Raw genomic sequence first — 72,089 nt, 5'->3', positions numbered from 1 at the left:
ATTGGACATATTTTGGTATTCACATGTGGTTAAGGTAAAGATAAAGCACAGAACAGGTTGTAGAAATATATATCCCTTGTCAGAGACAGGTCTGTTAGAGAGCATAAAACCAGAAGTCTAAAGCAAGCCAAAGGTAAACAAACAAGTTTAGAGAAACCCGATATGCAGGTAATTTGCTAAGATAAGAACTATGAATTATACAAAATAAATGAAGCACCAAAGTTCAACTGCCATTGACACACAGGATAAAGAGATGATGGAAAAGCCTGGATGAAATCCCTTACTAGATATAATTTAAAATATGGCAAAACAACACAAGTTAGGAGGTGAGACAAGGCAAAGCAAATTACACCTGTAATCACAGCTACTTAGGATGCAGACTTCAGGAGGATTGTATTTCATGATTAGCCAGAGCAAAAAGTTACTGAGACCCACATTACAAAAAATAAATAAATAAGCCAGGCATGGTGGTCACAGCTGTAGGCCTAGCTCTGAAGAAGGCATCAGTAGGCGAAGTGACGTTTGAGGCTAACCCCTGGCAAAAACAAGAGACCTCATGAGAATAAGTAACCTAACCAGAAGAGGCTCCACAGTGAACCAGCTTAGCAAACTTGAGACATGGGTTCAAATACCAGTACCCTATGGGACCTCCATCCTCCAAAACAGAGATGAAAAATGGCAGGTATCCCCTTCTGAACACCCATTCCCACATCTTCACCCTACCTGCAGCTTCAGCCCAGCTCTGCCCTACGGTCCCAAACTGCAGCCACTCTCTCCCAATACGTCCTCCTTTTCCAGAAAGTTCTCACTATCATTTGAGTAATAGGAAAAAAAAAAAAAAAAAAGGCCCTTGTCAGTTCTTTTCAGATGGAAGGAGGACTCACCAGCGAATGACTCATGAGGAAACCCAGGTTTCCAAGGAAGAGTAAAGAGAGGCTGGGAAATGCTGAGCATGAGGAAGGAGCCCTAGCTTTGCAAGATGTGCTGAATGAAATCACTGGGCACTGGCAGAAGAGTAAAGCGCTTAATCACTGGAAAAGATTTGCTTTCCCAGCAGCAAACACTAACCAACAAAGACCTACTAGATAAAAAGAAAAGGACAACTCCAGAAATGATGCTGAAAAACGTGTAGACTTCACTGGGGGAGGAGGAGTCAATTAAAATCCCAAGACTGTATTATATAGCAAGAATAATAAAAGAAGAACTGGATTGAAGGTGCGGGGATGAATACACTAAAAATCACTACTGGATTTTACTTGCCTGCAATAGAGAGAAAGATTTCCTGAGGAGACCATCAGTGGGAGAAGAGTACAAACCACGATACAGAGAGTTGTGTGATCAGAAATCATGAACACATTTGTCAGGCAAAAAGCTCACCCTTCTGTGTTTCCAAAGTGTCCAAACACCGGCTTCTGACCCGACACCAGAGAGCCGCTACCAGTCTCTGACATGGTTAAGTAAGGAGGGGTGGAAAGTTGTATTGCTATAAAATAGCTTAGAGGCAGATAAGAAAGCGGAGGAACTATATGCCACAAGACTTCTAGCCAAATTGTTTCCAGTTGAAAAACAGCCAACTTATTACTCATGGGGGGTCAGGAAGGAGAGGAGAATGAAAGGCCAATTAAAAAGTCCTCACTTCATTAGTGAAGAAAATACGTTCAAACATTTCAAGTAATATGGTGTCAGAGTTTTGCCTAACAAATTTCAATCCTTTTCTTTGTTTTTCTTTACTTCTTTTCTCTTCTCTTCCTCTCCCTTCCCCTCTCCCTTCCTTTCAAGAAGTCTCCCATTCCTACTAGAGTTTCTGGTAGGTGGACGATGCCATTCACTCCTTGGTAGAGAAAATGATTTTGAATGAAAAGCGATAAATGTAGAATTCTCCGTGTTAACCCAGTTACTTCTACTTCTCGTTATTTTATGAGCCATATAGTAATTGTACCAAGGGATTTTTATCATGCTAGGTCCATCGATGCTAGGGATAGATTCTAATCAATATGGCATACCTTGAGTGATTTCTGTGCAATGAGGTTTGCTCTGGTTGTGCAGAGCTGTTAACACAGAAACACTCAGCACAGAGGATGACCATTGAGATAAAAAAAAACACCTAGGTCACTAATAGTCACAACTGTTAAGGTGATTTGGGCCGCATGGGCATGCTAGATGCAGAGGCTATCTTGCTAAATACATAGCACACCTGTGGCTTACACATCAGGGATCCCTTGCTCACGTTCCTACAGCAAAGAGCACATCCCATCCCCCCAAAGGCCCAGAAATATTACTGCTAAGCACAGCCAACACTGGAGACTTTTTTCCTCCATTTTATTTTGTCTAGATTTTCCAATATTTTTCGAATGATCATTTATCATCTGGAACAAAATGTCAGCACACAGTAGTTTAGAATGTTTTTTATGATGAAGTGACTCTGGTCTCGCTAAGCCTCTCCTGAGTCTTTTGTGTGTGGACGTGTGTGGGTCTCTCTGAAGGGATGAATCTCTGTAGCAGTGTCTTTGATACGCTCGCTGCGGGAAAGCACAGAGGCAGAGTTGGGAGGTCTAGGGTCGTTGCAGACCTAAGAAGCCAGCCTAAAGTCCTGACCTTCCCCACCAGTGAAGACACCGCAATGAAGGGACTCTGTGTGGTGTGCCTGCGAGACACAAAGAGCCCTGTGTGTGGTGTGTGCTTGTATAACACTGAAAGCCTGTGGCGGGCTCTGGAGAGGATTTCCTGTGTTCTTCAACTTAATTGTACTTCCTGAAGATTTAGTAATAAACACCCACACATATATTGTCATCAAATCCCAATCCTCTCCTTCCTTCCTTCCTTCCTTCCTTCCTTCCTTCCTTCCTTCCTTCCTTCCTTCCTTCCTTCTTTCCTTTTTCTCTACCAACACTTTGTGAATTTGACTTAAGGGGAGGAATCGAATGGCATAACTCCTCTAAACAACTCAGGAACCATTTAACAAAATGAATACCAGGAAGCTGAACCGTATTTTGTAGGGGGAGATGAAGGAAAGGAGAGAAAAGGGGGCACAATGGATGGGCGGGGTGGGGGGGTGATCAAATGCAGCATTATAGTCAGTGTACGTTATGTAGAATTTGCACTGTGTATCTTGAGGGTAGGGATGGGAAGACGGGGAGAGTGTGATGGAAGGCGTGACATTGGTCAAGATGAAGCATAACCATATTTCATGACTAATAGAATTAGAACTCTTCTGCGCAACCTCTTAATAAACATAATTTTTAAAAAAGTCTGTTCATTTTGCTCGCTTGTGTAAGCCATGTCACTACATAGTTCAGGCTGACCTTGAAGTCCAGCCTCGCTTCCAAGATGCTGGGCCAGAATAGAACCATGCAGCTTTCCTTACTCCATGAAGACCCGGGACTCCACCCTCATTGAGCTACCCGCAACCTTCCTGTGTATCTACAGCACTGTGACTCTTTCAGCTCCGATATGAACCCCGCTGAGCTTTGTTCATGGAGGTTCAAGGCCACACTCCCTCTGGAACTGCCTTGCACAGTGGACCCGAGGAAATAGATTGCATTGCGTGCCTGCCTATTTGGAGATTTCTATGTGCCCACGTGAGTATGCTGAGAAGTCTGAGTGGGTTAAGTCCTTGGTCAGTGAGACATCGGCATCTGTGTTTAATGGAAAGGGAGATTCTGGGAAGCCTGTGGTATCCATGGGCTGCCGCCCTCCCCCCGCCCCCCCAAGTCCCTGCTTTGATCAGCAAGTGTGACTCATGGATTCCAGCTCTGACACCAACGCCTCCAATGAATGCATACTAATAAGAAGCAGAGTGCGGTTCTCTTTAAGCGTATTCCAGAAAATTCTGGCAAGTTCGGGGGAATTGTGAAGCCGTGAAGTCATAAGAGGAGAGCACAGCTTGGACTGAGACAGAGACATGGGGAGCACAGTGACTCCGCCACCCCGGATGCTGAGAAGTGCTCAGGTGCTTTCCATTGGGATCTTGGCTGGGCCTTTAAGAGAACACAGCCCCGAGGAGACTTCAGCAGGGGAATTCAGACCTCACAAGCACCTGGACCCGCGGCTCCATCCACATTGTGAGCGGTGCCGCCATCACAGGGGCAGGGAGACAGTCCATGTCACATGGTGACTCCATCCCGCCCTTGTGCTGTCATTGACAGCTGAGGCCTTTAGCACCTTATTAATCAAATACGGCAGGGTGGGTCAAAAGGAAGCATTTCTTTATCATTGTTGCCCAAATACATATCATTTCTTTATTTCTCTTTTCATTTGACAATTCAAAATTACAAAATTCAAATTACAAAATTTGTTCTGAGTTGGGCTCCAGTTCCATGAAAATCATGCATGCAAAGCATCTCATATATATATATATATATATATATATATATATATATATATATATATATATTAGTCAATATGAAAATATCCTCTTTCTGGTAATATTGGATAAAAATAATAGGAGAGCAATTGTCTTTGTGTCCATTGACAGGTTCCAGGCCCGGAGAGTGGAGGGTCTCAGGGGTGAAACTGGGATTGCATGTGCAAACCCTCCTAGACAAAGGCCTACAACAGCAATGAGACAGACAAGGACCCCACCCATCATCAGTAGACTTCAACCTTGAGACCCAATTCCCCACGCAGGAATTGTGCTCATTTCAGGAAATATATACAGCCATCACAAAGAGACTGAACAAGGAAACAACAAAAAAAAAAAAACAGGAAAACAGACACTCCCCTTTATGGAACTATTGCTGCGACCCTTTGGGGGTTCTCGGAGGCCTGGGTTCTGCCTCAGGCTTCTAAATGCTGCCTGCTCACAACGTATTTCTCAGCTCTCATGGGTGCACCATGAATGACGTGTCTTTAAGTTGTTCAAAGGATTTTCTGAAGCAGTCTAGGAAAGGGCTGAGCTGTGTCTACCATGGAGTAGGGCCTTGAAGTGTGAGAAGAATGCAACGCTGCCTTTGGGAACCTTGGCGAAGGACATGAGCAGAAGAGTGGAATGTAGGTTGGAGATGGGTGATTGATCAAAGTGTGTGTTTGGAAACCAAACCTGTGTCTGCTACATTCTAGGCATACCGCAGTATGAGGTATCCACAGGGGAAAGGAACATGATACTACTTCCATGACAGCAGCCCCAAATCCAAGGTTGAAGATCAGATGCTGTAAATGATGTGATTATAAATACAGAGTGGGGCTGTGGTAATCTAGGAAGTCTTCTCCACAGAAGTCACACTTTAATGAGATCTCTGGAATAGAGATAAAAGTTTCACAAAGGAAAGTAATTTAAATAAGTGTAAGATCTTAAGTAATGGATAGCACTGGAAATTAAACTGGATGTTAACTCCCAGATGGCGAATGAAGTCAAATAATCCAGTATTGGAACTGTACTTTCAACACAGTGTTGACTGAATTGACATGAAATCATATTTTTTCAAAGCGTCTTAAAATTACTTTAAATTCTACGTTGTCCCTCAATATATTTCTGACAGCAATGTGGTGCTTCCATGTTTGGCTGACAAGAGGAATATTTCTGAACCAAGAAAATCCTGCCTTGAACTTTGAAACTGTTCATTTAAAATGATCCTGTTGAAGCTGGACTTGGTGGCTCACACCTGTAATCCCGCTACTCCTCAGGATACAGGGAGGATCAAAGTTTGGGACCTGTGTAGGGAAAACATTAGCAAGATGAAAAACCCTGGTTCAAGTCCTACCTCTTATTCTCAGGATATTTAATTGAATTCGCTTTTTTCATGTGTAAAACTAGGAACAAAGCTAGGTTTTTCCCTTTCGGGTAGGGACTAAAAGCCAACACATGATATAGTGTGTCAAGAAGGCTACACATGCAAATGACTGTTGTGCTAGAGGAAAAACAAAGTGATATTTATTGATTCTTATTTTCATTTGGCAGAAACTTAATGAGTGATTATTTAGCCAGGGTTGCATTGAAGGCCTGGAATTAATAAAATAACTAGACTTGGCTTAAGGAAGCCACATATGTTTGACTGAAATAACACATCAAACACTTCATTCCCAGGTTATCGATGAAGAAGAAATGCCCATTTTTAATTCTCAGGGAAGTTTAAGTGTGTGTCACTGTGGAGAAACGAACATTTGAACATGTTCCATAGACCAAGTTCAATTTCAGAGTCATTCAGATAAAAATGGGAAAATCAGAGTTCACAGGGGCCAGGTGGGCAGGGGCAGAGTTATGAAGAAGAGATAAGACATGGCGGACCATGGTGGCGCCAAAGGCTGAGCTCCAACTTACCAAGTGCAGAAGAGTGGGGTTTGGCTGATACAGACTTGGTTTATAACCCAGCAAATATTCTACAGCAGCACATAGACAGCTGTGCTTCAGGGTCTCGGGGAGATGAGCTTCCTGGACCCTCCCCTCCATCGCCATTCAGCAATGGAAAGTCACACTCCCAGAGCCAATCCTAGGAAGACCAGAACCTTCGACTCTGAGGTCGAGGTGAGCTGGAGTGGTTCTTCTCTCATCTTCTCTCAGGAAGTGTGCAGGGGCCACGGGAATACTCAGAGCAGGCCACGGAGAAGGCGCTTAAACAACGAGATGGAGCTATGAGAAAACCAGTCCACGTAAGCTCCCAGAAGTACAGAGATTAGGCCAAATATGAGTCAACACAAGGGTTGAGTGGAAAGTTTGGCATTTATGTGTGAACGGTGCTGGTACGTGGAGGAGTCGAGGGGATTTTAAGGAAATCAAATATTCTAGCAAAAATCACGGCCTTCTCAAGTGCTTAGTGCTCACCTGAGCACCTTGGCTTTCAAAGAAACAGTTTAGAGCAACCTCTGTTGGCTATTTAATAATTTAACAATATTTACTAATTCACCAATGAGCCAGCTTTTGGCAATCTAAGCTGTCAGGACACCATGACCCAAACAAATATTTTCCCACTGTTTTTTTTTTTTTTTTAAATTTCTCAGCAGGCAGATACAGGAAATGGTACTATGTTTATAACCAATGGGTTAGTGGTGTTTGGCTGCTCCGTCCAGCCTTCCAATGCCTAAAGGGACGAATGTATTCACTTACCCATGGCCAGTTGAGGAGACCAGCTTGCCTGGCATCTTAAGGAGCTCTGGTCTCTATAGAATAACCACTAGCAAGAAAACTGGCATTTTCTTCCTTAAGTCTTTTAATGATGCTTTCCTTGGGTATTGAGACTGATCTTGGAAGAAGGACTATTATGAAATTGCCCCCCCCCAACTAAAAGTCACTGCGAAATAGGATATTTGCAAAATATATCCAGAAAAAATTATGGTACAGAATTAATTACAAAGGGCCTTTTACCTCTAGTTTTCCCACTGCTTGAGACTTCAGTGACATTGTAAAGGAAACATCTATTCACTGTATAGAAAAGTGTTTTGGTTTTTTTTTTTCCCCCTTAGCAGTGTTTTTTCTCCCATCCTTTTATCATTAGTGAAGGAATATATCTCAGGCACTATCCATTGTCTGTTTGGCATATGATAATGCAAACCACTGAAGTAGCACTAAGGATTAGTGACTTTATAGAAACCAAGGAGTATGCTTCAAGATATTCCTGTGCAGAGTTTGGTTGACTTTAAAAGAAATAAGCTGGGACCAAACAAGCAGGTATCAAGATCCGTGAAGATCCAATTCATTTCACAGCTGACATCTCTCTTCAGATACATGGGGATGAGTTAGGCAGGAAGGATAAAAGCACCTTGTCTTCACTATTGTGCCCTGCTTCATGTCACCATTAATCATGATTCTCCCAACTTTGGGCTGATGGGCTATTTGCACTTACAACTCAGTGACCTAAGTCTTATGAATTTGGAGTCCTTGTCCCTCTGAGAGTCCAACCTTTCTGAAACCTTCAAGATTCCTATCACGCCCTTCCACAAAAGTTAGGTTTGGCTTCTAAAATTGTAGAAACAACACAGTCTTGGTGGAGGACAGTCCATTATTTTTTTCACTTTTTGTATTTTATTTTATTTTTATTGTCAAGGTGATGCACAGAGGGGTTGTAGTTACATGTGTAAGGCAGTGAGTACATTTCTTGTCAAACTTGTTACCTCTTCCCTCATTTTTTCCCCAACTATCCTCCTTCCCAGTTCCTCCTCACCTCAGTTGTACACTTGGTTCACAGCATATAATTTTGTAAGTATTTCTGTGGCATTGGTTCACCTGTTACCCTTTGTCTCTCCATTCTGATGTTCCCCTTCCCTTCCCTGGTTCAAATAAACGTATATACAATACCCTGGGTACCAAAATCAAATACAGAAACAAGAGGGGTAAATCCATAGGGGAAAGAAATAGGCATAGTACATTGAAAATAACAACAACAATGGTAAACTACTTTTTTTCCATAACTTGGAGTTCATTTCGCTTAGCATCATCTTATGTGATCGTATGCACGTAGTTATTGAGCTACTGCGATCATCTGTTTAGGACTATCCTAGACATTTGCTAATTATTGCTAATGAGGGAAACTACAAAGTCTATGTTTCTTTGGGTCTGGCTCACTTCACTTAGGTTTATTCTTTGGTTAGTATGTTAATGCTTGTTTCCTAGGAAGCTTGCATGTGACTTTTCTTAGGGTACAAACCTGGGGGTTTTTCTTTATTGGGGCATTTTCTTGGACTACATGATGCAAATATAACTGAGTGAAAAGTCAAAGCTAAATCCAAGTTTCTTGGAGTTTTTGTGGCTCTTAATTATGTGTTATTTGAGTAATTTCACCCACTAAATGTGTGGCTTTTCAGCAGGAGCAGGATAATAATATATAATGAGATAGAAGACAGAATAAATACCAGGCCTGCCCTCGGTGAGTTCATAGGTTAATGAGGAACACAGCCTGACGATTTGATGTTTTTACCAGTAATTTGTCTGAGAAGAGCACTACCACAAGGCCATGGTCAGAAACTTTAGTACCGTGGCGGGGGGGGGGGGGGGGGAGCGGCATTTTCCCTGCTATTTGAGTATATGTCCACGTGTGAAATTTTGGTTGACAAATCATGAGGCAGAGAAAGTGGAGGTTGGGATTCGTCAAGGGTGTTGAGAAGGTGGTTTGGGCTCACCCAGTCATGTCTGAGGAGACCCAGGGCCTGGGCTGCAATGGGCCACCTCTAGAAACAGAGAAACGGACAGTTCACCTTTCCTTTGGATGAATCTGCAGTTAAAGAAACCTCACATTTTTTTTTAATGTGCATTTTGTCACTTTAGCGATCTCATAGGACTAAAGACAGATTAAGTCATCAAAGAATTCTGTTGCAGTTTGGAGCTCAGTAATTCCTGCATAGCTCTTCACTTCTTCATCAGCCTTTGAAAGGAAAGTCAAAGTATAAGACCGCTGCTCCCTAGGTCACAGAAATCCAGCCAGCCTGCTTGAGACCTCTTGAGGCACAGCTGTTGGTATTCATCCATCCTTGCCAAGAAGGCACGTATTGCTGGAAGCTGTTTCTCCTCCTTCCTCCTTGAACACAGAGCTCCCATCCACGGCCCCTCTGCTGTACCCACTCCATTCAGACCCTCCCCGCGCTGTCTCAAGGACTTCTCACGTTCTTATCTGAGCATTACTGACCCAACAACCATACATGGGCCATCGCTTTTTATGTGTTTTCCCTTAGCTTCCGGGCAGTCATGCCTCCTCTTTTCTGTCTGCATCTCAATTCTGTGAAGAGTCTACTTAGAGCCAGGGAAGGTTTTCCTCTGGAATCCTGACTTGGTGAATGAAAAGGGGAATCTTGCGAGAGAGAGGAGAGGGAGAAGACAGTGGAGAAGACCAGTGCTCTCTCCAGGTAGTAACCTTAATCCTTCTTTGTAAATTCCTCTGGATGAAAACCAGCTGCAACAAGACAGGAATGCAAGGAACTCACAGGCTGGCAGCACACCCCAGTCTTGGTAAAGGTAAGCATGAGGGTAGAGAACCAAGGGAGGAGCTTGTGAGAGGAAGCTGCTACCTCCCTGTGAGTAGCAGGTGCTTGGACCAGCTTCAGAGCCAGGTGCAAAGGAGAGCGGTTACTGCATAGCGCATCAGTGAAAACAAGACAGAAGAGAGTGCCACACTCTCAGACAGAAGGAGGGAAATCAGTCAGAAAGCCCCCTTTTGCCTCCTTCAGTGGTTATTCTGGGAAGCAGTCGAGCCCTACAAGACAGGAAAAGTATGTTTACAGAAGAGGGAAAGACATAGCCAATTATTTGGCATAGAAATTTCCAAAGATCAGGCCCCAATGTCATATTCTTGTTGGTCTAAGGAAGTGATCACCATCACTGGGAATTGATTCACTCTGCTCTGCATTTGCAGTGATTTTCCTGTCGTACGCAGATCCCAGATCTCACGAGTAAGTAGGTCACCATTCTGTGCTGTGCTGAACTAGATCCAGGGGTCTTTTTCTATACAATTTAAATTTGGAATTTAAACCTCAAGATGCAAACAAAACTGCATCTCTTTCACCCTGTGAGGAGATGCTACTGGAGGTATAAATTGTATTATAACTATCCTTTCAAAGACACTTATCAATTATTCTAGAGGTAAATCCAAGATTTACTTAAATCTCCACAAGGTCAGTTGAGTAGTTTCAAAAAAAAAATAGTGAATATTAAAAGAGTGGATGGTTCATACAGTGACTGGGAAGATTAGAGTAGCTTACCAATGTGCATCCCAGATTTATATGCTGTAAGCTTCTACCAAAGGGGAAGCTATTTTTTCCCCCAGCAGTACATGCTCTGCATGCATAAACCATCAAAGCTGTGGATGAGAACAGAACTGATAGAGGATGGGAGGGGGTTTGCTGGTTCATCGTTTTGCACTCTTGAGCTGTAACAGACCTGGGAATATTTGAGAAATGGATTGTGCAAACGAAGAAATGAATAGCTTTATGAAGATGGATAAAATGTGCACATATACACATGCACCCATACACATGTGAGCACACACACATGCACACACACACACACACACACACACACACACATTCCTGTCCCCGAAGAGAACATTCTTCACATAATTAAGCAAAGATGACAAGGGCAGAGGCCCGGCAGGCAGCGAGCTGGGAGACAGAGATGGAGCTTCAGGTAGTGCTTTAATGGCAGTGAGGGAAAATAGCTTTCTCTCCAGGAGATAGAGAGAGAAAGAGAGGGGGGACAGGTAGACAGACAGAGTCAGGAGACAGGCAGGCAGAGAGAGACAGAGACAGAGAGAGGCGGGATCTAGTGGTGCACACCTGTAATCCCAATGCAAGGAAGTCTGAGGCAAGAAAAACAACCATCTTATTTTACATAGCAAGACCCAAATCCTGTCTCATAAAAAAAGAAGAAAAAAAAACCAATACCGAAAGTCACTGTTAGGGTTGGGTGTTCTTCTTCGGAATGTCCTTAAGTCACTCATTTCATGTCCAAAAATTGCTTCTTGGTGTCCAATCGCAACTATGCACACTCTTGACTGAAGGCTGAGCTGACCACTGCCTAATAAGGTTCAAAGGTGAGACTCAGAATCACCACAAGAGCACAGGACAGCTGGAAGACCAAGTGTAACGGCTGGACTCCACAAGCATTCTTCTCTAGACAGAAGCAACAGGCAAACAAAGGTTATCAGGGAGAATTTTGGAGCTGAAGGAAACCTATTAATAACCAAACTGCCGAATACTATACAAGACACCCATTCACAAAAAGTGGTTCTTAAAATATCACCCGAGTGAAGAGCAATGAAACCTTCAACAAATGCAACTTTCTTAAGTGCCAGCTTTACTGAGAGGGGAGTGGCCGAGTGGCCCCCTGGGTAGTGGGCGCAACAACGCCATTATTGACCACTGAGCTAACTCAACTGTCTTTGACAAACGCCATCCATGTTTGCCAGAATTCCCATCTGTTCGATTTAAACACAAGATAGAAAGCAATGACTTTTGCTGCGCTCTCTGTTTTCAGTATTTATGATCCTTTGAATGCATTTCTCATGCCCCTGCTGAGATTCCCCCCCGCCCCCCGTCCCCCCTCTGCCCCCCAAGTTAGAGAGCAGCTGTAACAGACGCACCCTGCTGGTGGCAGCTTAAAGTACAAAGGCCAGGCCAGTTCAAGAAACGAAGGCGGCCAAGCTGCCGGATCCTTTATAGCCGGAAAGCAGGGAAACAAGGAACAAGGTGAACTTCCATCAGCAACTTGGAGCTAGACGAGGGTAGAGCTAGTTTGTCATGATAATGGTTTTAATCACTTTAAGTACAACAGTTGGTCATTTTTTTTAAATAGAGCTTCCTGCTGTTTTCTTGAATTCCACAGGGAGAACCAAGTTAGAAAGCCTCAAAACGATGGTCAAATATTTCCAAAGGAAATATGGGGAAAGGCCCAGTGAATCACACGATTTAGGGATTCCAACAGTGAATCACAAGATGTAGGGATTCCAACAGAACCAAATCACTGCCTTCCTATTCATTCCAACCAAGAGGAAAAGTTCTGGCTAGGCTGTTCTTATTCTTTTCTTTCTTTCTTTTTTTTTTTTTTTTGCCAGTCCTAGGGTTTGAACTCAAGGCTTGGGCACTGTCCCTGAGTTTCTCATGGTTAGCACCCTAACACTTGAGCCACAGCTTTTGGGAGGAGTAGTTTATTGGAGATAATAGTCTCACAGACTTTCCTGCTTGGGCTGGCTTTGAATTTGCTCCTCAGATCTCAGCCTCCTGGGAGTAGCTCGGATTCCAGGCGTTGTTTTCTAATGAGGACCAAGTAGCCCATTGAGTAGCACGGGTACCACAATGTGCAAGACCATGAGTCAAAGAGATAAAGGGAGTCATCCCTTGTTCAACAGAAACGCTTAATGGTTTATGCTTATTACCACTCCCCACCCCCCATGCTTTCTGCACTGTCATAGGCTCCCTGGCCATGGACTGTTCTCTCTGAGGAGGTCTGTTGACACTACCATCATGATCAGAAGGCCCTAAGCTGCTCTCCATGTCTGTAGGAAGGAGAAAAGGAAAAGTTCTGATGTGAACAGCATGGCTAGTGAGATCTGTTCATCCCCCTGGCTGAATGCTGCCATGTCCGTAACTTACTGAACTCACCTGGCAGGGTCCCCAAAAGTTGCATGAATTATGATACAATTCTTTCACTGATGTTAAAGCTACTATCTTAACATAGGGCACCGTTTAGAAATGGTAATCTAGTGATTGATTTCTGTGTGTATTATAATAATGGCTGGGAGATCCCTGTTGGTCTCTACCTTTGCCTCTCACTTGGAATTATTCATAGTCTATCATCCACCATTGTTCAACACAGCCTTTCCCTTTTTCTATGTACAAAGCGATGGAATACCTTAACTCCTCTTATCCATCAGGTCACAAGAAAGAGTGAAAAAAAATCATTTAAATCCAGAACAAAAAGAAAAATTCAAAGAAATTCAGCAAATTCAATGAATTCAAATAATTCAAGAAAATATCTTTTGTTGCCTGCCCTAATGATATACGTATACAACTGAGGAAGAGAGAGAGAGAGAGACAGAGAGAGAGACAAAGAGAGAGAGAACAAAACAATCCCTAAGGAAGACAAAACTTTCAAATGGAGTAAAACCAAGAAAAGTAGGCTACCAAAGTGCCGTTGCATTTAGATTCAAAGAGCCACAAAATGTTGGAAATACGGTGCAATTTCATTTTAAAACAAGGAACTTAAATCCCAAGTAAGTCTAATATGAAGGGATAGATGCTTATCTAAACAGTTGTAAGGACAAAAGCATATGGTCTCCAGAAGGAGTGAACCTGTCCCAAGGCTGTCATACTTAAATATGCTCTCCTGCAGCTTGTATTGGATCTGTGTTTTTTAAAATTGTCTTAGTTAACTTCTACTGTAGTGAATGGAAAAAAGTCTTCTTGCAGTCAAGAATTCAATGTATGAAGTTACAACCCCCAAAGACTGACCAAGTCTTACAAATTAAATGTCTGTTTATTTCCTATTATTTGTATTCGACTACATGAGCAGGAGAAATCAAATGATTTAACGTTGTTGTGTTTCCATTTATAATGTGCGCCCCAAAGTGCTCCTAAAATGTATTGGAGGACTCGTTTAGTTCTGGTTTAGTAGACCAGCTGGAAACTGAATTACGTAATAATCCTTTGAAAATTAAAAGATTTTCATACTGATGTCTGTTCTTTACTAGGACTTGCTCACGAGTAAGTGTTTTTCATGACATTTCACCATTTTGATCTAAGTAGCAGCAATAACAGTCCTCAGATTCTCAGAACTGTGTAAGTCAAAAATTATTTTCTGCTGCCTGGTTGCTGGATACAGAGGTCACATGTTTGACATTTTACTGGCATTCTGCCAAATAGGTTAGCTGGGTACCTGGACCAGAGTCCTGGTCATCTGGATGAACCATTAAGACAATGGCACATTTAAGTATTCTTTTACTATCTGAGAACTTATTTACGATCTGAGACTTATTTTGAGCAAGATTCCAATTGGCAGAATAGGAAGAGTTGTTTTAATAATTGAGATGATGGTAGCACTTTTCACATAGTAAAGGTATGGAATCCACCCAGATGTCCTTCAATGGATGAATGGGTTCAAGAAAAGATGCTATCTGTACACAATGGAAGTTTACTCATCCATTGGAAAAAGTGATAATGTACCATTGGTAAAGAAATGGGAAGACCTGGAAAAAATTACATTAAGTAAGTCAGGTCCAGGGAGACAAAGGATGCATGTTTTCCTTTACAGGCAAATAGTTTTATTTAGCTTATAAGCTTGTAAGTAAAGATGTTTGGTGGTATGTAAATATGTAAATGTATGAACTGGAACATGGTAGGTTCAAGGGAGAACGCAAATAGAAGGGCAGATTCCTTAGAAGGGCAAAGTCAAAGTTCTATAAAGCAAAATGTCAGGAAGTGAGTACTGAAAAAGGCTGGGGTGCGACCAAGGGAGAAGAGGTGAACAAATGAAGAGAAGAAGAGGGGGAGAATGCCATCAAGAAACCAGTGTAGATCCTGTGAAATTAAGAGAAGTGAGAGGAGGGATGGGCAGTGGAGGGTTAGGTGACAACATCGAAAGTGGTGACATTGATCAAAATGCGCTGTCTTCAGAAACCACTTTGTTCAACCCCTTTGTACAACTACTTAAAGAAAAGTAAAATCAAATAAATGAATGAACAAAAAGCATTTACAAGACTTTTTTTTTTGTTTTTTTTTGGCCAGTCCTGGGCCTTGGACTCAGGGCCTGAGCACTGTCCCTGGCTTCTTCCTGCTCAAGGCTAGCACTCTGCCACTTGAGCCACAGCGCCGCTTCTGGCCGTTTTCTGTATATGTGGTGCTGGGGAATCGAACCTAGGGCCTCGTGTATCCGAGGCAGGCACTCTTGCCACTAGGCTATATCCCCAGCCCAAGACTTTTTAAAGGATAAATCTGAGGCTTATGATTGGCACTGATGATGCTACATCTACCCCGAGTAGAGATGGAAAATGAGAAAGCTGTGACTGGAAAGGACAAAGATTGATCTCCAAGGCAAAAAGTCAGGAAAAGGATTCAGAAGTCTCTCTGGAAGAAAAAAAATCTTTTCCTTTGCCTTTGAAGTATTCATTTTACTCCCGGGAAATTAGAAATTTCTTAGAAATGAGCTCTACTGGAGAGTTAACATGGAAAAATATCTTCATCACAAGTACGACATTTGAGAAACAACTCATTTCTCCAGCACGGAGAGCCATTGATGTGAAATGCATTTGACTCATCGTTGGGAAGGAAGCTATATTTAGTGGTGAAGCTGGCGTGGTATTTTTAGGAAGAGTGAAGTTGATCGAATTTTTCGAGAGTCGGATGTGTTTGGGGGGCTGAAATTTGTTCAGAAATGAGCAGTCACTCCCCTGTAGTGAAAGCCTTCGTTTTGGTCCGCCAGTCCTTGGAGGCTGCCGTAGTTGCATCTAAAGGTTGATGCTTATACATTCCCCCAGACAGGGGGGCACAGAGGGTCTGGGGAGTCACCTCGAGGAAAATCTGGAGCTTCACGTATACATTCTCAGGCCACTCAAGAGTCCTTCCAACATTCCCCACAGTTCCCTCGCCAAAAACACCCAAAACAAACAAACAAAAACACCTAAAATTCCACAACCAGATAGAACCTGCACAATCCACTTTCAGGTCGACCAATTTCAACTTGAACTCGTGGAGACTAAGGCTCTCAGATTTCTTCACCTCACCGCAGTCAGCCCATTTACATCTCCTTTTACACAATACACCCCCCTCCCCACCAATACCACCGCCTTCTGTGACTAGAGGAGGTCTCCATCTGTGCAGATGGTGGCGGAAACCCTTACCATTTTATAAGATGGGTATATTTGGGGCTGAAATCGGGTTGTGGTTTCCTGGGGACTGTAATGCCAAGTCATTATCCTCTCCCGAAGTCATAGAACATTTTTTCGCCCCCCACGGGACAGATTTTAAAGAAATATCACCCATCTAAGGACAAAGTATAAGTGGCCAAAATACCCGACCTGGCCCTACCCTTCCAGGAATTCTGCCCATCCCAGCTGCCCGCGCCTACAGTATTTCTTTGGCTTACTGCTCTGCATGAGTCACGATCTCTTTTGCAGACATGCCCCAGACAACAGCATGTTGTTTTATAGGCCAAGTAGCCATGAAGTTTCTAACTCCAGCCCTGAGAGTCACTGAGAGGCCTTGCAGGGCAGAATTCAAAGCCCATGTGCCAAACCTTAGCTCCCGCTCCTTCAAAACAGCAAACCTTACTTCAGTCTCTCTCATCTGAATTGTACTAAGCAGAAGGATGATGATAGATTTAAATATTTGATCATTCTTATTAATGTTTTACTTTTGACCTGTATGAAGAAGTACATTAAGGAAGAAAAAAAGAAAGCAGGTCATACACAAACCACTGTGAAAAGACCAATCAATGAGACAAACCCCAAATGGCTTGGGCATGACATTTTATTGTACTTTATTTGTTACTGTTTTTCCCTATTTCACGTAACTAAGAGATGACTCTATTACTGTATCTTGGATCTACTTAGCTATTAGAAACTTGGGTAAATGTTTTGATCATTCGTGTGTGGTAAAGAATGTCTGAATGTCCATAGAAAGTGCTTTTTGTTGTTGTTGTTTTGGTCCTGAGAACAGTAAAATAAGGAATGTGACATTCCAAAGGGTGAGGTTCTTGTTTTGGGCATTACTCATCCAGACCAGATCTCTGTCTCCAAGTGGCATTCGGCGCCGGTAGGCACTCTGAGGCCAATCGAGCGCAGCAACGGGAGCAAGCCATCGGTCTGCTCACTCCCAGATGGTGTGTTGGGTGTTGTTTTAGAAATTCCTGCAGAACCCAGGCTTCTGAAAATTCTGACCGTTAGACAAAGACTTACAAAATTCTATTTCTGAAAATGTAACTCGGGAAAAGAAATCACACCCAACACCAAGAACAGAATGAGGCTGCTGTGGGGTTTTTTCCCCCCCTCCTCTACCTCAGTGGTAGAGCCCGGGCATGGCTACCCACAATCACCCCGTGGGATGGAAATGCATTGTAACACAAAAAAGAAAGAAAAAACCTAGCGAAGTAAACAAGCACTTCAAAACATGTACCTAATCAATGAGATCGGACCCTAGATTGCACCAGAAGCTCACCAAGAAAATGTCATTTTTTATGCCACCGTCCAAGATATCCCTGGAAAATTTGGGGACTCACTACTGCTATCGAGAATCGTGATGAGATTTCATCCAAATTAACATCTGCAAAAGAATTGGCCCTGGGATCCTCGTTGCATTAAACTTCAACCTATGATAAAGCAAAAGATCATGATGATGTCTTGGCTACAGAGACTCTTCCGAGAATGCGGGGCCAGCTTTTCTTGGTAGGCCCCCTCCTTTGCTGATAGGTCTTTGGGTCTAAGAGCTCCACAAGACCCTTTCTCAGTCCATAGCTGGGTACAGTGGAACACACCTGTTGTTTAGGATCAGAGTTCAAGGCCAGCCTAGGCAGAAAAGTCTATGGGACTACATGTCCATGACAGTGGCAGGAACCCATTAGGAGTAACTGGATCATAGCACAGGCATATGACCAGTCAGGAAGTAGGACTCTGTCTCAAAATAACCAGCAAGAAACAGGGCTGATAATATCATACAAGCGGTAGAGTGCTAACTTAGCAAGCACAGGGCCCTGAGTTCAAACTCCAGTACTACCTCCTCCCCCCAAAATATTTACATGAATAGTTTTTAGATTTTAATTTTTCTCTCACACCTTCTTTAACATTCCAAAGAGTATATATATAATCATCTATTCAATATTCTCATCTGGCTGTACTACTTAGCGTCCACATGTCCAAAACTAAAGCTAATGAATTTTTTTCCTTCCAAATTGGCTGTCTTTATCCCTTTCCTGATGCAGTTTATGTCAATTCCATCCTTCAAGTGCTAAGGAAGAAGCTTGCAGTCTACTCTGTCTCTCCCCCCGATACATCTCTCTAAAGCATCGGCAAATCCCTTGCCTGTCAGATCTGATCATATCCACCCATCATTGCTTTGAGAACACAGGCAGGGGCATTGAAGTCTCTCATCTGAATTGGGGCAAGAGCCCACGGGTTGTCCTTTTGGCCTCTACTCCATGCCAATTAGATAATTCTTGATAGAACAATCAAAGTCATCCTTTGCGTATAACTGTAACAGCTCAGTGGTCAATGTGCTTCAAGTGCCCAGTCCTGTAAGCCTGACTCCATCCTACCTGGTGCTCCGTCTTCTCTCTGATGACTCTGCTGCTCTGTAGCTGGATGGCCCTGCTCCAGTCACATCTGCCTTTTGGCTACAGCTAAAGCGCACGATAATTCACGTGGTCTTTGGGTGTCTGCTTGGGTTAGCCCTTTGCTTAGCATCTGAATGGTAACGTCTTCCTGCCTCTAAGTCTTTGCACAAATGTCATCTTCCTAATGAGACACTTGTCAGACCCATCCTGCCTGCTTTACCCTTTCTGTTCTTAGGATTTTCATCACGGGATTGTTTAATGAAGATTGTCTGCCACCAGAATACTGATGTCATGTAGCCAGATAGCTTTGTCACTTTCATTTGATGTAGTAGGTGAGCCAGGCAAAATATCTGTCAAGTAGTTTCTTGATAGTTTCTAGTGAATCCGTATATTTCTATATGACCACAATGTCTCTGAAAGAGCTGGTCTCCTGGTTTTTCTTACACAGGACTCCTTTGGCTTTCACACCAGAAAGCTGCCTTAAACAGCTTCGCCTCTGTGCCCCACTTCCTGCTTTCTTCAGATATAGATCAGGAAACCCTCATAGGAGTAGAAGAAATGGGGAAAAGGCATTGGCAGGAAGTGACCTTTGAGTTGCGGAAGGGGTTAAAGTTGTGGACTCAGGTTTCGGAGTCACACTGCTCGAAGATAAGTCCTACCCAAGAATATGAAACGGCTTACTCTCTTTCAAAGTTAGAAGATCCTGTGTTTATTGCAGAAACAAGCTTTCAAGCTGAGTGTCAGAGCCGATGAGAGGTGATGTCGCTCTCTGGAATGAAGGCATGTGAGTAGCAGTCCCTAGGTACAAACGTAGCCAGGCTCACACCAACCTTGCACGGTTGTTCTTCTCATCCATGTCACACGACACATCACAGGTCAAAGTTCTCATGATTGTCTTCTCTGCTCATCTGTCAAGATAACTGTTCTTTCTCCTATACTCAGTGTCTAGACCTATTGAGTTTCACTCACTTACCTCCATCCTCAAATATAATAAGTGATTTTGAGTAAGAATTTCTCTTGGTTTTTAAGCATTTGTCCCGAAGCCCTCAAACCAAGGTCAGAAGTACTAAGTACACCCCCAACTCTGGGGTGGGTCCTGGCATGTTTCACAGCAGCGATGAATCGGCCAGACTCACGTCTTTCCCCAAACTATGATGGCATGTCCTGAGCTTCAACACACCTCAACCCCCAAACCAGTAGACCTGAAGAACACAAAAAATACCAAAGCTGGAATGCATTTGGCTTGATGTGAGGATTTTCCTTGGGTTTTTGGCTCCTTGGATATAATAGATGGACCCTCTATGACTTCAAGCCAAGGGACTGGCTTCTAAGGAAGTCTAGAGTTCAAGGTGCCAGCGTTGAGCAGTTGCTTAATAGCAAAAAGATTGAAAACAAGCAAAAAGATTGAAAAGGATGACAGGAGACTTTCCAGAATGGCACTGAGTGATAGCCTATCTCCCCTGAGGATTTTTTGAGCACATGGTAGAATTATTTTTTAAAGAGTAGGAGGAGTGATGGGAGGTGAACCGCATGTTTCCATCACTCACGCAGAAACACTCCTACTCTTTGATAGGGTTCTTCCCCGTCTTCGTAGATTGAAGAAAAAAAATGTATCATTCAAAAGAGGCAACTTCTCCTGAAGACTACAGTCTCAAATTTAATAGAAGCATGATAAATTGCTGTTTAAGGGTAATAGGGCAGTGTCCTCTCTCTTCTTATTCATTTCTCAGTTGCACTAGGGTGTGATTCTATGCAGCGCCATACCAACTCTATGACACGATATTTCATCTAAAGGATGCTATAACACTGATCAATCTATACACTTGCCACTGTGTAAGTACAGTGTCCAGAAACTTTATGCTTGAAGAAATGGACCTTTTGCAATAAAACACTATTTATAGGGCACCTCATCATGTGGGTATTGAAAATGTCTAATATAAACACTAGAGAAAAAATAAACATAGTGCAGCCACAAAGAAAATCACACACAATGGTTTGCAATTTATTTACAAGATTAACTCCATGAAAGGGAGCACATTTTCCTTATTTATATGGGCTTATAGATAAATGCTCTGCCTAGAGTAACTCCACACATGTCTCACACAATAAGAGAATGTCTATTCTCTTCCAGAGACACTTTTAATGAGAAAATGAAGAAGTCATTCATCGTAAACAATAATAATATTGTTGAAGGTACCTGATTAAATTATAAATGTAAGCTCACTTTGAGCTACTCTAATGTTCTTTTGCAATAAGTTCACCATCTGTATAAGACTGAACTTCTAACTTTTTTCTCCTGCTTAGAGAAGAATTTTCAAGCAGGAGAGAAATGGTTTGTTAACTCCATCCATTCATTACCATCAGCCTAGAATCTACATCATTTTCTCTAGTTTACAGAGATGGTTAATGTTGGGTCCGTTTTTTGTTGTCCTATCTCAATACTATGGGTTTTTAATTATCCTTTGTAGTTTCAAGTTTCTGTCATTTACTTGTGTGTTTTCTCACCAGTTGTATGGTATAGTTAGATAATCTTTCAATTTTGAAATCTAGTGTCTCAAAAAATCACAAAGTTACGTTCAATGAACAACTTTCCTCTGGAACAATGAAAATGTCTTATTCGACAGAGGAATTAGCTGTGGAAGGTATTCTTTTGCTCTACATATTGATAAATTGCTGACTTATTATTTATTCTGTATTTCTTTCTGTGAATCATGTGTTGCTGTTCCCAAAACATAGTTGGAGATAGTTAAATAAACTTCCGTTACTTAGTGCCAAGTTTGAAACTACAATCTTAGCTTTTAACTAGAGGCTAGCAAGGAAATAGGAAAACCACTGTAGAAAAAGCCAACACTGACATTTGTAGAGATAAATGGGGCAAATCACATCAAAGAAATTTGATTTATTTTCCTGATTGAATTATAAGATTGGTAGAAATCAAGAGAATGGTAAATGACATATAATATATATTAATTTTAGCTAAATAATTGCAATAGTATTTTCAGGACATTTCCTTTACTAAAAAAATTCAAAATGATTGGGAAATGGTCATTACCATTTAAGTTTGGAAGTAGCTTCATTGTGGTAAAAAAAAATAGAGAAGTAATAAAAAAAAAAAGCCCAATGGAAGACAGTAAGACTGATAAACTTAAGCTAGACTATGTAACAATTTCTAAAGGATGGGGAAGTGAAAAGACGCAGACAATTTAAAGCAATGATTTCAAATGTAATGGTAGAAAAAGATGCTTTAGAAAGAAGCTTCATAGATGAGATCAAAGAAAATTCACTAGATGAGTTACCATACACTGGTTCAAGACAACCACCAAGTAAAACTTCAGAAATACAGAAAATGACTTGTTTCTATTTGATATTTTCCTAACAGTATACCTGCTGGCTCTTCTATGAATATCCTAGGAAATTGTCAACGAAACCATTCCCATGAACCACGAACATTCATCTACAAGATGTGCACTTATTTACCAGAGTTTAGAACTTGTCTCTATGGATACATCTTGCCATCATGCTGTTAACATTTACTTTTATTTTTTATGTTTACCACTGGTTTTACTCCTTTACTGTCCACCCAATATCATTTTTTTTGCCTCCTAGAACACTCCTGTTTTCTATTATTTTTTAAAAATGTCCTTAAGTTTCAGTCATTTTTTTGGAATGAAGAACAAACTGAAAAAAAGTCAATAAAGCCAGTATCTTTTTTTAATAGAAGAAGACATTTTTAAGGCAAAAGTATTCAAATGTCTCATCTAGAAAATGATATGTTTTAAATATGCAACTGTTCTTAACACCTTTGCCTTAATCCTTTGAAGCTAATCAAAGAATAATACTAAGATTTCCCCATTAGAAGATGATCAAACAACTGTAAATGCAGGAAAAGCTCTCAGGGATTACAAGAGAGGTGATAGAGCTTTCTTCAATGTGTCATGTGTTCCAGATATTTCCAGTAAGTTCCAGAATCTGGCCTCAGTAGGAAGCCTCCTGTATGGTATAGTTGGATAATGGGCAGCCATGTTAGTTACGGTGTGTGTAAGTCGACAACACGGCTCCCAGGAAATGGAAAGAAAAGTTTACATCTCTGTCACAGGACTATGTCCAAATGTGGACCAAAGGAGTGGGGACTCTGTTCCATGAAAGCACTCAGGGATTCCGTCCCCATCCCTGCCCTTTCCTTGCCCTATCATCTGTAGGATGTTTTCCCTGTCCTGTAGGAGAAAGGGGGACGTGAAAGCAAAGCAGGTTTTCCACAGCTCTGAAAGAATGGTCAATTCTGGAAGGCAGCCGCGTGCTCTGATCTAGCTCTCCCTGCTGAAATCTAGTGGGATGGAGGTGGAGGAGCGAGACTCTTACTGGAAGAACAACCGCAGTGAGCTCTACCTTACCCATGGCGTTCTTAGGACCTGTCTGAAGTACATCAAAGGGCTACGTGCCATAGGTGTGTGTTCTGTTTGTTGGTAGACCAAGTGAAGCGTGTTTGCCCTGTGACCTTTCCCTCACGGGTACCTCATCTTACAGGGTGTTGGCTCCTCTTTTCCTACCCTCTCACCCTCACAAACCCAGATTCCCTTCTCGTGCCCTAGTCTTCCTCACCCCCGTGCCCACCCCGGCTGGTATCAGCCCTTCCCTCCTTCTGGCTCCAGCTGGACAGCTCAGTAACACTCTTTTGAATGCTCTGGCTTCTGTATCATTTTTTTTTTTTATCTTTTGTTAAAAAAAATAGTTTTCATTTGAATTCCTCCAGACTTTTTGTTTGTGTTTGAAGTCCTGTTCCTGTTAATGACCTCACAGCGGATGCTTTTCCTAATTGAAGAGGGAACAACAAAGCTTTCGCCACAACCACCCTTGGTTCTGCATTCCCGTTAGTTCCTTATTAAAGTATCATTCGATGTGCAAACAGCTGTTTGGGGGAAGCTTTAAACTTACCTCAACAAAGAGAGTATAATGTGTTTTTTTTAAAAAAAAAAATCTAGTCAGCACCCAGCAGGCAGAACTAGCAGCTTTCAGAAATAATCACCTCTGTCAGGATGCCAAACAATAGGTATGTACATGTAGAAAAAAAAAATATCAGTCCAGAATAATCCCTTCTGACCATTTGGCAAGATGGACTCGGTATAATGGCTGGAACTTTGCGTGTTGATCCAGGCGCTTTTGATCTCCATTAGCTATACCGCACTAGCCCAGGCAAAGAAAACAGACTTTCCATTCAGAGGCTAGGGCGGAGGGCAGAAGGCAAATTGGTAATTGGATGTTGCCCACTGTGGAGGGGAGGCAGCTGGGGGCTGGCGGAGGCAGATGTAAAGCGGTGTTTGCTTCGCAGAAGTCCTTCCATTTGAACTCTGCATCCGTAACAGAAACGGTCAGTGGGAAGAAGCATCTTGGAGGGTCTGGAGCGTGGGGAACTCTGCATCCAGTCCCCAGAGGAACAGGAAAGAAGGGAAGGAGGAAGGAAAGGAGAGGGGAAGGGAAAGGAGGAAGAGAGGGAGGGAAAGAGGAAAGGAGAGAGAAGGGAAAGAAGGAATGGAGAGGGGGAGGGAGAGAAAGAGGAGAGGAAGGAGGGAAAAAGAAGGGAGGGAAAGAAGAAAAGAAGGAAGGGAGGGGAGGAAGGGAGAGAGGAAGGGGGGGAGAAAGGAAAGTAGAAAAGATCTTTGATCTCTCTGTGCCTCTCATTTTGGCATATTTGTTCCTTTCCTCCTAAGTTTATTAAGGAAAGACCATGGGTGTGATTATGCTTTGCTTTGGAAGATGGGAAATCAAATTAGTATATGTTTTGAAATTCAGTCTCCATCCCGGCCCAACCCGTTTTTGAGGAAAACAGGCTCGAACTGTTAAGTACATGAAATTGTATGCCTCCTTCCGTTAGTATCTCTTCCAAGAGGTAATGATTGTTGTCATGGAAAATTGGGTCTATAGTAGCATTGCAGTGGTCAGGAAAGGCCTAGCTGGGCACTGGGGATATGAAGTCACATAAAAATACATCATGAGCCTGTGTTATAATGGACCATCATCGGGTCGATGTAGAGATCTCCTTTCCTCTCTTCAGTTTCTTCATGAAAGAAGTAGGACTTCGGTTCTGTTCTGCAAGTGTTATGGGGGATGAAAGTAGGGCCGACACTTTGAGGCTCTAATTTCCACAGGAACGTTCACAGGGAAACTAAGATGGCAGGCAACTCTTTCAGGGCACAATCATTGCTTTCTAGAAGTTGTGTGTGTCTGTGTGTGTGTGTGTATGTGTGTTTCCTAAAGGGCAGTATAAAACACCATCTTCAAGTGGTATCAAAATTCACATTTGTGACTATTTGCTCACTTTATGAACAAACAGACCCGAATTCCTGGAGGCTAAGATAGGAAATCTTTTATTTAAGCTTTCAAATTTTACCATTTCCTGAGTTTCTGGGGATTTGGAACAATTGGAGATAAGTGTATTTTTTCCTTTTTTTTTTTCTTAATTTCAAGTGGAGAAAAGTATTTTAATCAATTGAATCATGGGCTCTGAGAAGCCAAAGGCATCTATCAAAAGTTAATTTCCCTTTGATAATTGCTCTAGCAGCAACCTTTGCCATCATGAAGTGCCTCAATCCCACTAGCTCTCACCTACTTCTTCCTGGGCTAAGCTTTCTTATCCTGTATGGACTCTCTCCTTCTCAGATTTCTCTCTGTGGTTCTCCTTCCTTCCTTTAAATTCTTGCACTTGACGGACATGGTCATACAATACCCATATACCATCTGACATGTACAGCTCTTTCATGGCTGTCTTTTTTGCCTTATAGTCTTCACATGTAGGGTAGTAGTGCTAGAGACACACAAGATGCATCCAGGTAAACATGTGGTAGGCGAGCGACAGGGAACAGTCTGTGAAATGTACCGTTTATTTTGGTGAAGCTGTTATGGACCATGGACAGTGAATCTGCTGCTGTAAGAATCTTTGAACCTGAAACTCAGCCACTCCATTTAGGAATCACTAAATAGAACAGGCTGAAGACAGAAAAAAATGGGAGGCATTCTGTTCACCTTGGTGCTACCTAGCACCGAAGCCAAGCTAGATTGTGGGAATCTCTGTGTTATCGTAAACAAATATGGAGACTGAGAAACAGCTTCTTTGGGGCTTTAAGCAAGGATGTTCTCACGACTGCCTATAAATATCAGCACAGAATTCTGAGGTCTGTATGTCCTTGTGGTTAGAAAACCAGCTTCCCTAAGAGTATTCGGGGATCAGAACAGCTCCAAAGCTGACTCTTCTAAGGATTTACAAGAAAGTGTCCCTTATACAGTTCCCCACATATCAAATATGATTTCCCATGAAGGTCAAGTTCAAGGACAGAAAAGCAGATGGCCCTTCTGAGCAAATCACTAACCTGTGCCAGCAGGAAATCCTGGAGATGCCTTCTGGTTTTGGCCAACTTCCAGGGACCTGCCCCAAGCATTCCCTGAGCATGTGCTTGTGTATCTCTCTTCCTGACAACCTGCACTAAGCAACTCGCCTGCATTTGTGATTTTGTTTTCCAACATTAAGCCAAAACATATGGCCATTTTATCAGGTTCCCTGACTCATAAGTGCATTGACTGCTGATGGGCGTATTAAAAGCATCAGTCCCTGAACCACATACTGGTGTTTTTTTATTCTTTAAAGGTCATAGCTGCATTATTATTGTCTGCATCATTTTTCTTACTTATATTTCCAAATTTATTCGTACATATTTTTTCTGCCCTTTCAAAAACAAGAGTAAAGTTATGTACACTCAGTTTCCCATTGATTGCTGCTGCCAGACAGGAAACAAACAAAAAAGAATACCAAAGGAAAAAAAAAATTGCATCAATAGGGTATGCTAGCTAGCTTTCCATTACTGTGACAAAACACCTGAGAAAGTCAACTTCAAGGAGGAAAGATTTATTCTGACTGAGGACAAGGTACAGTTCCCAAGGGCACATCTTGGAGTTCTCATGCCCTTCAACTATACTTTCCTCCTAAAGGTTATCACTTCATGAACCCATCCATGCTTTGATTTGCTAATGAGGTCAGAGCCCTCGTGAGCCCACCAAGCACTTCCTACAAGTCTGTGGGATGACAAACCCACCTTTAGCCTCTGATTTTGGGGGAGTGAGTAGATATATATTTTAGATTCAAATTGCAACGACCAACATGTTATTTGTCCTAATTCGCTAAATGATTTAGCTAACTTTCTTTATTGGGAAGGTTAGGGGATCATTCTGCAGCAGTTTGTGCTATCATGGCTTCTTATATTGGTTGATTTGTTTGAGACTCTCCTGTTGGTCCCCTACTAGATTCAACTTCTCCTCTCTTGGTGCCAGAAGTCTGGCAGCTCTCTGACATGAGTTGAAAGATGTACAGATGCCTGGGGAAGCTCAGTGCTGATCGGAAAGGAGCTTTCTTTCATTGGCCCTGATGCTGCCTCTGGCTGCCACCAATCTATCCAAATCCCTCCTAATCTTTTCTGTTGATCAAAAAAATCACTTATTAAAAATAATTTCAGCCAGGCACCAGTGGCTCATGTCTGTAATCCTAGCTATTCAGGAGGCTGAGATCTGAGGATCAGGGTTCAAAAACCAGCCTGGGCAAGAAAGTCCATTAGAGTCTTACCTCCATTTAACCACCAGAAAACCTGAAGGGTTGCTGTGGCTCAAAGTGGTAGTGTTAGGCCTGAGTGCAAAAGCTCTTGGATAGTGCCCAGGCCCTGAGTTCAAGGCCCATAGTTGACAAAAAAGAGAAAGAAAGAGAGTAATTTCTTCTTATTTATAAAATTTTGCATTCAATTTTCCTGTATTACAAAAATAATAGAGAAATTAATGCTATTTCCTGTCAAACTAACACCAGTGATTATTAAAAATAATAGGCCTTCTGTTTTCTCTTGTTGATATGACAAAAAAAAATCAACTGCTTATAACAACACAAATTCACCTGGGTGCTTGTGGTTCATGTTCTATACTCCTAGCTACTCAGGAGGCTGAGATTTGAGAACCTCGGTTTGAAGCCAGCCTAGACAAACAAATCCACGAGACTTATCTCCAATTAACCAGCAAAAAGTTAGAAGTGGAAGTGTGGCTCAAGTGGCAGCATGATAACTGTGAGTCAGAAAGCCAGGCAAGTGAGAACTCAGGGCTCACTGTTCAAGCCCCAGTCCTAGCACACATGCGCGCACACACACACACACACACATGCACACACACTAAAATTTAGAAATCTACAAACTATCCTCTATTCAGATGGATATAGACATGGATCTCATTGGGCTAAACTAAAAAGGGGATATGCCAGTTGCTGTAACAGGACACCTAATATAACCCAAGGCGGGAGGGATTTCTTTTGCTATGGTTTCAGAGGTCTCAGTCCGTCATGGCTGAGAGGTGTGGTGGATTGGGTCACTAAGGATATGACCTGACCACGACTTCCCTCAACCACGTACCACTTTCTACAGTTCTCCCCCAACACATACAGTCAAAATTAACCATTGAACAAAAGACTGTGTTTCTTTGAGGAAAAACCATTCCTCTGCATTTTCTACTTCCCAGTGGCGCCTGAAATCCCAAATTTGGCTTCATTACTTCATCTTCAAACCAGCATCCACTTCCTGTCATGCTTGTGTCTCCATTTATCCCTCTTTCATGGACACCTTCCAATTATATCTTTATGATTACATTGGGTTCATTGGCACAGTCCAAATAATCAGCTGATCTAAAAATCCTTACATGTAACTAATTAAATATGACTGCAAAGTCCCTATTAATTTATAAAGTAACATATTGAGAAGTTCAAAGAATAGGACAGGGACACTTTCACAGGATTATTTTCAGCCTACTGTAGTTTCTTCTCTGGTCCCCCAAATCCATGCTTCCTATATAAAAAATACACTTAGCATATTTCAAGGTTCCCTAAAATGTCAGTCCATCAAGTCCAAAATCTCATACAAATGGTACTACTTCAGAAGTAACAAATACTGTCATTCAAATAATCTAAATCAGATATAAGTGAGAATCTGAGTGGGTTTTATCCTGGGTATTCATCTATGATCCTATGAAACTCAATGAACAAGACTTTTATTTCCAAAGTTTAGTGATGGGGAAAGTATAGGATAGACGTTATAGACATTCCATTATTTAAAACGAAGTAGATAAGAAAGAGCCCTCACCAGTCCTAAGCAATTTCAAAATCCAACTGAGAAAACTCCCTTAGGTTTTAAGGCCTGAGAATAATCAGAATTTCTGATTAGTCCTGATTATTCTGAAAAATCTAAATTTCTGCACTTCTACTCACCCCACTTGTACTTGCATTTCCACTGTACTTCTACTAAGCACGTGTGTATCCTCGGAGAAATCTTCCCATTTTCATGAAGCGTAGCATGTATTGTCAAGGGAATACATCTATTAGCCTGTTACCTGCCAGTCGAGTTTTGAGAAGGTGAAATTTTTCTTTTGCTTCCTCTTTCTACTCTTCTCATTCCAAGATGGCAGTATTTCTACTAAAGTAACATCTCAAACGCCTTGTGGATCTGCTCTATGTGTCACAGAAATTCATAGCTTTAGATAGGAACTTCCTTGCGACATCCACTCTTTGAAAGATTTCTTACACCAGTGCCCTACTTCTAAGTGCTAAAGCTACACTGGTTCCCTTGGACTGTTCTAACAATTTACCCAAAATTCATTGGTTTAGTGTAGCACCATTTTTAATTATCTTTAAATAGTTGTACAAAGGGGCTTCAATTTCAATATGTCAGTTTATGAGTATACTCCATCTAAATCAACCAGCCCCTTCATTATTCTCCCCCTTTTTCCCAACCCAGCCCATCCCCTCAATTTTCAATTCCACATAGCTACATTGAATATTAGGACTGCATTCTCCCATCCTTTCCCACTTCATTCATCTACCTTTGTGAGAACCCAGGTTGCCATTTATATACTTTTTTTTTTTTTTTTCCCAGTCCTGGATCTTGAGCTCAGGGCCTGAGCACTGTCCTGGCTTCTTTTTGCTCAAGTCTAGCACTCTACCACTTGAGCCACAGTGCCACTTCCAGCTTTTTCTGTTCGAGTGGTTCATGTGGAATCGAACCCATGGCTTCATGAATGCTAGGCAAGCACTCTACCACTATGCCACATCCACAGCTCAGGTTGCCACTTCCGGTGAAGCCCCTACTTCCAGTCTCGACTCTCTAGCTTCCAGCTGTTTTGGCAGAATGTTGTCCACCTGTGCTTAACCATCCTTGATGACCAGCAGCATAGAGCACTCTCTCCACACCCCCAATGGCTCCAGGGTCTTGATGTCTAGCAGTTATGAAACCACCACCTGTATGTGGTTTTCTTTGCTTTTATAAACCCCACCCCATTAGAGGTCACCTTTGATGATACCTCCATGGATTTCTCGACTCCAAGGTCATCTCAGCGTCCTGCCCTTGGCCTCACCCCTCTGACCTCAGTCTACCATTTTGGTAGACTGTAAGTTGGTTGCTCAAAGGAATTACAGCATTGGAATTCTCCCTGGCATATGCCATATTTTAGTTAATACATTGATGTGCATGTGCATATGATTCTGTACATATTTACATATGTGTTTGTAAATTAGATTTATTTTCTACAAGTGAGTGAATACATGTATCCTTTGTCTCACTTAGCCTGACTTACTTCACTCAGCATAATTATTTCCAGGTTCATCGATTTCTCTCTAAATGATGTAATATCATTCCTGATAGATGAGTAAAATTCCATCTCGTGTGTGTGTGTGTGTGTGTGTGTGTGTGTGTGTGTGTGTGTGTGCTGGAAATTTGTTATTTTATAACTCAAGATTCTGAAATAAATGTTATCATGCTGAAATCAAGTATCAATCAGGCTACCTTCCCTCTAGGGCTCTGGGGGAAAGTCCATTTCTTGACTTATGTCCTATTGACCTGCTTTCGCTCAGGATGCCTCTTCTATTCTCAAGGCACATTACTTCAGCCTCTGCTTCTCTCATTTTCCCTCTCTCTGACCTGACCTCTATACCTCTCTTTAATAGGAATCCTTGTGATTAAATTGCTCAGACCAGATAATCCAGCATACTTTCTCCAACTCAAGTTCCTTAATTAGATAAGTCACATGACCATTGGTTCAGTAGACCAGATCTTGAGCACCTCTTTTTTAGGAGGGGTGAGTAGCCTTATTCAGCTGGCTGTAATACTATGTTCTGCTAATTCAGATGACCAACCATTTAAAAATAAGAAAGGCTTCAGGTTACTCAAAACGTGTTAAAGTCTTCGGAAGGGAAAAGACCAAAGTTCCCTTTGACTGGAAAATATACACAAAGACAAGCACTAATGGCTCATGTCTATATTCCTAGCTATTCAACAGACTGACATCTAAGGATTATGAATTGAAGCCAGCCTGGACAAGAAAGCATGTGAGCTTCTTATCTCCAATTAACCACTGAAAAGCTCGACGTGGATCTGGGGCTTGCGTGGTAGGTCACTAACCATGACCTAAAAAGCTAAGGGACAATATCCAAGTCCTGAGCTCAAGTCCCAGTACCAGCATACAACGTATATATGACCTCTCCTCTTAAAATATAGAAAAATATACTTTCATCTACAAAGCTCTATAAAGATCTAATTGCAGGGGAAAATAATGACTGGCAAACACCACCACTCCAGACACAATTCCTCATTCGTTTTCAATCCTCATCATGCACAAATGTCCTTAGTGAAATAGTTCTTTGCCTCCACCCACCTTCGAGTAGGATGAAATGGCACATTCCATTTGTGAAGTGGGCAGCTTGCACATAACAGCAATATCAACAATGTGAAATGCCATGGTCTGGAACCCAGAGCAAGGTGCTGGAAGAATTTACTCACTGAGGTAACGTGGTCTGATAGAGGTTAGAAGGCCTCACCGAGTCTAAATGCCATTTCAAAGGCAAACAGGAGCAGAATAAGCACTGATTTGTGTTTATGATAATGACATTTGAAAGCCGAAAAATTATAGGGTTGTTTACAGAGATGGACTTACTGTAAAATAATTGCATCTAACTTCTCGTCAACATAAAAAAGAAAGTTTCTTTGTTGGAGATGTTTGAAAGGGTTTCCTCAAAGAATAAGGGACATCAGGCTAGTTTTTAGACAAAAGCAACTTCAAAGGCTTTCGGGAAATTCATGGAATTTTAAAGAGAATCTCACTCAAAGAATTTTATAGACTATCCTGAACTTAAAAGCATTGTTTTTTTTTCTTCAGACATCTAGTTTAGATTGCATGCTAAACCCTGTAATAAACCTCCTGCAAAGACATAAGAGTATGTTCAACATTCACTCTATTCAAATACAGCCATTCACCTTCTACCAAGAGGCAAAAAGCATAATGCCATGGTAACAGGAGAAGAAAGGCCGCAGTCATATTTTCCAAGGCAGTTTTTGTCCCTTGGGGGAATTCACTATTCTAGCTGGATGGCATGTCACCTGAGAGTCAATAGGTAATGATCAAATTTCACCCTGACCATGCATTTTTATTCCCTTTCTAATTTCACCTTGACCGTGTGTTTTATTTCCTTTCTAGTTACAAATAGCTTTCGCCTTCATGGTGTCTACCATTCCTGAAAGATGCCTTTCTCCATCATGTGACCAGTGCCTCTCCAAAGTGACCACACGGAAAGAATAAGAGAATGTCCCGGTCTCAGAGATGTCTGACATCTATTTATCACAGAGACAGTATTTGGGGAGTTGTATTTTTTTTTTAAATTGAAGTTTTATCTCCATAGCCAGCAGAACCTGGGTTTGAAACCAAGGTCATTCTATTTTACACAGGGTCTCAGCCTATCAATGCTGAGAACAAGCAAGTTAAAAGCGAAAATGCTTTGTCCTACAGTATCCGTGAAGATCAAAGAGGGTATTGGTACACAACCTAATGTCTAAACTAGTATAGCTACTCAATAAAGTACAACTATTTCTGCTATTTTAATACATTTTTCTTGTCTCAAGAATGCATATACATCTTATCGTGGCAAAGTGTGGGTAAAGGGTTAAAAGGACATTTAAAAATAGTTTTAAAGGATATATTACTTAAACAACTTAACTTTGGAAATAATTTAACACAGATGACTTCAAAAGTTGAATGAGATTTAGTACTGTATCATAGGAGTAATAAAGTATTATTATACAATTGGTATGTACCTATAAAATATATAAATCCATACATATATGTGTATATACATATATAGTATGTGAACCTAGTAATTTTGTAAGTCTTATATGAAATGCATTTATATACAAAAATACACTGGAGAACGTCATTTGTTCTGAAGAACAAATATACTGCATAAACAAAACTAAGCTATTACAAAACAATATTTTTAGCAAGTAAGGTTATAATAAGTTTTGTTTTTATTTTAGACTGAAGCACAATTCTCAGTAGCTTAAAGTTTCACTTCCTGCTCAAGTATTTTCTTCGAATAAATATCTCGTCTTCTCTACAAAAAATTATTCTTTTTACAAAAGACAAAACAAAGAGCTAATTATTAAACATTTCCTCTGGTTAATGGTAGCACATAGAAAATCTTACATCACGACATGATTCAGAAGAGTCAAAGTGAGTCTTTTATATTTGGAGAAGTCGAACTTCTCATGACAAGCCAGGGAGAGTGGCTAATCTCTATTTGACAACTCTGAATTTTCCTAACACTTCCCTAAAGCAAAGTAGATGTTAGGAGCTAGTGCTTCACACTGAGATCTGAAGATCATGGTTCACATCTATCCTGGGTAGGAAAGTCCATGAAACTCTTATTTCCAATTAACTACCAGAAAGCCAGAAATGGAGCTGTAGCTCAAGTCATAGAGCACCAACCTGAGCAAAACGTTAAGAGATGGTGCCAAGGCCCTGAGTTCAAGCCCTAGTACCTACCTACGCGTGCGCGCACACACACACACACACACACACACACGCACACACATACACTAAAGTAAAGTATATTTCTGGAACATTGTATTTATTTTTTGAATTCTCAAAAACATAAAAATCTATGACTCTAATAAAAGTATTCACACATTCGTTTGATATGGATCTTTATGAACTAGCCTCCCTCTTCCTTCTCCCCAGAGCATTAACTTTCCTAAGAAGAGGAAATGTTGCAATATTTCAAAGATTTGGGTAAATATATCATTTTACCTTCAACATCCAAAAGTAGGTATTAATAAACACTACAGGAACCCGACTTCCTAATTGATCTGATGCATGGGAAGAAATCTGGGCTTCTACATATTGCATGTTTGAAAAAGCACAGGTTATGTACATTTTACAAGCCAAAAACATCTTACTAAATAGGAACATATACATACATGCTTTCTTCTGTTGCTGTGGTCAGACTGTTATCTGTGCGAGATGCTTTCCTTGCCTGCTGGCCAATACTTTTTTTTTAATTCTCCTTGATTCCTGACATCACACAGTAGTGTTGCTATGGGAACAGAGGTTTTGTGTGTCCCTAGAGGAACCAAGGGTTCTCTCCATGTGAGGACTTCAGAGTAGAGTCAACTCTCTGTAGTCTGTTGGCATGGGGTTGTGGAACCAGCATATTCAATGTTATCTGTGAAATTCCATTCATATTTTACATGTCATATTTCCAGCAAACACTTCTTTCAGTACATGGTATTGCAACAACCTTGGGACTTGGGCCAGAGCTACAGAACAATGAGTCAAAACTCAGGGTCAGGGCTTTGAATCCTGTCTTTGTCTTCTGAATTCCAAGTCACAGACTTTCCTGGGAGATTTGAGTGTCTGCCAGTATTATTGACCTAGATAGATAGATAGATAGGTAGGTAGGTAGATAGATAGATAGATAGATAGATAGATAGATAGATAGATAATAGAGGTAGATAAGATAGATGATAGACAGAAATAGATTAGATAGATAAAGATAGATAAGTTAGATAGATGATCGCCAGAGATAGATTAGATAGATTAGGTAGATAAAGATAGAGAGATAATTTTGCAGCTAAATTCAGGCAGCTGGTTTATATATACCTACCACCTTAAAGAATAATTAAAAAATTCACTCTATACAAAAAAAAATGGATGATGACAGAAACTAGCAGCTATTATTCCAAAGAAGTTCTCAAAATATCACTGGAAAATTGTTTTCAGACATAAAATCCTTGCTTAGGACATTCATTCCTTTTACTAAATATTTTAACTTTCTTAAGTATAGGGCCTATGCCATAAAGTATACAAACCACAAACAGAAAATGGATTAATTTATTCAACAGTGAGTCCAGGCATGTAAGTAACATACAGACTAAGTAATGGGACACTGCCAACCTACTACAGTCTTTACTGATCCCCTTCACATTATAGTCCCTCAAAAAGTAGCCATTATTCTTCATTAATACCTGTGAATTTCGTTTTTTACCAGATTTGTACTTTATATAAATGGAATCATTCAGTATCCAATAGTGTGTATTAACTCAGAAAGGTACATAAAAAGTATATATCCTGATATCATTTTCACTGCTCTCTGCACTACATGGTAAAAATACAAAACCATATAGCATTATATTGTTAATGGGTATTTGAGCTATTTCTAGGAGGAGGCTATTGTGAACAAGGCTACTGAACAGTTTCACAAATTAGTTTTTGTAGATATTTGGATTCTTTCCTCATGTGCACACAACTAGGAGAGAGACTGGGCCCTTGTGTAAGTCCCTTTTAGTACTGTAAAATAGTTTCACCCAGTAACTCTATGAAATTAGACTCCCACCAGCAGTGGTGGGAGATTATTCTTTACAGCACTTGGAATTGTCAGAGGTTTTGTTTATCTTTGTTTACTATTGCCATTAGGCAGGTGTATGATGCTATCTCTTTATGAATCCATTGTATACTTTGTATAAACAGATATTCCTTAATGCGTCTTATTCAATACTTATTTGGATAATGTGTGTGCTCATGTCCTTGTATGCATGTGTGCTCCCTTGTCTTCAGGTAGTTGTAAAAAGGGATCTCATCCCAACATGTCAAGTTTGTGAGTACAATGCATTTTATCGAGAGGCATTGACATTTTTTTAAATGACATTTATATAATAAGTTGGATGGTACGTCTCATTTAGATTCAAAATAGGTTTGGCATGGCTTTTGTTTATCATGAGGTGGGAATCACGGGGGTTTTACTTATTCTTTTCACAGACATTTACAATAGGAACAATCCATCCTTTAAAGGAAAAATTGCTTTCACCTAATGCATAGGAAAAACTACTTAGTTCTTTTGTTCCCTACAAATTGTGTGAACATGTAAATGTGGGTTGGACTCTGTATTCAATGACATGTACCTTTCTATCTATTTGGCTATCATATATCATCTATTTATCTATAATCTACTAACAACTATTTTCATCTCTCTATCATGTATCATCTATCTATCATCTATCGATCTATCTATCTTTGAACCAATCAGTATCAAACTATTTTAATTTCTGCCCTTCTATCATAAGTTTGAGGTCAGAGAGTACAAATCTCTAAATTTGCTTTGATTGTTCTTGAGTTGGTCACTATTCTAAGCTTTCATATTTACATACACATATTAGAGTCAACCGTTCAATGTAAACTGTACTGTCTGGGATTATGAAAGGCAGTTGGGAAAATTGATTTACCTACAATATTGATTCTTACAGTTCTTTAATAAGAGGTACTTTTCTATTTTATTAAGTAAGCTATCTCACAAAACTATCTGAATTTTCCTGTGTACAAAACCCCTACCTATGTTTCATTCACACATACAATTATATCTGTTGTCACAGTATTACCATTTTCAATACAATTATTTAACAGTGTGCTAAAGTATATGGAAATATCACTAATTGCTCATAAATCTTACTAAATTCACTGAATTATTCTAATAGTTGGTCTACATATCCCAAAGGCTTTTCAGCCTACACAACTATTCCCTCTATTGAAAATAACACTTTCATTTCTTCCTTGTTCATTCTCTTGAATTTCATTTCGTTTTATTTTCTTGCACTTGGGCCTCAGGGTCATTATTGAACAGAACTCATTGCAGTCATCATTAAGCTGTCCACATTCTGATATAGAAAGCTTTTAAAGTTGTATTACCTAGTGCAATGTTTTCTATGAACTTTTTGGAGAAGTCTTTTATTAGAGGAAAGAAGCTTGTCCCAGCTCATTGCTGGCTAAGAGTTTTATCCTGACTGGATACTGAATAGTACATGCTTATTTTACAACTCTTGGCACATGTACATGTGCATTTTAGAATGTCAAAATGATAGATCACACTGTTGGAACTTTACATTTTAATATGCATACCTACAGAAATTTGGTTTCTTAGGCATTGTTTAACTTCGTTGTTATGTATCGTTCCTCTTATACTCCACTGGTTTGTTTTCTAAATATTTTGTCTAGGTTATTCCTAGAAAATAGTTTGCCTACCATTTCCTTATTTTTATGTTTTGGTCCAGTTTTTGCTGCAGAGGTTAAAGCTAGCCTCCTAATAAGCGCCTGGAGCCAGGAGCCAATGGCCCACATCTGACGAGATCGGGCGGGTTCAGGGTGGTATGGCGGTCGACCAGTGGCCCACATCTGTAATCCTAGCTACTCCAGAGGCTGAGCTCTGAGGATCATGGTTCAAAGCCAGCCTCGGTAGGAAAGTCCATGAGACTCTTGTCTCCATTAAACTACCCAAAGAGCCAGCATTGGATCTCTGGCCCAAGTGGTAGAAGGCTAGCCTTGACCAAAAGTACCTCAGGGATAGAACCTAGGCGCTGAGTTCAAGCCCCAGGACCAACATCCATACATAAAACCATGCCTGGAATTGTATCCGGTTTTGCTGTTTTCTAGTCTAGCTTCTATAAGAATAGTATGAATTGTTTTTATGCATTTTTGGTAACCAATCACTGTAGTCATCTGGGACATGATTTTCCTAATGGTAGTATTTGAAATTGCAGATTGAATTTCATTCATAAAAACTGTATTACAAAACTTTCCTACTTCTCCTTGATTTAAGTCTAGAAAATCATATTTTCCAGGAATTTTTTTCATGTCATCTAAATGTTCAAAGTTAATTGCCATTATCATTCACTAAACCATCTTTCCTGATCTTCAGAACTGTTGAATATGTGTAGCCAAAAGACTGGTCAAAAGACAAGATTATAAATTGGTTCAGTGATCTTAAATGAGTTTATTTTCCATTCTAGAATTGTACATTCCATTTCATATGATGGAACAATTATTGCAGTGAGCTTCACAGATGTTGGTTTAATAAGCAGAAAAGTGATGACAAAATCAGAAGCAACACATAACTTGTGAAAAGTTCATGGAAGAGGAAATTTCACTCTCATGCTGGTTGAAACTGGTCTGTTTGGAAAATGTGGCTCCCTCTCTAATCTTGATGTCTCAGAAAGTCAGATAAACAGCTTAGTTTCAGCTTGGTGAGCGGAATTTTAGGATGAGTGATTCCATTTTTTATTTTTGTCCTGGTCTATTAGGACCAGAATAGGAGCCAAAAGATGACCCTGTGTCACCTTTATTTAACGTAACGTTGCAGGTGTTACTGAATTGAATCCCTTGAAGTTGAGAGACTATCTTAAATTAAAATGCCAATATGATACATCACACTGTTGAAAATTTAAATCCAGGCACATCCAATGCAATACAAGTACTCTTATAAGAGAAGGAAAATGTCCTCATTGTGTGTCGACACAACAAAACCCCTGAGGCTGAATACTTTATATAAAAAGAGAAGTGTCTTTGTACTCATAGCTGATTTCAAACCAATTTAATAAGTTCCAAGTTGGACATCATTGCCTTTCTGACAAGTGGGTATGATCCCTTTACTGGCAAACTCCACTGACTTCTAGCAGTAGTAGTTAGTGATTATGGCTCCACATGGTTTTAGTTTAAGCAGATTTATTTATAGAGATTCCTAAATAAGTTCATTTATGTGACTAATAAATGAGTCATGTCCATACCGTTATTTTATTCTAGAGCAACTGGCAAATGTTTTGAAGAGCCTTTCTTTCGACAGTTGTATACTACAACACAACAAAAATTTTTCTCTTTCCTTCTGCCAGTCATAGGGCTTGAACTCAGGGCCTGGGCTCTTTAGCTGAGTTCTTTTGCTCAATGCTAGCGCTCTACCACTTTGAGCTACTGCATCACTTCTGGCTTCCTGGTGGTTAATTGGAGATAAGCGGCTCACAGACTTTTCTCCCCTGGCTGGTTTTGAACTGCAATCCTCAGATCTCAGCCTCCTGAGTAGCTAGGATGACAGGCATGAGCCACCAGTGCCCCGCTCAAAGTTTTTCTTAATTGGGACATTCCAAAGAACAACAGCCAACGCGAGCTCATTGATTATTAGCTTTCCTCTGAGGCCCAGCCTTCCAGCCTAAGGAGCTGTCATTGCTCGAACTCACTTCCTTGGGGTCTCAGAGCCCACGGGCACTTGAAGCTCAGCACTTCTCCATTTTGTCTTCAATATAATGGTTCTGGCCCAGTAACCTTTACATTCTCTCCACTTCCTCCCACCTCCGGCCCCAGTGTTTCCTACAGATTTTAGTTTCTAAAGTAAGAACGCAAAGGGGTTTGGGGGTGGGGAGAGCCAAGCTCAAATGATAAATCATGGGTGAGCCGAGTATCTTCTAACTTTCATAATAGCATCAAAAGCTAATTGAGCGACAGCTTATTGGTCTCTCTGAGAAGTTCTCTGATTAATTTCTTGAGGAAATGTAGCTTCTCCACCCCCCCCCCAAATAGCCATCTTTTCTCCTGCGATTGCCCACTGGGAATTTCCTGGGCTACATTAGGAAGAATTAGCACTCACCACATCCTGCACCTGGAAGAACCACATGAGTCAGAATCAGGAGTGTGGTTTACATCAACAGCCTTCTTTCTCATGGCTTAGAAATGTGCTTTCACTGGAAAACACTGGGATACGTGCTGGAGCCAAATACTTAGCATATATGTATTTAACAGAGCGTAGTAGTAAGCATCCAATAAAAACACAAGGGGAGCAAGCATGACTGACGGAACACGCTGGTTGCCGTGATGTTCACGTTCTTCTCACAAGAAACAAGACATTCGCACTCGTTTGCTTACGAAAATCCGCACAGTCTCAGAGGAAAAACAGTTCAAGACTGGAGAGAGGGAGTTACTCCGATCCCTGGGCCCACCAGGTACATCTTTGACAATCATAATACAGGGGAAATTTTGACTGGTACAGAGCTAGGTTTTCAAGACGAATAGAAGCTGAGGTGCTCTTTTGCCCCCATTATTGTTTCCACTTCCACTTTTAGGACAAGAGCTGGACTCTTAGAAACTCTGAGTTTGGGATAGATTCCTTTTAGTAGTAGAGAATTCACAATAAAGCCTTCTGTAATTAGCTCTTTTATGATGGAAGTGTTTTGTTATATCACTGTTGTAGCTACTTTCAAAGTGCTATGTGTAACTGTAGCTTCTATTATTGATGAGGTTCTTGTATCCCCTTCCTGTGGTTGTACCTACACTATCTCTATATCTTATCTGAGTATATTGGAAACCGTGTATACTGGTATTAGAACTAGGAAATTGAAAGGGAATACCAAAATCGAGAGACACAGGTTAAAAAAAGACAACTACAAAAGCAATACTTGCAAAACAGTTTGGTATAAATGAACTGAACAATTCATAGGGGGGAAAGGGAAAGGGGGAGGGGGAAGGGGGGGGAATGAGGGAGGAGGTAACAAACAGTACAAGAGATCTATCCAATGCCTAACATACGAAACTGTGACCTCTTTGTACATCAGTCTGATAATAAAAAAATTAAAAAAAAATAACAAAAAACAAAGAACCTTAGAAGTAACCAGAAAGATTAGCCTTCTGCCAATATGCAAACAGACAGAGGCAACCACTAAAAGGACAGGGTCGATGAACAGTACAGAAGGGGTGTAGACAGTGAGCTCAAAAGGGAATACAATACAACAACCTCAGGCAAGTCACTCAATTTTCCAAGCTTTAATTCACTCAAATGAGAATGAGGATAGTGATGCTTGTTTTGATGTTGTCAGTCAAATATTATTGTTATAAAACCAAATGATATGCTTCGTAGGAAAGCACTAACCAGTGATATTACTTAATATCACCTCAGCAAATCCTTTCTATGAACTGTGGTTCTGAAAACAGTTCTCCAAACACAAAATCACTGGAAAAAAATCAGTTGCTTAGATTTATTTGTATGGAGTACATTTGTACTATATTCTTAGGAACAACGTATGGTTTTGAAAATAACTTACTTTATACTCTGGCTCTACCATGATGTCTGTTTGCAAGAAAGTTTGTTCTATTAAGGATCATTTTATGAGCTATGATTCTAGCAAGAAAAGTTGGGGTTTGAAGCTAGATTATACTAACTTCATCGTTGCAAAGTTATTTTGCAGGTGGAGATGTTTGTAACTATGTGACTCGGTTATAGCAGGCATAAAGATTTAAGCCTTAACATCATGAATGATTTATTCTTTTGGTCGTGTGTGTGTGTGTGTGTGTGTGTGTGTGTGTGTGTGTGTGTGTGTGATTAAAGCTTGAACTCATGGCCCTGAGCTGTTGCTTAGCTTTTTCTACTCAATACTGATGTTACACCACTTGAGCCATAACTGGAGATAAGAGTTTTACAGACTTTTCTCCTCAGGCTAGCTTCAATCCCTTAAGCCCAAAGCTCAGACGACCGAGTAGCTAAGATTACAGGTGTGAACCACTGGCTCCTGGCTCATCCTTATTTGAAGCTCACAAAGAGGCCTGGTTTTTCTGTTTCCTTTCAGTGCCATCATCTTCAGGCCCCTTCTAGATCATTCTAGATCAGTTCTCCACTGGCCACCATGATGCTGGATGCCCCAAATGGCTGAGCTGTCTGGATAGGAACAGACGGTCTTCGTCATTCCGTCTAGGCTTCTAGGCTAATTCTGTTTTCCAAATAATTCACTTCTTCGTTCACACTTAGAACAACAGTCCTTGTAGATGTGCAACTAATGTGTGCTTGTGCTCCTATCCCAATTTGAAATCACAATTGGATTCCTGAAAACAGATTTCCAGGTTAGGATAGATATTAACACAGGCATTAAGCGTAATCACAGCTCCTGCTGCTCACTGGTTCTAGGGCTCCAGCGTCCTCCAGTGTAACTTGGTGAAGGTTGTGTGTTGTGACACTTTGCCAAGAGTGAACACGTAAGGTAACCGGTGGTTCACTTACAGTTCACACTTCTCGGGTTTCTGGATTGTGGCCACAAAACAAGAATCCGAATAATAACGGAAACACTTCTTGTTTTTTAGTGCTTAATACATGTCAGAATGGATAAAAGCTTTGCACCTATGAAGATTAATATTGCTTAATCTGCACACACACACAAAAACACCCAAGAGATTTATCCTGCTATCCTCACCTAGCAACCAGAGCATTCAGTTTCAGGGTGTTCAGTATCATCTCACAGATATCACAGCTAGGTGTGGCTGCAAGGTTTGAACTCTTCACCACAGGGCCATTAGACTATGATGGAAGAATCGTTAGAAATAATTATTTCCCAACAGAGTAGGGGTTTCTACCTTTATTGAGCATCAACCACCTTATAAGGAGTAGCATAAATTATCAAATAATCTTATTACATCGACACCCATACTCGGTTTGTTCTCCTATTGAGCCACAATCCAAGAGAGAAAAGGAAAAAGAGTGAAAAGGAAAGAGAGGCTATTGGCACTTTCATGATGTTCTGTATTAAATCATCACAGTCATATTCATATGATAGCATTTGTGAATCATAAACTAGTTCCATATTTATCACAGTACTCAGTTCATTAGTGAAAAATTTCTTTGGGTTTTCACAACACCTTCAAAGATGTAGGCACTAATATAAGCCACAAACAATAGATGAAAAAATAGCCCAATAGCTATACCCTTATGAACACATAAGATAATGTTAAGTGAAATGAACTCCATGTTATGGAAATGATTGTTGTAACTACTTTCAATGTGCCATATGTAATTGTAGCCTCTATTATTGATGATCTTCTTCTATCACCTTCCTGTGGTTGTACCTACACTTTCTCTGTATCTTATCTGAGTATATTGGAAACCGGGTATACTGGTATTAGAACTAGGAAATTGGAAGCGAATACCAAAATTGAGAGACACAGGGTAAAAAAAGACAAACAACTACAAAAGCTATACTTGCAAAACTGTTTGGTGTAAATGAACTGAACACCTCATTGGGGGGGAAGGGAAAAGGGGGAGGGGGAGGGGGAATGAGGGAGGAGGTAACAAACAGTACAAGAAATGTATCCAATGCCTAAGGTATGAAACTGTAACCTCCCTGTAATTCAGTTTGATAATAAAAAATATTTTAAAAAATAAAAAAGAAAGAAAGAAAGAAAAAATATGTGGCTTCGATAAGTGACTTGTCTATGGATTTTTAAAATAATGGAAATTTAACTAGCTAAATAACATTTAGAACTTTACTTTCACGTTCTATCATGTGGAATTTGAGAGTTCGATTGCTCAATTTTCTACACACTGTGGCATATTTCATTCTTATCCTCTAGGACAAACGCCAGTATAGTCTATAGCAACCTACTGCTCATTTCTACAAAGAAAATGAGAGCTAATTCTTCACTTAAGGTTGAATTTAGTGAAGAAGAGTAACCCTGAGGATTAGTGATATCTCCTGATTATATTCTTATTTAGCGTTACACAGATTGTAATACTGTATTATTGTTCTTTCAGCTTATTTCAAAGCCTGATTTTTCAAAAATAATACTTGCAGAAGAATGCATAAAAGCTATACAGTTCATAGTTTCTGCTAGGTTAACTTGAGTACAAACTGTGAACCTGGACTGGGATCTCCAATGGGGACATGTTACTGACATAGCATTGGCTAGATGATTGGACTGTACTGAGAGATTGCTGTAGGGAAAAGTCTCCAGATTGCACTGATTGTTGATTAGCTGTTCAGCTAGTTGTCACCCATACCCAATGTTTTCCTAATAAATATCCAATGCACAATTTTATCCTACTATTCTGCAGCCTGGGGAGAAAAAGAGAAAACATCAGAAAAAAATGTTTCTTACACAAAGTGATTATGCATTACGGATAACGATATATAACCAAATGCTTATTTATTTTTTAAAATTTCTGCTAGCCACATAGCAGCAACTTGAATTTAGAAAAGGCGGAAAATAAATAGGTGGAATCAATTCCTGTGGGATAATTGCCCTTTTGGATTTATTTTTTTAAGATTCCTATTACTCTTTTACCTGGATTGCTCACTTTTCTTCTTTATTCTACATGTCAGAATCTTTTGATTGATTCAGAAGTACACGGTATCCATTGACATCATGTGGCATTGGCTTTGATCACAGTTTATCTCTAGCTGATAGCAGAGCTAATGCACTTACAAAGTAATGGCCATTACTTCTCTCAACATCGTTACTGGTCCAATGTAAATGAAAACATGGATCCAGAAGGGCCAGGAAACCATCCATTTCCCTCTCCATTGGCTAGCCACGTCTGGTGTTCAGTAGTAACATCGACTTTTAAATCATAATAGAGTATTCAGGCATGTCACATTAAGTTCCAAGGGAATGAAGTTTCCACCTTCACACCCCAAGCCTGTCCACATAGGAATCCACAATTTTCCTATCATTATATATCACTTATAAAAAAAAACAGTTATTTCTCATAGTATCTAAGTCAGGAAGCCCAAGATCAAGAAGCTAATAGATTAGTGAAGGTCCTTGCCCTGGTTCCTAAAGAGTGCCTTTCCCTCGTGTCTTCCCATGAGATCAAGTGAGTCTTTTATAGGGATGTTAATTTCAATCATAAGGGCCCTACCCTGTGATGTCATTCCATCCTAACAGCTCCCATAAGCTCCAACCTCCTTACCTCATCACCGGAGTCCAGGGTCGAGACAAACAATCAGTACATTGTTGGCAAAAAAAAAAAAAAAAAGAACAATAAAAATCCAACTTAAATGAACTCCTGAAGCCAGCAGTGGCACAGTGTCATCTCTGAGCTCAAGCAAATCTCTCCTTCTCTCCATCTTGCTGTATTTAGGATGATATTGTCCTCAGGGTACATCCCAGGAGCTTGCTACAGAGGAAGAGGTCATCCCGAGATGACTTGTTGTCCATGGTTGCTTCATGTAGGAGTGGGAAAAGTCAGTGACAAAAATCAGCCTCCACTGCCCCCTCCCTGTGGGTTCAAGTCCTGGCCCAGTTCTGATTATCCTTGTCTTTGTTGTCATGGTACAACAGAAAGGCATTGCTTTTGGAGACCATAGAACCTTTCTCCCGCCCTCCCAATCCTACTCGCATCTCACCTGGAAAGACAAGCATGACAAACACATTTTTTTTCCCCCTTTGCAAATAATTTAGCCTAGTCTGAGCTAGCCCCGCCATTTGGGTATCACAAAGAAACCCTCGTTAGTGTGAAAACGTGGAACAGTGCCTTGCTCCTGTTTAACTTGTAAAAAGCTGGAGCAAGATAAAAGGAAGTGAGCTTTCACCCTCTCACCTACCACCTAGTCTTACAGATCCAAAGTGATGTGAGATTCCACCAAGGGGTGGGGGGAAAACCCTGCTGTTGCTATGGAGATTGTGGGTCTCCAGGCCCTCTTGAAACCCCCGAGCTCCTGCAGGCTGCCCCCTTTCTGGGCCATGTATTTTTTAAACTGGTAACATTAGGTAGGTGGCAACCTGGGTTCTAAACACAGTAGAGAGTTGGTTCATCTTGAGTGCGTGTGTATGTGTGTGTGTGTGTCTGTGTGTGTGCGTGCGTGTGTGTGTGTAAACTACAACAATCTTAGGTTCAATAGACACTTAGTGAGAAACACACACACCACGCTGTTCCCTGCCTGGATAAATACACTGTGGGTAAGCAAGGAAACCTTTCTCGGGTTATGAAACAGTGGGCAGCATTCTGACATATTTAACGGTTCAGGGGAGAATTTCCATTTTGTCCCCTTGGCTGGCAGAGCCTCCTCCTCGCAGACGGGTTACTTGGAATGCCACTGACACTGTGAAGTTTCCTAGTGTGGCCCAATTACCGGGAAATCTGCCATCCATTATTTCTCTGCTCCAATGCAAAGACACGACTCGGGGACCAGGGAGGGAAGGTACCACCTCTGAGGACACTTGAACCCTCGTGCCCCAGCCAACCCAAACCGTGCTTGTCTTCTTCAATCTTTATGTTGAAGAACTTTTCTCACAAGCTCCAACCTCTTTCTTAAAAAAAAAAAATGTATCTGACACAATTTGCTTTAATCAGCAAAATTATTTAAAAAAGAAATAATGAGGGCTGGGATGTAGCTCAGAGGCAAAGCGTTTGCTGTGTCCTGGGTTCAATCCCCAGAACCAAAAAAGAAAAGATAATAAAAATACAGTTTAAAAAAAAAAAACAAGGAAAGAAAGGAAGAAGAGAGAGCAAGAGACAAAGAAAAGTAAACAAATGTCAAGTTCATTGTTATAAAATAGCAAGTTCACTTAGAGATCCCATTACACACACACACAAACACACATACACAGGTATATGCATATATACATTCATTTATTTATTACCTGAAGTGTTATCGTTACAACATTTCCCAAGCAGACGTTGGATATCAGTACCAACCATTTAGAGCACTACTGCATTCTTTTTCTGTGGTTGGACAACGCTTTTAAACATTACCCTAAAAGAAATGACTTACAACAGGGTCGGTGAAACCATTTTAAGAGTCTGATATGAAATTTCTCCTATTCTTGACACACAAGTGTCCATTCAATTCAGTAACCCAATTTTAGCACGAGTGACCACTATAATTCAAGACAACATCCAGAGCCTTAAACACATTCCCCTCCAAAATATAGAAGATGATGTTGATATGAGTTTTGATGTTATAAGTTCTAATTTGTCTTATTAGAGTGACCACCTTCATGCTGGGGACAGTGAGCCTCTCAGTGACATTACAGTGACAGTGTCACTACAATGGTCCAACTGAGCTTTCGTTCAGCTAACCCTGGATTCCCTGGATTCCATGAATATGAAAGCCAGGTTTCAGTAAACACCAATAACTGCACTTTTGCCAATTAAAACCCTCAGAGTGTAAACTGAGTAGAACAAACAAATGCAAATGGACTGACAAAATCATAGCTCTGGTTTATAAATAACTGGAGTAGCAGATTTTGTGGGCTAGGTTTAGACAACACCAGGTAAGCACTTCAAATTTATGTTAGGTGTCTCACATTTTGCTACAAATAAAATTATTCAAGTCCTGAAGGTAGTTTGGGGGTCCAAGGTTTCTTGTGCTATTGCCAGGTCTGAGAGGAAGACTTTGTCTAATCTCCTCTCTAACCCATGTACAGCTGATGGGATTTCCCTTAGGAATACCCACAGAGCACAAAAAGACGTTCGCCTGAGAAGAGGTTGAGAGGACATCACGTTAAGTTGACGATTCCTGGTCTCTACCTGGAAAGGAGAAGGGGAGGCCATTCCTCTAAACTATCAGATTCTCAGTGCCTTGAGCGTATACAGAAACAGAGAAGGTAGGCCTGATGGGAAACTCCAAAGAACTGGTGGTATGTGAAGTCTTCCCAGATCTCTTGAGTGGGCAGATACCGCACAGGTGCCGGGCTAGGAGCGAGATGGCTAGTTCCAACGTCACCCTCCAGGTAGATTCGTGCTCCAGTGAGAGACAGAGACAAAGAGACAGAGACAGAGAAGCAGACACAGACAGAGAAGGAAAGAGCAAAGCTATGTGGCATATTCCGGTCCACACCCAGAACGGGAAATAACATCGGTGATGTGGAATCTATCGCCTAAAATTGGTAGGTGACGTTGCAGTATTCTGCTGTGCACAACAAACTAAAACCTTCCAGACACAACCCGGAAGTTCCCCTCAGGGGAGGTGAGCCCTGATATTTTGAAAAGAAAGTTGCACGGGTTATGATGTTTCCTTGAGAACTCTTTTCCCCCTGTTTATTGTAAATTGTTTAAGAAAAAGAGTACATGCTAATTAATGCAAGGTCTTTTTGCGTTTTCTGAAGAAAGAAGCATTTTCATATACACTACCTTAAACATTTCAATGATCATGCATGTTGGGCCGGGGCGGGGGAGGGGGCATGGATCTTGAGATAAAGCACTTGCTTAACAACTACAAGGCCCTGAGTTCAAACTTCAACACTGAACTAAGACAGCAGATCCAAATAAGACATTCTTCATGTTCTTCCTTATTTCAAAAGAATGGAATTTTTTTTCTTCTATATAAGGCATATCTAGAAGGGGATTTATGTATCAACTAACCAGTTGGTTCAGGATTTGAACGTGTTGAAAGAAGCACTAGGCATTTTCCCCACAAAAGAACACAAGTAGAGCCACATGCTAATGTCCTGGTCAACAGCCAACCACGTAGAAGGCCAAAGTTTGGTAAGATTGCAATGGAGAAAATGGCTCCCTGCATGTATATAACCTTGCAGTGGTCCTGCAAGGTCATAATGGAGACAATAATGGTTCTGTCACCCACCGGACACCTAGCCACCCTAACATCCTAGCACAACATCTCTCTCATGTGTTTGTGACAAGGTTGGTCCAAAGAAACCAACTTCTCTTCCAGTGACATAAAATAATATACAAGGGACAACAACTTCCACTTCATAAATGACAGTGTCACTGGCTTCTCTGTTTACTGTATGATGTTTTTAATCACTATTTTTTTAAATATTCTTTCCATTTATGGTTTGAACAGAGTCGAGGGTGAAAGGGCAGCAGCTTTGCACATTTCCTGTTACCTCTTCCCTTGCTTTTCCAGGTGACTGCACGAAGCCACTGACCTGCAGCGTGCAGGTTTAGATGAAGGCACTCTTGAATGTTTGTACCATGAAATCACTTAGCAGCGCATTTGTGAGATCCTACCCCACCGTTAGGCAGCAGGCGGCTCTGCACGAATGCTTCCCTTTACGTTACCCACGATCTGCTGCAGGGTGCACACCATTGTGACAGAAACACACGTATCTTAGGAAAGATGACAGTACAAAACTGCATTATCTTCTTGCACACATCGCCTTATTTCCTGTTGGTAGGAGCACTTTCCCCTTTAAATCATGTTTGTGGTTCACCAACCTAGAGCATCTTCTTAATTTACACTTGACTTCTTACCAACCGGCGTTTAAAAAGACTGAGCAGAGCCCAAAAGACAGAAGCCAAGGAAAAGTGCCAAATGCAAAGAGAGAGCATCAATCTGGGAACGAAGACAGTCCTGGTAAAGGTAGAAAGAAAGAAATCACATGAAGAGCAAATAACAGATTCTTCAGCATAAAATAGACTTGTGAGAAACTAATTGCTACAGATTTTATCACGCCCAAAATAAAACACAGGGAAAATATCATGAGCATACTGCAATGCATAAAATCTTGACACCTCTGATCAGAGACTCAAAATACACACTGCAAGGGTTGAGCTTGTCTGTAATGTGCAGTTCTGTAAATTATTCCAAACAGCTAGCCATATCTGTGGCATCACATTGGACTCGACGTGAGAGGAAAGGAAGAAACAAAAATAGACACTGCTCTTCCTTCAAAATACATCTCCCAGAAGGTGTCTTCTGAGCAGCCCAGGAAATGTGGGCGATGGAGGAGGAGAAGCACATTTGGGAGATGCAAAAATGCAGGTCAGAGCAGAAGTGGGATTTGGTTTGTTGTTGTTGTTGTTGTTGTTGTTGTTTTGGCCATTTACCCTAGTTGAAATATGGGGAGTCAAAAATCTTATAGCTTGAGGGTTCCCCCAGATGGAGTAGAGCCAGCTTTTCTTCAGTAATGGTCACAAATGATTGTTGATCACTTTAGAGTTTCAAGGAGGCCTTGGGAAGATTACATTCCCCAGACTTGATCGCTGGAAATGCCTGGGTTGACACTCTAATTGCAGGCATTCTCAGAGCCTACGGCATCTCCTCTGGGACTATTTGCATAAACACATTGCGAGTGGCAATTCCTGAACACAACAGTCCCCTCAGTATTATTTTACTGCAGTGAAAGAGCTACTTGGTTCAAAGTATAGCATAACTTGGACATAGCAACCTCTGGATGACTGACTGTTATAAAAATAAATACACAGTGGAGTTTTACTACTATCCCCAGCAAAGCACTAGTGTTAATTATAGAACAACTAGAATCATCAAGAATATCAGCAGAAGAAGGAAGGGAGCTGACTTTACACCTCATGCATTTCAACCAGAAAGTAATAGTGAAGAGAATAGAGGCACAAATAGGACTGAAACTCAATTTATTAGACATGAGAAGAGCAAGAAAGCCAGAGCCATGGAGATGAATTTTGAAGAGGCCCTATTTGGAATCCCAGCTTGTGATTATGACGGTCAAAGTGAAGCACAAGTGAAATAATGGGCTGATATCGGGAAGCAAGATTTATTCTGTATACGTCATAAAATTAAAACTCCTCTGTGACAGGAAGTAGAGAAAAAATAAATAAATGGAAGAAGCCAGATGTGCCGGTGTGTATCTGTAACCTCAGCTATGCAGGAGGCAGAAGTAGGAAGATCAGAGTTCAATGCCAGTCTGGACAAAATTAGTAAGAGCCTGACCTAAAAGACAGCTCAAGCAAAAATGGGGCTAGGGGTATGGCTCAAATGATAGAGGGCTTGCCAAAAGAACATAGTCCAAGATTCAAATCCTAGTACTATAGACAGATGACAGATGATGATGATGATGATGATGATAGATAGATAGATAGATAGATAGATAGATGGTAGACAGATAGATGATAGATCAATAGATAGAAAAATAAGGATTGAAGGCTTTCCAGAACGGGAAGGAATTTCCATGGTTCCAAAAGAGAGAAAGTGAATGCCAGACTTTCCCCTGGAACAAAACTTGGCTGTTTGTCTCTACCTTGAAAGTCACTCATCACAGACGGAAGGGTTTCTTTCTGTACATCCAACGGGATGCTAGGCCCCCAAAGGCCAATAGTTGGGAGCAAAGGGAACTGAATCCAGAGGTTTCGTCGGGAAAATCACCCTCTTTTACTTACAGGAGTGCTGGAGAAGAAGTCAATTCGGTGGTGAGATCCTGCCTGGTGACGTCTTCTCCCCTCAGCTAGCAGACATTCAGGAAGTCTTACCTCTGTCTGTCTCTCACTGAGGGAGAGACCACAACTGCTACACAGGAGTGCCAACCATAGGGATTTTATTTATGTTTCCAGTTTCAACCCCCGCCCCCCCATATATACTCTTCTGGACACATGTGTTCAGGTAAAAACATGTGCACAAGCACATATACATCTAGGCATGGACACACACAGAGCATTGCCATCCAGAAAAGAGAACTCTATTTACACAAGTTTTACTTACTTCCATACTATGTGCCTGGAGGTCAAACTGTCCCTCTCCATTTCTGACCGCACGGTTTAAGAATCACATTAATCACCCATCATAAACGAAGCAGGTAAACCTTTGGAGCTGCTAGATTAACCTCAGATTTGTATCTCTATTTTGCCATGGGAACTTCGTCCATGGCGGTAAAGAATGTCACAACAAATGATGCACACAGCATAGCACTAATGAGTGCAGCAGTCAATCTTTCCCAGGTAAGGACTGACTCATCGTTTGTCTACCTAGCCATGCACAGGAAAGTAAGGGTGCCATGTTACACACTTCCTGATTTGTTTTTTAAAAAAATAAAGAGATCCCCACTATACTTAATGATTCAGACTGGAAGACCAGTGATCTACTGAAAGTCTTCTTCCCTTTCTTCGGTGGGCGCAAGGGAAACGATCTCAGACGTGCACTGTGCTGTTTTCATAGGCTTCCTCTGACATCAGCTTTGTTTCGCTTGGTTTTGTTTTAGTGATGCGTGATAACCCAAGGCTGGCTTTTCCAGTTCCTCTCGGCACAGTGATGGGCTGATTGCAAACTTGATGCAAATAAATAAATAGCTTAAAAAAAAAACCAACAAACCAGTGGCAGGTTAGGACGGGTTGCAACCTTACACAGGTAAGACCTGAGCACACTTTTCTGACTGATGTTTGATAGCTACCAGGAAGCAAGTGGCCAGGTGTGTGCAATTCTCCTCTCGTCTCTGTTCCAGCCCGGCATGATTTGGCCAGGCCTGGCTCCACATCTGTCTCACGCTATCTGATGCTGAGAGCTTTGCGAAGCCAGTGGAAGCAGCACTACGCCTCTTGCATCCTTGTCCCCCCCCCCCCCCCCCGTTCTCAGCACGCACTGAGTCACAGTACTTCCCTTTCCATCTTGCTCCACTTATGAGATAACGTGTTTTTCCCCTCATTTTTGTCTCCTGTAAATTCTCTCCAGGAATAGGCTGAGCTGCAGCTTCAAACCAGCCTATCCCAGACTGCCACTGAGTTCTCTCAGCGCTGTCCCCAAAGGACTCCCTTTGGAATGGAGCAGCTATCTCTAATGCATTTCCATAGCTCGCTTCCATCCCCATTCTCACAGCTATCTCCCTGCCTTCAGTTCTGTGTTTTCCAGATTGAGCCACGGTCACGGTCTGACGTCATTATGTCTTCACACACGCGTCAGCAGAGACTCAGAGACACGCGGCCCAGCCCAGTTGTACTTGACCTGCAGTCTGAGTAGCTTCCAGACCTTACTCTTGGAATGCCAAGATGCGGTTAATACGGTCGGCTGCAGAAAACGCGAGCGCCTGAAATCGTGTATGTGAACAAACTTGCCTGTTTCCTCTGGAAATGTGTTCCACAGGGAGGAGACCCAGCAGACCCGAGGCACAGTCGTCTCCAGCCATCTTGCATGTGCCTTATTCCCATGCTCACCAGTAATGTAACCAAGAACAACGACACCAACAAGACATTCAAGTCTCTGCCTAACCAACTTCACCCCTTGCTCTGCGCATTAATTCCATTGCCACGCCTAGTCTTGTTTTACTTGCCTCTCAGATCCAGTCCTTCCCATTTAAATTAAGATGGGCTTATTCACCGTCTTGTTCTTGTGACCCAAGGAATGGGGAAGACTTTTCAAATCTCCTTCCAGTCATTTTCCTGACTTAGAGAGGGTGGCATCTCTAGCGAAGACCCTTTGGATTGTCTTTTGGTGTTTTTGTTTGTTTGTTATACTCTCCATAAAGTCCCAAGACACCAACAACTTGTATCAGTAACCTATATGAACCTCCATCTCTACTCCTTGGTCTCTAGGTTAGCCATACACCTTCACTCTGGGAAATTTGCTCGGTTTTAGTAACTAGATAGCATTTATTTATTTTTAATCAAGAAAATTATGCATTCCTTCAAAATGTCAGTGAAATACTAACTTATTTGGGCTCTTAACTTTATTTGGTTCATTCCTAAAAGCTGTTTTTTTATTTGAAACTGTACCAAGTTAATTAAAAGACACAACAACAGGGTGCTGGTGGCTCACACCTGTCATCCTTGCTACTCAGGAGGCTGAGATCTGAGAACCAAGGTTTGAAGCCAGCCGGGGCAGAAAAGTCCCTGTGAGTCTCTTCTCTTCAATTCACCACCAGAAAACCAGAAGTGGAGCTGTGGCTCAAAGTGGTGGAGTGCTAGCTTTGAGTAAAAGAGCTAAGGGACAGCATCCAGGCCCTGAGTTCAAGCCCCACAACCGACCAGGGGAAATATAGAGACACACTCAACAGGAGCACATGCTTCCTGTTACTTCCTGCTACTCACTCACCCACCACAGGACACGTCTCAAACCAGTTACTGATGCTATGTAGTGAGGAATTCATACACGATCTTCCGTCTACAAATCGTCCCTAGGATCTATACTTCAAATGACCGCTTGTCTTCTATTCTAAGGCTCAGCAGAAGTGAATCTGTAAGAAGGAAGTAGTTTCATGATGAAGGAAGGAAGGAAGGAAGCAAGGAAGGAAGGAAGGAAGGAAGGGAGGGAGGGATAAGTGTTTCAACAAAGCAAACCCACACTCTCAGGGTATGTTGGTTGGTTATCATCTTTAGCCCCAATCAGAACATTTATTGTGAGCCTCCCTTCATCGGGCCTTTGAAGTACTATTTCATAGAACAGCTTCTCTTAAATGGAAATAGGGCTTCTAGTATGCTATATTCTGCAACACTCGTTTGATTATCTGTTTATTGTTTACCTTCTGTCTCCATGGCCACTGATTCTTCATTCTACGTGAGTAAATACAAGCTACAAGAAGACAGGAGATTTGTGTTCCTTTGTTTAATAATGTATCTCAGACAACCAGAAGAACAACCACCTCATGAACTAGCAATAAGGACTTGATACCCAAGTGAGACATTGTAACTCCTTGGATTGCACTCCATGGGAGAGATTATTCTAAATGCACAGCCCCAAACTTTAAAAGATTAAATGTGTAATGTAGATTATTCTAAATGCACAGCCCCAAACTTTAAAAGATTAAATGTGTACTGTGGCAGGGAAGAACAAGGATTGGATCCGATGAGAAGAGAGAGGTGAGGGAGAAAAATCAGAAGATAAAAGAAAATAGAGAAACATGTCCCTACCAAGGGGAAAAAAATGGAGGAAAAGGAAAAGACTAAAAGGCTAAGTACTTATGTGGTAGGTTGGAACCCCAAGTGCACCGAACTACTTGTTATTCCTGTGAATTTTCTCCTGGGGGAAGAGGCTGTGATCTTCGGATGTTTGGCACTGATATTAATTGCTAGTGTAAATGTAAGCTTTCTCTGCAGCTCTGAAATGTCCCTACGAACCCTCTTCCCTTCCTAACTCCTCCCACCCACCCCCATACCTGGTAAAGTTCTTCTCATCCTTCAAAACTTTCTCCTTCAATCATCCTTCCCACATTCTCCCCACTCCCAGATCATGGAAGGACTCCCTGGTACCATGGTTGGTAATAATAGGAGTGAAAATTTATGGTAGGCCAGTACAGGTAATGAAAGCATGCTTTGTTTATTTCTCTTTGTTAACTTACTGGAGTAATGAAACTGAAGCACAGAGCAGTTAAATGACTAACTCAACCCCTATCTCCTGTCACTTCTCCCATATATCCTGCGCCCTAATTTCTGAGGTGAAGAACCACATTCCTGACTTGTCTCTAACACCCATGCCCAGCACATGGCTGGATTGTCTTTATGGATGCTTCAACAGAGTTGGGTACTAACTCTCTTGAAATCCTTGGTATTTATATCTTCAACTATTCCACCGTCTCCAATCTACTTAAATTCTTTTGTACCAAGCTTACAACATTTTAAATTTCAATATTTAAAAAGAAGATTGAGTATAAAATTTGTTGCTTAGCATAAGGAGAGTGGTACAGCCAAGTTTGGTGGCTCACACCTGTATTCCTAGCTACTCGGGAGGCTGAGATCTGAAGATCAAGGTGTGAAGCCAGTCCTGGCAGGAAAGTCCATAAGACTATTTCCAATTTACCACCTAAAACCCTGAAGTGGAGTTGTGGTTCAAATGATAAGAGCAAAGCGTGAGCCTTGAGCACAACAATTCGGGGCCAGGGCCAGACCCTGAGCCCAAGCCCCAGGACCACAAAAAAAAAGGGGGGATGGGGAGGAGGGATAGGCGAGAATGTTGACAGGGGTCATTGATCAAGATGCCTTGTACTCATGAACTGCTTTGTTAAATGGCACCTCCTTTGTGCAGCTACTTAAAGATATATTTTTAAGAAGGTTTAAAAAAGAAAAAAAGAGTGGCAGAATTGTGTAGAGGTCAATGCCACCCTTGGGGCTGCTCTTAAGAGTCCTTCAGTGTCGCTGGTTATTTGATTCCCTAAAGGGGCTCAGGCCCAGGTTGGGGACAGGATCGATGTCTCCCCTTTGACACAACGCTTCTTGCTGGATGCCTTCCCACCTGCCCACAGCATTTGAGATGTTAATCAAATTAGGTACAAGTCCATCGTTGTACTGTAGTCACCGCAGGAGCAGAATGCTAACACTTTCCAGCAAGGAGAGGTGAGAGAAAGCTAAAGGAAAGAAGGCAGTGGTGTATAGCAGTGGTGTTATAACGGCCTTTTGTTCTTCATTCCAAAGGACAGACAAGGGAATTTTACTTTTAATAACAGCACACACAACAAACAAAGGCAGAAAAGGAAAACAATAAACAGTAGTCACGAAGGTCAGCATTATTAAAAATGTTTGTCCACTTGCGCTTTGCTCTAAGCTCTTAAAATATATAAATTCATCTCAATCACATTAGGAGATCTTACAGATAAAGAATTGGAGAACAGAAATACTAATAGAGTCACACAGTTTCTAGCCAAATATACAAAATAAATAAATGTAAGAGCCCTCCTTCTGCTCCGCACACAAACAAAATAACAGGACTACAAGGAAAAGGGTAAGGATACGGAAATTAAAATTGATAGGTCACACAGAAAAAATAACTCCTAATAATACACTCTTAGATCTTGGTATCCAAGTTAGACAATTTGGAAACAAATAGAACAAGACACTGACTTTGTCTTTCATTAAAAACGAAGAGAAGAAGTAGGGAGCGGGGAGAACGCAGTCATAATATCCAATGCAGATGTATGAAATAAGAAAATTGGCAGGGAAAGGGTGGGCTGGGAGGGGTGGGAGAAAACAATGGAAGGGGTGCGCTTGATCAAGACGCATTGTGTTCATAAACTGCTTTGATCAGCTCAAGACAAAGGAAGCATGAGCAGCTGCATTCTTTTTATTCTACTGTTACTATTGTGTTACCACTAGTGTTAGTACTATTGTGTGGGAGGCACTGGGATTTGAACTCAGGGCTTTGGCTGAGTCGCAGCTCTAGACCCATTTTCACGGGGTGTTTTTCCAGAGAGGGCCTCCCTTGCTACCCAAGCAGGGGGCTGCGCTGCCCTCCGGCTGCTTTAGGCCCCTCGTGGCTGGGAACATCAGCATGGAGCGCCGTGTGCACGCGCTGTTTTTGTGCCACCAATACCCTAGAACCATGAGACTTCCCACCTCTGCCTCCAAACAGGATTACAGTCCTAAGCCAGGTGGACTATTTTCTGGTTTGTTTGTTGTTGTTGTTTTTTTTGCAAGTCCTGGGCCTTGAAATCAGGGCCTGAGCACTGTCCCTGGCTTCTTTTTGCTCAAGGCTGGCACTCTGCCACTTGAGCCACAGCGCCATTTTCTGTGTATGTGGTGCTGGGGAATCGAACCCAGGGCTTCATGTATACGAGGCAAGCACTCTTGCCACTAGGCCATATCCCCAGCCCAGGTGGACTATTTTCTAATTGCAGTGAAATGTTGTTTACCAGGATTACTGGATTCTCCCACATGCCACTGCGTATTATGCAAAAGTCCACGTGCTCAGGCCTCGCCAAATTAGAACCCCCATACACAGGTGCGAGTTTTAGACCGCAGAGTACTAAGAACATTTTAATGGGTATGATTCAGACTTGGGGAGCAAATTCCAGACCATAGAATGGAATTTCTGAGCAGATGCATTTAAATCTCACAGATTCTGCAAAACAAGAGTCTGGCTGTTGCAGAGCACAGAATATTTGTGTGCGAATGGCAACTCACGACAAGATGGAGAAACCAGAGCTCTAAGAGAAAGCAGATTTGCTGAAGTGGGAGGAGGCTAAGCTAAAGGGCATGCGCATGCTTGCACACACACACACACTATACATATGCACATGCACACACACACGCGCACACACACATGCACACTGTATCACATGTGTGTTTGCTGATGCTAGACATTCTCAACAGCTAAGGAAGGTGTTTAAAAAAAAAAGTGTCTGCCAGGTGCTGGTGGCTCATGCTTGTAATCCTAGCTCCTCAAGAGAGTAACATCTGAGGACCATGGTTTAAAACCAGCCAGGCAGCAAAGTCTGTGAGACTTTTATCTCCAATGAACTACCAGAAACCCAGAAGTGAAATTGCGGCTCAAAGTATAGAGTGCTAGCCTTATGCAAAAACGCTCAGGGACAGTGCCCAGGCTCTGAGTTCAAAATAATCTTACTTTCTTGAAAGTCCATCCAAATGCATGCATTTAAAACATTGACTGTCTTCCCCTCAGGTTGGGAGAAATAAAAGGGACACACTATTGGTGTGAGTCAGTTTTCCATCAAATATCTGACTTTTAAAAGAAATACACTGAGATAACCAACTTGTAAAGAAAAAACAAAACAGTTTATTTTTGGCCCATGGTTTTGAAGGTTCCAGGCCATGCTTGACTGTCCTGGTTACTTCTAGGTCTACTAATGAGAAAACCCAACACAGCAAGAGTTTGTAGCTCAACAAAATGACTTGCCACATGGCTAGGATGCAAAACAAGGAGGAAAGAGTAATGAACTGTAGTCCCCTCATCTCCATCCAGGGTGTACTTCCAACCACTTCAGTGGCCGGAAGACTCCCCGGGAAAGCTCCCACTGTCTTGCAAGGGCATAAAGCAGACAAGAGGCCCCAGACCCAAGTCTTAAGGAGGCATTCAAGCCTTCAACTGAAGAACTATTGTCCTCACAATGAGAAATAACTACATAATCAAAAATTAGTTTTGGTCATTGTTTATGTTTTGTAAGCCAGTTAGAAACTGGGGACCTAGAGGTGCCTAAGTGGACTGGAATTCAAACAAAAGCAAGCTCTGTTTCAGAGACAAAAAACACTAAGGCTGCTTATTTTCTTGCAGAAGCAGGGAAGGGGGCGGGGCCAGCTGGAGTTGTGAATTCAGAGCGCCCAGTTCATTTCTCACAAGCCTTGGTGGCTGAGGAAATGGTCCAAGGGACTGGAATCCCAGCACCAGCGATCACCCGAGGCTGCATACGAAACCCTCCCTTCAGAAACAAGAAGCATCCTTTCCATGCACACAATCCGTGAGGAGCCCAAAGTCCCAGCCAAAGAAAGTCAACATGAACATTTTGAAAAGAACTTGTTTGGTAAGGTTTAGAAATGGGTCCCAGGAACTTTCTGGGGAGATAGAAACCTTTTCATATTTTTCTTACAGTCATGTCTACCCACAAGGTAGTTATCAATCATTGTGTATGTGTGTGTGTATAACTTACACTTCACTTTAGTCAGAATTGCAGTCACAATGTCAGTGCATATCCTATGAAATTAATAAAATGATGGGAAGAAGTTGGGTTGGAAGGGCAACATTGATCAAGATGTACTGTCGAATGGCAACTCCTTTGTACAATTGGAGATAATAAAAACAAGTAAATATTTTTAAGTATCTTGACCACTAAAAGTTGAGCATGTATAAGAGTACTTCTTTTCAAACTATTTAAAATAATTGTAAACCTTCTTGTATAATTTGCCTTAGTAGAAATAAAGAAGATAGAAGCTTTTAGTTTCTGGAAATTAATTTTTTCCTAGTAAAACTTCGTTAACAATTAAGGTTTTAGAGATAAGTCTATATTTTCTAGATACATTACTCCACTTGCTTATTGATTGCAATTTCCCCTGCTAATGCAATCTTTAAAATCATTTTCTTTAGTTTTTAATCTTTCATTTGTAAGATTCTCTCAGCACCCTATATTTAAATTCAATGTAAACCTTTTTTTTATCCTATACATAAAGGTTACTAAGGAAGAAAGCACTAATATTTCAAGAATTGTCAGATAAATTATCCATTAAGAAATAAAGATATGTTTGTATTCAAACTTCAGCTGCATAACTTTGAGTCATAAGGAATTCAGTGGTTTAATGAGAAACAAGCCAGTTAAGAAAGTAAGCTGTTGGAAAGGAATGCATAAACATATTGAGCAATGTGACAAAGTAGTGGAATATAGAGATTCCTAAGCTATAAGACTCCTCATTTGAATGTCACGTGGGAAGGGCTTTGCCAGAGATATTTTTTTTTTAAATTCAGTATGTCATTTTAATTAAATTACAACTCTGAATTAGACATAAATCAAGCAGACCCACTTTGGTTTCATTTTTAGCACAAAGAGACTATCATCTTTTGCATTTCATTCAAAGCTAATTAAATATGGATTTATGGCTCATATGCCCATGACGTATAGGTAGGCTTTCGGAACTTGCTGACCGATGAGGAAGGAAGCACACAGAATGTCAGACATTTGCCTCAGCATTCTGGTCCTGGAAGTGAAATGTCTTCTGGGTGGGTAAACATGGGGTATAAAACTCTCATTGTTTTTTTTTCTATCCCTAGTAACAGTGTAAATTCACCACAAACTGAAGTCTCTGCCACCAACACTATTTCAACACAATGGCCCCTGTTCGCTCCCTTCCCCTTCTCTTCCTTTCTTGGCATTTCTGATTTCTTCTCTACTAAGTAGAGCGAGTTGTGTATTCCACTTCCTTACTCAAACCATCTCCCCAGGAAAAAAGAAATTGCTGTGGAGATTTTTACTCCTGATTGTAGGTATGTGTCTGTGTATGTACGTATATACGTGTACATGTGTAAACATATATATTTATGTGTGTATATACGTATATATATATATGCAGTTTATTGAATGACTTACAAACCGAAGTACCTGATTATGAGCTGTGTCTCCTATTCACAACAATGCATTCTCCAGAGACATTCTGCTTCCTTTTGAGGAAGGTTGAACACTTGCAGGTGGCAAAGCAGAAATGTACTAAATACAGATGCTCAATGAGACCACACAATCATACAGAAATGCTCTCCTGCGAGGTGGAGTTCTGCATACCCGTAATCACAATCCTTAGGAGACTAGGGCAGGGCCGGCCTGGGATGCAGAACAAGACCTGGGCCAAAAAATAATAGTAGAGGAGGAAAGGAAGGAAAGAGGGAGGAAGGGAGGAAGGGAGGGAGGGAGAGGGAGGGAGGGAGGGAGGGAGGGAGGGAGGGAGGGAGGAAAAGAAAAAAGGAAGGAAGGAAAGAAGAAAGGGAGGAATGAAGGAATGAAGAGAAGAAAGATAAGGGGGAGAGGAAAAGAAAAATATTCTCCTAGAAAGCAGTGGAGCTAGGGATAGCAGAAATAAAGTCCTTCTTTTTTCCGGTGACAATAATAACGGAGATGAAATGCAGTCAACGGCCTTAGCGAAGAATGTGCTTGTGAGTCCTGGAAGGGAATGGCAACTTTCCTACGCAGGGTTGGGCTGTGTGCATAGAATAGGGAGCCAGCACACCCCTTAAACCTCCCTGCCACTTTCTGGGAGACTTCCAGAAGCCTGTAAACAAACACAAAAATGAAGCTCTTTTTTTTTTTAATCACTAAGAAGGAAAAAACAAATTGATTGGAGAAGAGAAGCTGTGTCCAGATTCCATTTGCACAGGGTAGATCACAGCATGGATCTTCTGACACGGTGAGCGCCAACTGCAAGCACTGAAGATGAAATACTTGGAAGAAAAATGCAACCTCTCCCAGCAAGAGCTTTTATAGCAGGGCCCCCAGCTCTGTCAGGCAGAAGCATCCCAGGCTAGGGACAGGTGGCTTTGAACTTTGTTCTAAGAGACAAGATTGTCAAAATGCCTGTGTCCACGACTATCTAATTTTCAACTTCACACTGGACAAGCTCGTATAGGAATATATGTTTTGCTCCTAGTGAACAAATTAAATAAATAAAAATTCTCTTTTAGAATTGGGCTTTATGCATTACAATCTGTTGCTATTTGGATGGTGAAACCTGATTTGTTCTGGCGTTTAGGACATACCTCTCTCTCTCTCTCTTTTTCTCTCTCTCTCTGTCTCACTGTCTCCTTGTAATCTGTCTCTCTGTCCCTCTGTGTCTCTGTCTGTATCTCTGTGTCTCTCTCTCTCTGTCTCCCCCCCCTTCATGCTACATTGGGATATGATGTTAACATGCCCTCTTGCCTGTGTTGACATAGTGACGAATAGAAAATCCAAGTCCTTCACAGTCGCGGATCGGTAATACATTCAGAGGAGACTTGGGCCTGATTTGGGACATAATCCGTTTGTATTAAACTGATACATCCAGCTCTGGCTTTGGATGCTAGGAATAAAGGAAGTTTTTACTTCGGGTTCATGGCTGTAGAAAAGTCTGTCGTTTTCTCTAAAGAGTCCTTGAAGCGCCGGTTTCTCCTCTTTCTCTGCCCACATCTTGCCTGAGCCAAATTCCTTAAAGAAGGGAGATCTCTACAAGCTCCTTTTAAACCCACTTCCAGACCATAAGGGGTGGGGGTAGGGGGCTCAAACCAAAGATTGAAGGAGCACCACAGTGGGTTCTTCTGCCTCTCCCTCTTCTCTCACCCACTTTCCAGACCCCAATAGGAAAGGCTGGTTCAGCAAGAATCTGAAATATTAGAAGAGCTGTGGTTACTCCTGCCCTGCTCTCTGAGTGACTTGCTTGGCTGTTTGCAACGGCCCTCATGAGTCATTCACTTGACAAGCATTTTTTGAAAAGGGAACCACCTCCCTCCTTGAAATGTGATTCTCCTAGGACCTGCACCTCACGGGCCACAGGCTCTGCACCTTTCCTTCTTCCTCTGTGAGCCCTGGCTGAGGACTGCTTTTAACTGCGAGAAGTCAGAAATCCAATCCTGTTAGAAATCAGAAGGCTAAAATGCTCTTTGGGTTTACAGATAATCAAACAAATTAACACCTTCTGTGATAGTGAGAGTTAAGTGACCGATGAAAGCAAACCTTACTTGATTTGTGCATTTGGCTTTAAGGGGGGGGGGGAATACTATAACTGAGCTTCAATGATATTGTCCATTTGTAAAGAAGTAGAAAGACCTGGAAAATATATATGAAGTAAGACATGCCCAGAGAAACAAAGGATGCCTATTTCCCCATACCTGTGGAAGCTAGATGAAGCTCATAAACTTCTCAGTAAATACATTGGGTGGTATAGAAGTGTATACAGATGTGCTAACTGAAATATGGTAGCATCAAAGGAGAGCTCAAATGGTGCAGTCCTTAGAAAAGCAAAGTCAGTGTTCTGTGAAATAAACAACAGGAAGTGGGTACTTGAAAAGGGCTGGCTGGGGTCCAGGGGCAAGGGGTGGACAAATGAAGATGAGAAGAGGGGAAGAATGCAGTCAAGAGTCCAGTGTACATTCTACGAAATTAAGAATATGGTGGGGGGAGGCAAATGGAGAAAAGACACCAGAGGAAGGAAGAGCTGTGTTAGAAGGAAGCCAGGGTGCTCCAAGTACAGGAAGTCAGGATGGATGGGCGGAGCAGGGATGGGTGAGAAAGTTGAAAGGGATGACATTGATCAAGATGCATTGTACTGGGAAACTGCTCTTTCAAAATGGCAACTCTTCTGTACAGCTAAAGATAATAAGTGTATGAATGAATGCAGATAGATAGGCGATAGATAAATAGATAGATAGATAAATAGATAGATAGATAGATAGATAGATAGATAGTCCTTTAGGGACTAATTGGGGCTATAACTGAAATCCCATTTTAAGTAATGGGTTCATAACCCTGGCACTTTTCCTTAACAGAGTGTCTACATTTGTTTGACTCTTAATCATCATTCAGAGGAGGCAACAAAGCAAGTGGTGATTATATAATATATACTTCCTTTTCCCCGAGGATCAGAAAATCAACCTGGATCTCCTCATCGAGCTGAACTTCAGAACTCTCCCCATGGCCTCACCCCCCCACCCCCCCACACCCCACTAAAAGCAAGCAAGGAAGATTTTTGGAGTTAGTCAGATAGGCAGGAACTGGCTTTGGTTAGATGATTTCAGCCTTTTTGGATGTGTGTGTGAATTTCTCAAGATGCGTTCTGAAACCCTTGGAAAAGCTCTTGTAACAAATGAAACAAAAGGCAAACCGCAGAGGGCTTGCCTTTCGGGATAGTTTAAACCACAAAACCTCTGATTCATGGTGACCTACCTAGGGAACAAGGCAAGCCCCGGGCTCTCAGCTGGAGAACTTTTCTAGACTCAATGCATTGTTTAGGGGGGACCTAATGAAAGACAAGGGAAAGGACTAGGCACATTTTGATGTACCCTAAGGTCCGTGACATTAAATGATTTTTAAACCTTTTAAGAAAAATGCCTCTTCTCCATTGGTTGTGCCAGGATTCCCGGATTGCGTGAGTCTACTTTATTTTTTTTTTTCCTTTCCTCACCAGTTTTAGCTGTAGCTGAATTAGGAAATGGAAGATGTTTGTTTATTTTTATTTCGTTTTCATTTTTAGGAGCTCAGCAAACGCTGGATATATGTTTTCTGGAACAAGTAACGAGCGAGCATGATTCATACGTTTTGTTAAAGTCTTATTTTCTTTCCAACAGCACACACCCACATTTCATTGGTGGCTTACTCATACAGCAAAAACAATACACACCAACCAAATCTGTTTTGCAGCAACCAAGCTGGCTGGCCAGGTCTTTCCCAGCACAGATCATGAGGATGGAATTTCTAGCTCGCCCCCTCTTTGTCCTGCCTGGTTGTTATTGTTGTTATTTGATGTTCTCCCTGGGTGTTTTTCTTGGGATTTACCAGGAAGGATAAAACCAGACTTTCTCTTATCTCCTGAGAAAGCAACATAATAAAGAAATACATATTTCCATCACACCCAGTCTTGCCAAACCCTGAGGTGGAGCTGATAATCAGGGCAAGCCATGTAAGTGACAACACACACACACACACACACACACACACACACACACACACACACACACTGCCTCTGTGCAGTAGCTCCCTCCCTCCTCTATCAGAAAGGGTATTCCCCAGGATGTTGGCTCTTGGAGTATATTTCCTCCTGCCTGCCAAAACCAGAACTGCTTGGAACTTTTAATTTGAAATTGTACTGAGAGGCTACAATTATGGTATTATCTGCTTGTTCTCATCAAAGGTATTTTGTTGTTGTTCCTTGCTCCTTCAGCTACCCAATTTTTTTTTGCCCTTGGAGAGAATTCCTGAGTTGCAAGGAATGCAGGCTAGGGAGAGCTCAGCCCACTAAAATAAGGAGCAGTACTTGGTGTTTTCCAAGAAGAAGAAGGAGAAGGAGAAGAAGGAGAAGGAAAAATAAAAATAAAATTTCCTGTTTTCCAAGTCTCACATGTAACTTTGCCTTTTAGGGTCAGGATTTCCCTCTGAGAATCTGCAGTATTCTAGTCCTGCAAGTGTATTCTTTTAAGGATTAGTTGAGCAATATCCAACAGGCTCGTTACTAAAAAATTAATAATAAATGCCTTTTAATACAACTCCCTTTAAGCTAAACATACTGGATTTATAATGTGGTACATTTATAACACATTCAATTTCCCTTTAAGTAGTTATCAGTTTCCAATAAGAGTGAAAAGGAACTCAAATATGCCTGTGAAGAATTTCATTTTCTCCTTAAAGTTAGCAGAACAATTTCAGACATTTGACAGTCAACCAAGTTATAGTAATCATTATACATCTAAAGTAAATTGAGTCCATAAGAACTTAGGTATTGTAATTTTTATTTTATATAATTTTCAGCCATATATAAATGTTAAAATATTTAATGTAAATATAGAAAAGCATTACTAAATTATTGTATATTACTGTATATTTTTATGTACATGTTTACATATATCCTTTACACACATATATAATTTAATAATACATAAATACATCCCTGGAGGTCAAAACTATCAAAAAAAACCCTTTAGGGGCTAGGAATATGGCCTAGTGGCAAGAGTGTTTGCCTCCTACACATGAAGCTCTCAGTTCCATTCCCCAGCACCACATATATGGAAAACGGCCAGAAGGGGCGCTGTGGCTCAGGTGGCAGAGTGCTGGCCTTGAGCGGGAAGAAGCCAGGGACAGTGCTCAGGCCCTGAGTCCAAGGCCCAGGACTGGCCAAAAAAAAAACAAAAACAAAAACAAAAAAAAAAAAAAACCTTTGTATTTGTAACAACCAAGATATTTTGTAAGAATACATGCTAATACCTTTTCAGAAACTAAGAAAATACACTGTTAGTTGTCTGAGAATAACAGAAACAAATGCAAATACAAACTCTCAATGACATAATATTGAGCTCCTTAGAAACTTACCAAGAAGTCAGTTTCAAGTATCCAATCTTCCTCTTTTAAACCTCCAAGCAACTTAATAGCAATTTTAGCCATATAATAGCCATATCCTCTACTCTAATATTTTCCTTCATGAAACTCCAAGTTCGAAATAGAAATTCTGCCTACACAAAGGGTTTTCCTACACAACCACCCAGTAATGACTCGGAAATATTCCGACAGACATAGGGTGCGTGTAAGGCTGAAGTTCAATTTTGGAAAGCAACACGGAAAAGGCTTTCTCTCTTTCATGGTGTACGCCTGGGCCTGCAGACTGTATTGCTCCTTTGGATCAAGATCTGAGTTGCAGCATCTAAGTGTCAGTCAAGTTACTTTGCCCTTGGGTACCCAGGAAAAGTTTATAACCAGGAGAACATACTTTAAACTATGTTCCAGCCTAGCCTATTAATAATTTCACTTTGTGAATGACTGGAACCTAGAGTTTGAACAGTAACTCCCTAACTTTTGGATGTGTTGGATGTGTTACTGCTCATCTGAAACAGATGTACCTAAGTAAATTCAGGGCTTTCCAATTACACATTCTATGGGTGGAGAGTTAAGCTAATGACACAGTGAGCCTAAAAAATCCCGCAAGATGACTCCCGTGGCTGGATCTGCCATCCAAGTAGACACTGAGACTTCCTACATATGAAGTGATTGTCAAAAAGAATTTCTCTTCTACCCAACAGGGAAAACCACTGCTAACTTTTTCTCCAAGCAATTTAGTTTCAATGTGTCATACTTTCCTTCCCCATGAAATTTTGATCATCACCCACCTTATCAAAGCCTAGAGGTGGTGAAAGAAACAAATAAGATAATGGTTAGGAGGCTACTTTTGAAAATGCTGCATAAACACAATACTGTCACTATCAATTTGACAAATTGCAGATCGGAACAACTGGGAAAACACAGGTGTGAAATACCAGACTGATTTAACTTTCAGTGAAGGTCTCATTTCCAAGCTCCTAATAACTTTTGGTCATTAAACACACATACTTAGAAAGGGATTTCCACAAAGAGGAAACCTTGCTCTCATAGAGATACAAAATGAACTATGTAAAAGAATTTATTTAATTCATAGGAGGATACAAGTCATTCAAAGGAAAGCCAAAGCAGCACATAATGTAGGTACAGTAAAGGAATATTGAGATCAACTGCAAATGGGACCAAAAACAAAAGAAAAGGAGAAAAGAACATCAACTAAATCTTTAGGAGGAATAACGGAATTTGCATACCTCAGTTTCCCATAATTTACAAAGAATTACAAAATCTCAAAGATAATGCAGAGCATTAGGGTTTGAGAATCCTGCCGGATGCACTCTAGACATTCACAGATTTTCATTAAGGAATAATTTTTTTCTACACACAAAAGAATACAGCATCTCTTTCTCTGCTCCCCTTCCCCTTCCCCATGAAAAAATGATAACAAAAAATCTCCTTGGAAACCAGCCCACAGGTAACGGTGGGAGACCACCATGGTCTGTCTTCAGAAACTCCGAGACCCGATCTCTGCAGAGATGGGGTTTGTCTTCTGTTTCTCTTCCAAGGTAGTTTTTCTGAAATCACCCCGAAGGCTTCCTCTTTGTCTGTCCACGTCCCCCACCCCGCCATGGATATAAATCCCCCCTCTCCTTGTATTCGAGGTCGATCATAGTCTTTCCCTTCTACTGCAAAACCTCATTGAAGGAGTTGTTTTCTTGCGTAAAAGCTTCCCATCACAAGTTCGCCAGTGTCAGAATAAATTTTTCTCTAACAATAGGCATATGTAAGGGATGATCATTCCTAGGAGGGTGTCAACTCTGTGCCTTCGGACTGATGGTGTAAACTACATGTCTTCAACTGAATGTCTACGCCATCTTCACCTTGCTATGCTTTAAATTTTGCTTTATATCAATTGCAGAGAGATTAAAAAAAAAAAAAAAACCTTAAAATCCCAGACAGTGTAACCCAGATTGTGAAGGTCAAAATAAAGACTCTTCCGACATCTGGGAGATAGGGACACGCCGGTCCTTACTCCTCCAGGATTACTTCCAAGTAACATAACTTACTTTTACAAGTAGAGTCCACTGGCTGTTCTAACAAGTAAGCCCCTGGATGCCTAACAGCTTAAATGCAATGCAGTAGTACAACAAGGTTAAACACATGAAGGAGATAATGGACAGTCAACATGACAAACATTCTTCCATCTCCCCATTTTTGCCCTCTGATCCCACAACTTTGGGAAAATGACTCATGGGAAGTTTTGATGGACCTACTTTAGAAGTAGATAGTATTTCCTCCTCTCAGATTCACCTAAAACGAATGAGTGGAGCAAAAAGGTAGAAAATGTCATCTCTGGGAGAAAATGAGGGAGGGGGTAACACTGTTCAAAATAAAATGTATACCCATTACCTGACTTACGGAACCGTCACGCCTCTATACATCACCTTTACAATAAAATTTAAATTTACCAAAAAAGAAAGGAAATGACATCTCCAGCAGTCACTACTGGCTAATGCAGAAGTGACACGAGACATATATATATATATATATATATATGTCTTTATGTCTTTTTTCTATATCCCATATCCACGTCGAAAGCTTGAATCTTCTGCAACAGCACCAAGAATTGTCTAGTTCTCTGACTAGAAATGCAAAACAGAAGCATGCCTGAAAAACAGAGGTAATAATAGCAAAGTCTTTGTCATATGGCTCATGTAACTTACGACTGTTAGAAAGTTTGGTGCAGCACTATAGAGTGAAAGAAGGAGAATTTTAATGACACAAGTGATTGGATTTCTGAGCATCCTGTGAGCAGAAGTATGGATTGCCTTCCTATTGGACAATCTTCAAAGAAGTTTGTAGAATTAACACGCCTTGGAGGTATTTCAGAAAGTTTCCCATAGACAACCAAATATGATATTTCACAGTCTTGGAAATATTTTCTGGAAAGAAGATGAATCTTGCTTACTAACGATTATAAAATATATGATATCCCTAATCTCGGGGTTTTGCCATTGAGATCCAACCACTGAAGGTGGAGGTACCAGCTGGTCCTCTGTTGCACATGGGAACTGAGCTTTTAAGGAGCCTGAAAAGAAAAGTGATGACATGTAGACATTGCAGTTGCTGTACTTCAGGTCCTACTCAGACACTTCATAATTATCAACAAGAAAATATCACAGAACCTGGGGTGTGGTGTGGGGGAGAAGTACTCAGAGGGGTATGCGTATATCATCTTCATCTGGAGCTAAACTTTCCGTGTCTAATTTGAAGAATACAAATGTACCATTGGATGTCGCATTTGCACACTTGTTGCGGAGCCTAGCTTCATCTCCTTGGTCTTAAGAGCAGGGAAGCCAAACGGTGTTGTGAAGAGCTAATGCACCTGTATGAACTGTGATGCATCTGAAACATCAGCATGAATGAGCATCTATACAAACACAGAGTCTCTAAAACCTCACTAAGAACCCAGGGCTGCCCCGCTGCCGAAAGAGGCCAACAGCCAATGAAAATATATCACACACTGTATATGTGCAGCCTTCTCTGAGGTATGAAAGCAAGGTTTTAAACCAGGTCCTTAATCCCTAGTGCATCAGATGTTAATGAGATTAAATTGTAACAGGGTCTTGCTATAAATATGAGAGGTTGAAATAACCTTTGAGGGTTGTTGTTTTTTTAAGTCCAAAAGCTAATATCACTAGGCTCAGCATGACAAATGTTATCTCAGCAAGGTGACTTTCTGAAAACTCATTGACTTCTAGTGATGGAATAAAGTTGGCTTAGTGTAATAAAAATAAATAAAGGTTTTGGTTTTTTGTTTTTTTTTTTTTAGTGTCTGTAGATTCAGTCAGTTAGTTAAATGGAATCCCTGCTGGGCTTACTTCCTTAAGAATCTACTTGCTACATGTAAAGACAAGAAAGGTCATTTTTTTTCCCCAGAAACAGTTTCATTGTTTTGACTTTAATCTGAAGCAAATTATCCTTCAGTAAAAGTGAAGAAGTTTAATCAGGCAGGGTACTTTCAAAGTCAGAAATGCAATATTATGCCAGCATATTAAAATCACATTTAGCTCATGTATTTTGATATATTTGATTATAATACAGTGCTTTTCAGCTTATGTAATCATTAGATAAGACAACTGTGAATTCATTATGAACAAAGACAACCAAGCCAAGACTGGAATAGTTGAACATCAAAAACTATTTTCTACGAGTAGCCAGGAGGTAGTCGTACATCTTTCTTTCGATAAATTCTCCTTTAGGGTCTCCAGAAATAATGAACCTTCATAATGATGGATTTCTATCAATGTTAAGTAGAACGCAAAATCAGAACTGTAAGAAAGACGTTTGAGTTTTTCTAAATTATTGTCTAAATCTTGTTATGAAATCTACGATTATATCACCACTTGATCAGTTAGTCCCCTCACTACGAAGGAGTGGTTTCTTAACAAACCTGTGGAAGAAATGCTGCAACAGAAGCCTTATGACAAGCAAGACTATTAACGCATGTCAGAGGTGAGACTCACCATCTAGCCTCCCAACCAACAAGAGGCAAAGGACGAGCAAACAGACAGTTCAACAATAACCAAGGGTATCGTATCAACTACTAAGATGGCAGGAGAAATAGCAAGCATGTAGGGGGAAGTTTCCCATTCCCCCATTTGTCAGGAATTTACTCACCATAAGCTATCGTATTTCACCAAAAGAGACAGGGCCCATTAAAGAGCACTAGGTAATGAAGGCATTATTCTACCCTTCATAGCCAAATGGCTGCCCTTTGAGTGGACTGCAAGAAGAGCCATCCTCAGGCACATCCTCTGAGCACTCTTTACAGGGAGAAGTAAGAGGAAGCAAATAGCAGGGACAAGCACAACCCTGACTTAAACCAGGTTGGGTTGATGTTTTAGCTGCTCATGCATGACTATAATAAGGAAATACCTAAAGCTCTGTAACTTGATAGAGGTTTATCTTTGTCTCATCGTGATGGAGGTCTAAGATCGAGGGATTGCATCCAATGGTGGTGGTCTTCCTGGCGGAGTCCCGTGGCAAGAGACAGGGAGCTTGCTTTGTATCACTCTAGCCTCCGCCCCCTCTCCTAAAAATCCACTCACATTGAGTCACACCATCTCCAGCCTTGCACTGTTTAATCGTGATTAGCTCCCTAAAGCTCCATGACTGAACAGGACAGCTGGATTACTTTCATTCCTTCAATGCCTCAGGATGGGAATTAAATTTCAATCATGAACCTTTGGGGTAAACAGTCAAACCATATCCAACCTAAAGCAGATGGTGAAGGCAAGCTTCCCTCCTCGTCAAGTCAAGGGATGGCTATTTCCTCCGGAAGGCAGGGAGTTTCGGGCAGAGTGGAAGGAACATCAGGCCAGCCATCTCCAGCCGTCTCAGGCGGTGCTGTCCTCGCCCAGGAGAGCTTGCGCGCATCGCAATGTGTAAATACGCTTTCTGAAAACGTGAAGCAGGATTAATAGGAACATGGATGACGTGTGATCTGGTCCAATAAGACATCATAGATGGTCCTTGGCATGGCAAGGGAGTTTACGATTCAGAGTTTATAGGTGTGTGTGTGTGTGTGTGTGTGTGTGTGTGTGTGTGTGTGTTATTGTGCACTCAAATCCTGATAATTTGTGCTTCAAATTTTGTCAGAGCATCTTGGTACTCAGTAAAACGATGCAATCTACTCGAGAAAGACAACCGTGAGAGATGACTGGTTCAAATGTCAATTACAACGTCATAGTGCTTTGATTGGTACATGAAAGATTTCTCATGTAAATAGGAATTTTTGGGGGGCGGGTGTCTAGAATCTGACTTTGAGTTTGGCTTTGGGGTGGTCAGGATCAATTTCAAAAATGAGATGAAAGCATCCATACATAACCAACGGATGGAGAAAACAGAAGCAAAGATGGAATTCCCAACGGTGCTTTCTCATCTCCAACTATCTGATGACTGGGAATCCTTTTTTTATTATTATTATTATTTTTTTTTTTTTTTGCCAGTCCTGGGGCTTGGACTCAGGGCCTGAGCACTGTCCCGGCTTCTTTTTGCTCAAGGCTAGCACTCTGCCACTTGAGCCACAGCGCCACTTCTGGCCATTTTCTATATATGTGGTGCTGAGGAATCGAACCCAGGGCTTCATGTATACGAGGCAAGCGCTCTTGCCACTAGGCCGTATCCCCAGCCCTGGAAATCTTGAACTGTAGTGTCAAAACCTCTCATCCCGTGGGACCATGTTTTCTAGCTGTAGGGCAGATCCCACCCCTAATCCAGCTTGAGTCACACGTATGCCCCTCTCTAGGACCCCCAGAGACCCGCAGGTGATAGAAAGCAACGTCCACTGCATGAGTGGGTACCACCTCCACCACCAGGAGCGCCCTAGACGATGCACAGTCACCGGAAGTGACCGCCATAGACAATGCATAGTCACCGGAAGTGATCACTGGATTCCACAGCTTTTGTTGTCGTTGCTAATGCTAAGGCTTTCTAGCCTTCCTTGAGTCTCTTTCTTTTCATTGATAAAAGGAAAGTCTAGTTCAAATGCAAATGGTTACTTTTGTCTAAGACTCTTTTAGAAACAAACATCCCTAGACTGACCACTGGATGGAAC

This window comes from Perognathus longimembris, chromosome 18 (assembly GCF_023159225.1).
Source record: "Perognathus longimembris pacificus isolate PPM17 chromosome 18, ASM2315922v1, whole genome shotgun sequence".
Lineage (NCBI taxonomy): Eukaryota > Metazoa > Chordata > Mammalia > Rodentia > Heteromyidae > Perognathus > Perognathus longimembris.
This window is presented reverse-complemented; position numbering follows the sequence as displayed.